The following is a 72,089-nucleotide window of genomic DNA, read 5'->3' as shown; positions in this document are numbered from 1 at the left end:
AACACCGCCCTCCTCCACTGTTTTGGAAAAACACAAGGTTCAAAGGCTGGAAACGTGTAGACAAATACGACAGAATCAAGTTTCCTTGACAATAACATGGAACCAACGATTAAATCAGCATCATTTCACCGGAACAAGACGATCATACGTCAACAATGCATCTGAATTTAATTACTGATCTAGATGGCTGCTCCTGAATCAATCACATCCTGGAAAAACTGACGCAACCGAATAAAAACAACACTTTGCATTCCCAGGAAACGTGTCACTTTAAATAGTTTGTCCAAGTTCATGTTCAGCCTGCATGCTTAAAGTCTTGTTTAATTCTGTACGTGTATGTAGCAGTGAGTATAAACACTGTTGTTGAAGTGATGCATATAAAATGCATTAATAATTAATTGTGTCTCATCCATAATGGCTTATCAATTTTTGAAGCTAACATAATGCATTTACTCCCTCATGATGAAAATGAAATATCTTAGTTACTTTACTTTCAAAATGTCATCATCTGGTTCAGAATCGGACAATGAGCAGGTTTTCTGATAAAAAAAACTGTGTAGGTGGCCTTCACTTCTCATTTTACTTTTACTGAATTTACAATAATGCAAATATATTCACATCAAATCAAAACATTCAGTCTTGCCAGAGGCTAGTTCAATTAGTTTCTTCCCTCTTGCACACAAACAGAGGACACTGATAAATGTTCTAATTTACTGCTTTACACGTCTAAACTCTCGTGATTTCCTGTGGAATTCAAAAAATGCACGAGCAGAAATATCAAACAAGGTGTGTCACACTATTGTGTTGCTCAGAAGAAATACAGTGATTAAAATAGCACATAAACCTGATACACCCACCTTTATAAGTTCAATTATTGGTGGTGTTTGAAATCATGGTTTAGAATGAAACTTAATGGAGCACATACCTACCATGGTCCAAAAGTAATTCTATGAAACCACATTCAAATTCACTAGATCTAGATTTGTATTTAGAGATGCACCAAATATATATCAACTCTACCTAACATGTCACCTTGTTTTTCATCAAGATCCAAGATTTATTTATTGAGAATTCAATGAAAATTCAAAAATGCAATGTCGCAATGTCAAAGAAAGTGACTCCTGATCTTGAAATGGCTTCTTCCCTGATCCTTACCACATCCTTCCTTCAAGTGTCGTGGAAAACAGTCATTTAGTTTTTGCAGAATCTTGGTTACAAGCATAAAAACAGGGGTGAAAACTTCCTTAGAAAAGGTAGAAAACCTAATTAAGTAACTCACATGTAGCCTACGCCGTGATAATGAAACTGTGCAAACTGCAAAAATGTCAAGTACAAAGTTTAAAATAAATCTTTTTAAAGAATCATGCAGACATGAGCATCCGGAAGCTGTTCCCTTTCTCCTCCCACAGGAAGTTGAGCTCATTGACATGAGAATCGTCCGACCGCTGACATCATGGAGAATCTGTCCGCCGCACTGATAATCCCCCTGTCACCTCTCAAAGACTTTCCTCTTCCTGTGCTCATGTGTTTAGAGGCAGAATACGCATATGTATTCATGTCTTGACTGGGCCTTGCACAAAACACTATTGAGACACGTCGGGGGCGTCCGCCTCAAGCTCCCCTTGACGTCACATCAGCAACAATAAGACAATCAATGACCGGGCCTTCGCCTACAGTGCTGTGAATGGACGTCTGCCACCACTTGACAGGTCTTATTGGTTCTTGGGAGTTTGATTCTCTTATTTAACTGGACACAATGTGGCCAAGCTGACATTTGCCCATGACCCTGACAGATTATATACAGCCAATCATAGAGAGGAACAATGAGGTATTCATGGTGCTTTTCCAATTGCCTGGAGGAAACACAGGAACTAATCTCTGCTGTTATTGGCTGTAAGGATGGGTGAGGGTTTGACCTCTGGCTGTTCAAAATCTTTTCCTGAACATGACTAATTTATTCATTCAATCATTCATTCATTGGTTGAGGGACTTATTCGTTTACAGCCTTATTTCTTCCTCTCTAAAATCCTGCTGAACAAGTGCTTCACATTTATGACAATATTTGTCCTCAGTGAAGGAAAAACCACTCGTCAGCTTTTTCCCTCTTTCCTTTATGTTCCCACTATGTCATCAGTCTTGTTGATGACTGGCTGCCAAGCTGATTAATAGGCTGACAGGCTGGCTGGCTGGCTGCTCTGCAAACTCACTGTGTTTGTGTGTGTGACTGACTGAGCGGCAGACTTACATCAATGAATGATTAACTCAGCGTACAATTAGTTGGATGTGTCGCTGCCTGCTCACCGAGCTGATCGACTGGCTGGTTTACTGGCTGCATTCGCTCGTTACAGTGCCAGCTGATTTTAGGGATGAAGCCGGAGTCATTTCTACAGATTAGATGTAGTCAAAAGTCTGATTTAAAAGAAGACAAACTATGTTTTAGTCTCTAAATATTTACCAACTTCTTTTGGAAAGTGGTCCTCAACCCTAAATCCAGTTGTTCAAAATCAGCCATTACTAACAATTCTCTAAAACGGCCGGGCACAATGTTACTCCAACAGAAAATAGTGTATTTACTAAGAGTTATTTTCAGCAGTGGAATAATACACATTTGGAGCTGCAGTGAATGTTTCTGTCAGTAAACCGCTCTATGTAGAGCCGCTTTGGGACGTGCACTGAACATTTTCGCGTGAGGTTGTGAAAATACAGCAGTGAAATGTTCACATTGAGTGAGTTGATTTCTCAGGATGAAAAATAGATGCCATGGTGGTTACGGAGGCTTGACTCCTCCTGCAGCGGCTGCAGGTTCGGTTCCCACTTCCTATTTCACAGCTGCACTGTCCACCAAATAAAAAGACAAAAAGGAAAAAAAAGAGGAGATGCTGATGCTGACGAAACAGAGACACAGAGATTCAAAAGTTTAACGTCATGTGCTGCCTCCTGTATGCTCTACCTAGGTGCAACCCTTCACCTCAACATTTTCCTTTTATCATGATCATTATCTGGACCTAATTTATCTGAGTTAATATCTGAAAACAATTTATAGGACTAAATACTGAGGAATAAGTCTGTAGCAGGCTTTGGCTACACAGGCAGAACTTGTGAGAAAAATATAAATACAGAATATTACCAGATCTATTCTTTTTTATGATGCAAAATTCATAACTCAAGGTTTTAGGTTATGTACTGTGTATTCAAATATTATCTATAACATTGCTTTTTATATTGCCCTCTGCAGAAAAAGGATTAATGAGGACTCATGAGTGCATCTCTGGGCTAAATCAACTAGATAACATTATGTGAGGATGGGATGTGGACTCCCATACAAGGTCTTGGTTTTGAACTCTCTTTTGCAGCCATTGTTCAGCAAAGCGTGGGAGTTCTAAGTTATTGTGAAAGATCTGTAAGACCGACGGAAGCAGAAGAGAAACGTCATACGGGGAAAAGGATTATCTCGTTCTCATAACGCTTTTGCTTCAGTCGTTCTTTGCATTTATGATCGAGTAATCATCTCATTAGCTTGCTTTAGTGATTTGTTTCTCGTCATTGCCAGTGTCAACAAAACAAGCTGTTCCACGAGACCTATCCGTCTGTTACCCCGGGCGGTCCCAGTCAGGGATCGCTCAGAGAAAACTCCATATTTGTCTCTTTTACTCCTCCGCTGGTGAAGAGATAGAGGGTGAGGAGATAGTTAAAGGCCGAGGGACATCTTGTTTCTCTCTTCCTCTCCTTCTATCTCTACAGCTCGATCGTTAGAAGATGTCTGTTTTGACTCTCGCTGTATCTAGGAAACAATAAATGTCAGCTAAAAGCATTTTTATAAGCAGAATAAGTTTAATACCAGTAACATGTCGGGCTATACCCTTCAGTGTTTCCTGAATGGTGGAACTCCAGACTGCACCTGCCTCTCACGCTCTTTGTTACCCTGAACTCCAAGAGGTCCTTGACCAGAGAGGCTCTGTGAAACTGGAAGATCTTGTTAGGAACAGAACAATTTGTTCTGCCAAAGGGGAGACAAAAAACATGCACACACACACACACACACACACACACACACACACACATCATGATAAAAGTTCCTTCAAAGAAACAACCAGGCAATTAAAGCTGATGAGGAACAGATGAGGAGACGAAGTGATGACCATTTACATGACACTTCATTAAAATCGCTCCAAACAGAACATGGGAAAAGGCCCCTCGGTTTGTCCATGTGACTCAAGTACATGTTGATGTTGTGATGAAATGGGACAAGAGACGGCGAACTGAAACTGTTCTCCAGGAATTAACATTGCATTGTATATTTTTTTTCTGTTTTTTATTGGTGAAGCAAGACAAAGACATGAAAACATCTGTGCATGACAGACAGACCAATTTACAGATAAACCACAGTGGAAGAATAACACATTTTTGTTGTTACATATTGATATTAACTTTCACTGTTTCAACGAACACACAAGCCAAAAAAAACAAATCTGTTCTGTAAGTTGTGTATCAGCATTTCACTGAGAGGGTGATAATGTTGAAGTTCAGTGTTGATTACGACTCAATGAGTTTCTTTTAGTTACTCAAGAAAGCACAAGCCTGAATTATTATTAAATATATTATGATTTGATCTTAGTAATTTAGAAAAGGCACTCATTCACTTTCTTTCACAGACATGGATGAGATTATTAACATCCTCATTAGTTATCATTACCCTCAGCTCAGCTCACATTTCAACTTACCTGACCTTGGACTTTTTTATTTTCATTCCCGTTTTCCTAACTCTGTGAAGTGGTCTTGGGTACCTTGAAAGGTGCTGTATAACTCAAAGCTATTATTACCATCATTATTCCTGCTTGTATATTCTGTACTCAAACGGAAATGTGGTGGAACACTTTATGTTGTGATGATCATGCAACTGCTCAGCACTTCCTAAAACCACAAACTGAATTTATTTCTATTTTGTTCTTCTTTTGTTTCTGTACGAATTGAAGAAAATACACTATGACAATTATATTGAATTAAAGATATATTTAGACAGCATGAAAAGTGATTTTGAACAATGTGATGGGGTGAAACAAATGTTTCCTTAATGCACATTATGAATAATCCTAATGAAAACATAAAAAAAGGTGGAAAAAAGCTATTCACACACTCAGGGTTAGTTGCATACGTTGTTTGTAGCTTAAGCCACTTACAGCTGTTATACACTTGAGACACTGCTGTTGGGGCTGAATTAACGTAAGCAATGCAAACAGGTCAGAGACTTATGGTGAAAATTTGCTTTGTGTTTTAACACACATTTCTAAATGTTTTTGGTAGGTCTAGCTGCCACTCAGCTCTGAATAACACTGTGTAATAAATGTCTGTATTAAAGGAGAAAAGTCTTATTCCTACTAAGTTTAACTATCTAATATGGAGTCTCCTGCCGGATGACAACAACCTTTAGCTAATTGGATGAGTAAGTGGAGGAAATCAACAGACGGACAATGTTTGTCTCAGACCTGTGTCATAATGAACCCAAATCTATTCTCAAAATGACCAACACATCATTGTTTTCCAGCCTGGCCCTAACACCCATGTCTGACAGGAACCCAGACGAGATGATCCTGAGCGGTGTCTGACCTTAACTTTTCTGTTTGAACGGTACATATGAGGTTTCAGTCACATTTATATAATGAAAAGGTTTCTCTTCACTTTGAGATGAGCTGTCATCCTTTTTGTGCTCATGCAAGTGCCTCACCTTCTCCACTGCATAACCTCAGTGGGTCGTTCCTCAGCTGCTCGGGGGCAAGAACAGACGTCCCCGTGTATCCCGATAGACAGAGAGAGAGAGAGAGAGAGAGAGAGAGAGAGGGAGAGAGAGAGAGAGAGAGAGAGAGAGAGAGAGAGAGAGAGAGAGAGAGAGAGAGGCCTGGCTGGCCAGAGGGTTGCCAAGGCAACAGGGAACAGTGCAGGCATGGTGGTGAGAGAAGAGGGGGGGGGGGGGGGGGGGGTCTGGGCTGATGGGGATAACTGGAGACGCCAGGGGACACCTTTGTGCATTAAGATACTCCACACTCCATTTTTGATGGAGGGAGAGAGAGACTATTTTCTAAAGCCAAATAAATTAAACTATTAAGAGTTCTGGTTTGGCTGCGTCTGAAAGTGAAGACCCCAATATCAGGGAATGCACCTCAAGGGCGGAACAGAGCCTTTTCCAGACTGGGGTGAATTGGAACTGATATTTCTCATGTCTGCTTTATTAGATAAATGCTCTGCAGCTCACTGGAAATGAAATCCCTTGTAATTATTTTCAGTTATACATCATTAAAATAAAATACATCCCATAAGAATTGAGGATATTCATGACCATACTAAAATACAAACCTTACCATGGATTCCTCGTGCTATCTCATCATTATATTCATTCAAAAACAAAAAAACAGTGTTTTCCTTTTTCTAGGACAGGAATAGAAAATGATTTACATAAAATGTGTGAAATAAGTTAAGTCATAATGGAAATATGTGGTCAATGAGTTCTTATACAAACTATAGATCTGACACCAATGATCATTATCTGAATGATTGAATTTGACCGTAAATCCTATTTTCAGAGGGCTAAATCTTTTCTGAAAGGTCTGTTACATTTCTCCAACAGCAGGCTCCATCTAGACTGTTTGTGTCAGACGTCCTTGAGGGCTAGAGTTTTAAAATGGGTTCACCTTTGGTTCAGTTACCTGCTGCCTATTGTGTGTCTTCCTCTTTACTTTCCATCCACAATTTTGTCATTCAAATAGGAAATAAAAGCAGCAAACGGCCATGACCGTGGGGTGAGAGTCTACATGCATGCTAGACGTGAGCATTGGAAGTGGCACTCATCTTTTCATGCACCAGAAACACAGCTTCAATCTCAATTTGTTTTGTCAAGCATCTGTGCCCAGCTATTTGTTATTGATCCGACCGTGTCTTATTGTCAACTGACATGTATTTCCTCAGGTCCAACCACAATACATTGTTCGCTGGTTTGGTAAATGATGAGTATAAATCTTGACTGAGGGATATTCACAACTATCTCTGCTGAAGAGGGTTAATGAAATGTCCATTAGCTTTTTGGAGTAGGAGGAGGGGGAGGAAGAGAAGGAGGAGGAGGCGGCGGATGAAGACAGTGTTCATGAAATATATTTTTAATCTACATTACTGTCCAAGACTTTAGCCCAGTCGGAAAAGCACTGGAGTAAATAATAATATTAATTTTGGCTGTAGTCTATTTAGCAGCTCCCTCCGTTCCAGGGTTCATTCTGACCCATCATGTCTTACTGGGACACTTAATTGAAACAGAGCCAACACTCGTGCTTTTCCTGATATGAAAAATCAACATGTCTGCTGTGAAAAAGACTTTAGCTATCAACACAGTGACTGTCTGAATTCTTTAAGGGAATTGAAATTCAAGTTTTGTATGGTAGCAAACAACAAATCTGAGATACATGAAACAGGCAGAGGGACACTCTGATGTGCACATGCTGCCGTATTAACAGAACATTCAGTGCAGCTCCACTTGTCCCTCTCATGTCAGCGGTCCTAATAAGTGCTCTGCTTCCAGAGCCTGGGAACGCTGCCACCATGTTGACTTTAGATGTGGCCCCTTCCCAACAGGGCCTGGTTTTGTTATTGTAAGACCAGGAAGATACAGCTTCACTGGAATTTACACATAACAAGTGGACCGTAATGGACATGGTCACTCTATTGAGTCATATAAACTCTTTCAGCGTGCGGTTTTATCCTTGGATTAAAGTGCTTAAAACCTGAATTGCTACTTATTTGTAAACCAAGACAGAATTTTGCAATGAGCCTATATTCTGTCATCATGATGCTCACTCTATATTGCATTGTCTCCCCTAATGTAATCTAGATTTCATTTATAAATGTTAACATGCATTAAAATCTCTCTCAGTGGTTCCCTACACCAAACAGGAACCAGTGCAGGAAGTGCATGTGTTTGAACCACATGGAGCCTAAATGATTCACATCCACTCACATGTGGGCACAGAGCCATTAGCCTTAGTCACGTTTCATGTGGTGAGTGAAGACGACCTTTAATGGCTCATGTCAAACAAAAGGTCAAACCCATTTAGATCAGACTGAAAGAGAGGAAGTGGAGAAAATATAAGTGACGCACATACTCTTCAACAGGTTGATGTAAGCTATGTAGAAAATAATTGTTGCACTTTTGCTTAACCTTTCCAAGGAAATAGCTTTAATCGAGCATAATTGAAGAAACTGCATCAGTAACAAGATGAGGAGCTTGTCATGACAGCTCCTCAGTTCAAACACAACATCTATCAAATACCGTAAAAAATAACCTCACCACTAAGTTTTGGCTGAAGCGCTCCTCCCTGGAAACAAACGACATGCCAATTAACGACAACTCAAGTGGTAGCACACACAATTTTTTTTTCAGTTTTTTACCATCAACAAAGACCACGGGCGTCTAGAACCGTTTGAACCTTCGACTAAACCGTGTCTGGGGAGAACAGTTTCCCTAAGCCACTCAAACTGCTGGCACAGTTCAACCAGTGTGTGCAAGAGACACGGCCGAGGGGCAGGAGAGGACGGGAGCTCTCTGAGTGGGAGACGACGTGGTGCTTTAAGGGTTTAGTTTTAACATATATTTGAAAATGAGCGCATGCGGCTTTCCAGACTCCAACTCCTGATCAGGTGCTGGTTGCTGCGGGTTGCCCACCTTTGATTTGATTTGGTTTTAACCTTTACAAATATATAAAGATGTCAAGACGTAGTGAGGCGACTCTATGTAATCATAGGCCCTGCAAACAGTTTGAAACACTGGGTGGTGTTTTGAGCCATATTCAACCAATAAATGCTTAAATGTATATATTTGCTGATAAAGGAGATGTTGAGACCAGGACTAATGTGTTTTACCAGAGCACAAAAGTATTTTTTAGTTTACAGCTAACAAAAAAACTATTTATGAGTGCTTTTATGTTGAAATGAGTTTAAATGATGTTTGACAGCCCACCTCACAGAAGGTGCTTCCCATGTTAAAGAGCAGAGGGCATCAATAAAGCCGCTCTTTAGCCTGTTACTGATAACAGCTTAAACAGGCCTCAACTTGAAGCAGCAAAGGGAATAATTAGGTGAGGTTATAAAATATCCAGTATCTCATAAAATTGTATTGGCAGGCGTTAGCTCGAGTGGCAGCACTTCTGACCGCCGGCGTGACGGCGAGCATGCCAGAAATATTGTAAACAGTATCATCAATCACTGCCTCGGTACTTTGAGGTATGATATCTGCCGGAGTGCTGCATTAATCCACGCTGCTGCTGAATCATTGCGGCTGTTATCTTTCAAATATAGCTCCGCTGCTGTTTCCTGTAGTCGCACACTCAATGAACCTGTCTTTTGTCAGAAAGCTCTACACGTTTGGACACTCCAGGCCAAGTCAGTTCAGTACAAGGGTCGTGATCAAAGGGTCGGCTGCTAGCGGGGTTCGGCTTCGCTACGTCCTGATCGAGAGCTCAACTAAAACAACAGGCTATAGGTCACAGAAGGCCTGCAGGGCTGAACACATAACTTATGAAAATCAATGAAGAGAGCTGGGATCTTATCACTGCGTTTCTGCCACCCGCGCTGCTCCTGTTGTGTTTCTGTGGCGTGTACAGAGAGAGGAGAGGTGTGAGGATGACCCTGAGCTGTCATTGTTTTGCCACTCTTCTTCCTTTCTCACTCCCTCCTTCTTATCTCTCTCTCTGTCCCCTTTCGGAGATGGCAGCCTCCAAAAAGTCAGGAGATGGCTGCAGCTGCTATAAGTGTGTGTGTGTGTGTGTGTGTGTGTGTGTGTGTGTGTGTGTGCGTGTGTGTGTGCGTGTGTGTGTGTGTGTGTGTGTGTGTCTGTGTGTGTGTGTTACCGTTCAATTTAGAGATGTGCTATGTCACAGCCAATAGAAAGTGTTTGGAATCACTCACCTGAAATGTCAGTGGTGTCCATCAGTGTCTTTTTTCAAACTGACAAGGGAGCCATTAGCCAGTAGCTCTGAGTGTTGAAAGAAAGGGGCAGATCGCAATTTTATTTTTAAATGCCCATCTGTGACAGACTGAAATAGGGAAAAACGGATGGAAAGTCAACATCTGGAATTCATCTTTACATGAAAGCTGTGACAACACTTAGTTATGGTTACCGAGAGGTTTGGGAACATGATCTATGAAATGTGGTGTGACGATTATACCTTCTTGATCATAGCTGTTGTTTAGGTTCTGCTCATATGAACACAACCACTGACACACATCACACACACACCACACACACACACACACACACACAGGTGCAGCCACCATGACGCCACTGCTCTGTATGCAGCATGGACACAATCTTTAATCATCCGGTGCTCTGCTGTAGAGGGAGAATGTACAGTACTGGTGCTGCAGACACAAACACACACTCGTACACACACACCGTTCCCCACCCGTAGCCCACCCCCTGCAAACGTACCATTCCCTTGTCCATGATGTAATGCTATCACACCCCTCCTCTGCCGTCTCTCCCTCCGTTCGCGTCTCACACACTCCTCTCTCTCTCCTTCCCCTCATTCTATTGGTGGCTGCCGCCTGCATCTGCTGGATCAGCTCTGACTCCCTGCACTCACACACACACACACACACATACACTCACACACACCCACACACACACTCACTCGCTCACACACACACATACTTGCATGCACACACTCACACAAACAGCCACGCTCCCTCTCACACACTCTTACACATACACTACCAGGGGGATTCCTCCGCCAATGCAGCTTCCGCTCACACCACCTTGGCTCCCGTCTTCAGCCGTGGGGGGAAGAGCACGGTGAGTCCCTCCCTTCTTCTCGTATGACAGCAGGCGATTGTGGTTCTCAATAAGACAAAAGGATGAAAGGGCATTACGCGTGGCGGACAGAACACCAAGGAGGCATCACTGCTGTGCTGCAGCCCGGGAGGAGAGGAGAGGCTGACAGCTGAGTTGTGCTGGTGGAGGGATGGGAAGTAGGGGTGAGGATGCTCAGGTACTACAGATACCGGTCATCTTGGGGATGGGTGCCATGGCAATAGATGCATGCGGTCAGGGTCTTGGCTCATTGTGTTTCTGCGTCCTCAGTGAGGTGCTCGGAGATGTGTTGAGGGTGGCACGTGTGTGTGTATGTGTTTCTGTGTCTCTTTAGCACCTTTTCCAGTATTAACACTGACCTTATCAAGTACCGGTACGCCTCATGGTGTGTGTGTGTGTGTGTGTGTGTGTGTGTGTGTGTGTGTGTGTGTGTGTGTGTGTGTGTGTGTGTGTGTGCATGTGTGTGTGTGTGTGTGTGTGTGTGTCTTTAGTGAGATGCAAAATTTACTTATATGCAGGAGCAGCCTAATTTAGGACATCTAAATATGCTCCAGGGTGTTGTGTCTTATCTGGTTTCCTCTTTGAAAGATGTCAGTCGACTTGCTTTGAGATAACAGTGGGAAGGAAAAAAGCTGAATCACATGAATGTAAGAAGCAAAGCTGCTGCGGCTGCCTCTGCATTAAGTTCCTGTGTCAGTTGAGTTAGTTCCGATTCCTGCCAGCTGGACAGGGAGGATAAATTGGCTACAATAAAGCCCTGACAGTCTCATTATGTACGTATGGATTGTCCCCGCTGTGTCACTAACAAAACTGGGTGTGTGCACGAGGTGTGAACTGTGACATTTGGACAATTGCGACGCTCTCTCTGGTCCTCTCCTTCTCCATTATGTGCACTGAGCTCTTTCACTCCAAGCCTCAATGACATTGAGTCGAAAAAGAAAAGTAATTCTATTATCGCCACGGCTTTTGACTGCTAAATAAAATATGCATGATAATAGAAGTGGGTGAAGTTAGGCTGTAGGTCCTTATAATGCTGCGTTTTCATTTGAAAATGCATCAACTCTGCTAAGGATCCGCCTCCTGTCCACACTGCTATAGTTTCAGAGTGACAATACTTTGAGTTTCAGTTTGAAAACGCCAGGGCTGCGTTTTAGTGTGGACGGGCTGAAACTGAGACGTTTGGAAACATGATTGGGTCCATTCGGTTATGACGCACCTTCGCTGATTCGTCAGGCTCGTATCACATGTCCCTCTCAGAAGAATACGACTGATGTAAGCCTCTGCACCATTGTAGAACGCAGCATGCATAATCAATTACAAGATCAAATCTGTTGTATCTACAATGATACAACTGCAAATGTGTAGGAGACAAGATTTTACTCGAGCAAGCTGCAACAATTAAAAACAGACACAGAGCCAATGCTTGTGTGGACGAGCTTGTTTTGATTTGAAGACACTGTTTACTTAGATGTTTGGCGAGGTTGACCACTTCTCCACTTTAGAGAAGAATTAAACTGCAAACTAACCTTTGTATTAATACAGTGTGTTCAAATGTTAATATTTCATATGGCTGGTCCACTTCACATTTGGACACTCTCATAACTAATTCATCCATATGTTTTTGCACCTCTATATCACACAGAGCCAGACATGATTAACTGCTCTTCTATTTCAGCATAAATGCCAGAAAACGGTTAATTTTCAAGTATTTCTACCCTGTTGACTTGATTAGCACGTTGGTGGGATCCATTATTTAAGCAAATAAGTCTGGAGGACAGTGTAATCCATCAGATGACACCAGCTCCCTGGCAAGAAACCAAACAATATATTCCCCACGCTAGATAATCTGCATGTCGCTCTCCAATTAACCAACAAACAAATTAGCTTTGCTGTGCCTTTCAACCCGCTCATTATTATCGATGATTGCAGCTTGAGCCACACACAGAAAGGCAGAGAAAGATATTTTGGAAGTCAGCTGGCCTTATTCAAATTCTCCAAGGCCTCTTGTGGAGCAATGTGTGCAAATATGTTGGTGGATGTTTAAATGGACGATTAGAGCATGAAACAGCTCCGGCTCGAGGCTGTTTGACATCCCCTCTGTCGACATAAATGGGAAGTAATTAGGATGATGGTCCCACTACAAACGAATAAACCAACAGGCTTGAGGAAGTGCTGCACATAGCCACTTCCCCGTTGGCTGTTAATGCATTATTTGGGTCCTTAAAAGGTTAGTATGTGGTCATACTGAGATAGTTTATTGATCTCTTACTGTTTGAAACCCATTATGGCCGACGACAGACACTGTGTCTCTCCACTGGCTCTAAGACCTTTAAGAGTCAAACCAGGAGCTAATGTGGTCGTCACAGCCGTCCTTCAGTTCTTTGATCGTTCCCCCGATCCTGAGAAATCTCTTTTCTTTTCATCTGTTTTGATACAAATTCTGACTTTGGAGCTTTGGAGAAAAGTAGTTGGAACAATCTCCCACCGGTCTGCCCTCAGTGGGGACACTGGCGTCAGCTGGGCGAGTACAAGGGCATGAAATCACTGGAGGTTGAACTGCGAAAGATTGGAAAAAACCCCAAGAAGGATCAATTCAATCCAAACTGCACTGACTCTGCCGACTGTATAAGGGATCTGCTTCCTGAAGAGCGCTCACGCCTCCTACCTCAGATTCCTCTGTAGACTCGTATGCAGGCCTCTACATGAACACCACCAGCTGCTGTTGTCTCTTTTTAATCAAAGGTTGTGAGTGTTTGATAGGGTTTTTTTTTTTTTTTTTGCTTTCAACAGAGAAACCACAAGTACTCCTGAGAATAAAACATGTGAAGATGTGAGGCCTGCTTACGGGGAAAAAAACAGACCCAGGACAGCGGCTCTGGTTCTTTCATCCTGTTCTATTATAACACAATGCACAGTTTCATCCTGCAGTTATCATGCCCTCTACCTTCTGACCCAAATATTTTCTAGCATTTAAATATTTCTTTATGTTAAAGTGTTAATTGCATTGAGAAAACCAGTACCTCTTACAAACTGCAGGCCTGTGTGTCTGCAAATAGACACAGATTAGAGCTTAGTTCCCAGAATCCTCAGTTACTGACCCCCAAAGTAACCGTATCATGACACATCCATTATCCATTATTTATTTGAGCTATTCATGAAAAATCACCCAAACCTGCACATGCTGTTATGTTTCCTGTTGGGCTGTAAACGGACCTGCTTCAATTGACAGTGTAGCTAATCTGTAGTATTCACCTCAGGAGTCAACATGGCCATTTTCAGACTTTCTCTGGACTTTGTCTTTCACTTATAAAGGTTCTGAAGAATCTCCTGCTGTATTCTCACATTAGCTACTCAGACAATATGCTGAGTTTTTACCAGGGGGCTGGCAGGGAATAGTCCAGAGAATGTCTGCAACTTGAATATTTGCGTTCTCACATACAGCTCCAGGGTAATTTCAGGAGATTAGCTGAATTCAGTTCATGTCTGAAAACAGCTATAGAGACTTTTATAGAGGTTTTATGGCTAAGTATGATTTTAAGGATTGTGTTTGATTTCTGGAAGTGGACAGTGAAGTAGGAGAGAAAACAATGAAGGTATGGAGAACTGTTCTCGCCCATGAGAAAATCTAGTTAGTTCGTACCGTCTCTATTAATCATTGTTATTATTATCATCCATAAAAGATCATAGTCTTTATGGAGTTCATATTTGATGAAAACCACACAGGTATCATTAATATCTTGCTTTGCTGCCTGAGCAGCTGATGGAAAACTCATTCTGTTTTCAACGAACTGTTTATCTTTACATTCCACAAACCTCCACAGAGCTCGGACTGAAAGCTGAGCCGCTCCAAGTTTTGATTTTCTGGTCTTTAATTTCAGGAAAGAATCACAAAAACCTTAATGGATAAACCTGCCATCAGACCTCATAAACACAGGGACAATTTCCTACAGTTAATGCTATTCCCCTTTAACCCTGTGCAGTATTTAATGTCCAGAGGAATACAGTTATTTTCACTGAAGATTTCTTAAAAAAACTCATTAATTCACTCTCAGTGCCTGGAGGCTGTCTTCCACAGCTCTCCTCCTCTTCATCCTCCTCCTCCTCCTCCTCCTCCTCTCACTGTGCAGCTGTGCTGGACCTTCACCTCTGCCCTCTCACTGCTGCATCCACAGCCTCCCAGCTTCAAAACCCTTAAGAAACGAGCCAGACAAAGAAAATCTATGTACCAAGCAAACACACACACCCACACACACCAGCGTCTGCCTTTACACTGAGCTGGTCGTCACTGATGTCATTTCCCTCAGCAGGAAGCTCTCCGGGGAAAACCAAACCACATTAAGGTGCATTCATTTCATAGCGTCCTGTAGTGACGTCCTATAGAATTCTTATTAACACCACATGCCCTTCCCCCCAGTGTGTGCACAGAGGCGGTCCAGACTGCAGATATTGGCTCTAATTCATTACAGAAGATACATAGACGTCCAAAGCAGTTCAGCTGACCCTGGCATGTGCACATGGCGTGGAGGGTTCGAGACCATTTCGTGTCAGAATCTCATCACCAGTCTCTTTATTCCTTTTTTTCTGCAGCCTCACATGCAGTTTACCATCCCGTGGCGCAGACAGACCGCTCACATCATTCTTTCCCTCAGCATCTTCACATTTGTTCACATTCTTTCATTTTGTGGAGGTTTTTTTCCAAGCAGGGAACTCCGAAGACAAATCAAAGACAGGAAAGCCTGGTGACAACACGACCTCACTCACTGCAGAATCATGAAGATGAAATCCGCTCGGCTCATTCGTAGTTTCGCTTGTCCAGTCCTCAGCTCCTACTGGTTTCTATAATAAGCTGTATTGAGAAAACCTCTGAGCTTAAATTACGAGCAGGAAGGAAAGAGGAAAAAAACTCACTGAGGTGATTGAATATGTCAGGAATTAAAGTTAGAGTCAATTAAAGTCTGTGACATGATTTGTGTCTGCTGTTTAATTATTTTCCCTGACACCATAAAAACACAGGCATACTTCTGACATCTGTGAGCTTTAGGGATAGAGAGAGAGGGGGGGGGGGCTGTGAAGCAGCAGGAAAGAATAGAAACCACCTTTTCTTTGATATGAACATGAGCTGCCATGTGCTGTTAAATAAAAAAAGAGAGAAATATATACTTCATTCTTCCACACAAGAAAAGTGGTATCTTATTACACAACACCTTTGTTAAATGTAGGAGCTATTAATTCGGTAGAACGAGATTATACATATTAAACAGTTCAGCATTTTCTATCTATGTTATTCTGCTCTGTATTCTATTCTTTCATTCTGTCTGTGAAGCTGTTTACTGACATGAACTCTGCTTAATGTTTGGACATTCTCTTGACTTTGCTCTTCACATATGGTGAACGTAGCAGGAGATGGTCCGGGTCAGACGTGTTCATAACAACAGGAAAATGTTGATGCGTTCAGAAGAGGGGGTGGAGTCTTTGTAGAGCAGGAGGCGGGACATATTGTTTAATTCTGCTGCACTAATTACATCTTTTTTGTTATCAATACATTGGAAAGGGCCTGTTCGCAACATTTCAGGAATATGTCCCCAGTTCAGTGCATGTATGACAACAGCATCACTGTAACACCAGGAGTGAGTGAGAAGATATTACTCTTTTTCAATTGGATGAGCTGACTGTAAACTGTATCAAGGTCCAAAGTATTTCTCTGGCGGAGCTCTGGCAGGTTTGATAAGACATGTTTGCAGGACAGATTAAATGTTTTACCTTGAAATTCCAGCAACCAAGCCGCAAATAATATATGATGATGGTTTCACATGAACATAAAAGATACTAATGCATTTATCCTGATTACGATCTGGTCTGAGAAGTTTAAGTCAGTTTGTGTGGGAGACATGGGGGGGGGGGGGGGGCTTACAGCTTGATTTAAAGGTATCAAAACAGCAAGTCACTCCCGTCTATGATATGTGACCAACTTGTCAAAACAAGCAAACTCGGGATATTTATGGGAGAAACTTTCCGATTGGAGCTCTGCATCAGTTGGTCATGAATCATCGACGTGAAGAGAGAATGTCTCCGGTGTTGGGGGGGGGGGGGGGCAGCTTTTGGAACTGGCGGAGCAGGGCAAGGTGAGGACACAGACATAAGTCATGGTGCTGTCAGCCGTGCATGAGGCGGCGGCAGCGGGCTGTTCTGACTTCATCGCAGCATGCTGGGGCGGAGTGTACTGGTCAGGGGAGAACCCCCCCCCCCCCACTCCGAGTCATGAGTTCGACCTTGTTGCATGTCAACATCTCTTACTTTCCAGCAGGGACTATTTGTGCAGCACTAAAGACAAAGGCCATTAGGTCTGCACATGGCCATAAACCATAGTACTGGGCAAGTGACTGAGGCTCTGGTGGAAAATTCAGCAGATTTGTTAAGTCAGCAGGATTCATCCTCTGGAGAACATGGACAAAGGAATAGTTGTTGAGATGTTTCAATCAGGACTAAAATCCTCGACCTATTCTCCTCACTATGGCTCCTGCACGTTCACCTGCTAACACTTAAGTCAGTCCCTGCTCTGTATGCAGTTTACATCAATCATATACCTCACTTCTCTATGTGCAGGCAGACTATTGGACTAGGGAGGTCATTGATTGCTCAGACTGGTCATTTGAACTTCACGACACCTTCCACCAGTTAACCCAGGACTAGGTCCTTAGATTCTCCTCTCCAACGATGCCTGGCTCAGAGCTCGACCAAGTCAGATAATGGTCGTCGACGTATGCTTTCAGTTCACGAGTAATAGGAAGGTGTCCCAGCACTGGGTTACTGTCTCCACAGTCCTGTGCCCCCCCCCCCCCCCCCCCCCCCCCCCGTGGAGTGTCACTCTTACCCTACCACCTCGCTATACCCCTAAGCTACACCTTAACCCAAAACTAAATAAATCAACAAACCTCCTAATGGATCATAACTTTATCCATAGAGCCACGCAGCTGGCATTATCTCTCTTCTTTCTTCTGAATGTACTTGATAGTACCACAGAGCAGTTCACCTTCCACACTTTGAGGGTTGAGAAAAGCAGTTGGTTAATATCATCGACATATTGCCTCTGCTTTGAGCCGCTGCTTGGCCGCTTTTGTTGGGTAACTCCACAAAACATTTAGGCGGGTCTCTTAATCTGGTGTTGTGTATCACTGAAAGGGCCCGTCATACACTTAACCCCAATAAAAGCCCCTTGGGTGGCTGTGACCTTAATATGAATGGCTGCCGTGTGCTCCCTGGTGCGTTTGCGTGCCACGACAGACGGACATTATTTAAGTGCAGCGGCAGATTAAGGTTGATTCTGTAGATGACTGAGCAATCGGGAAACGCAATCTTTTCAAACTGCCTCAGTGGAGGATTTTTTTTTTTTAAAGACAGGAATAATTTCAATAAATCATGTTCATTACCAGGGGTCTTTTAATTTATAGAGAAGTGCTTCACGCAGACCTGCAGAGTTACTTAGCATCTTGTTGTTGCATCTTCAGTTATATGCCTGAAGAATGTTAGGCACTTCCTTTATTAATTTTTTTGTGACGCACAGGCGAAATTACATTAATAATTGCTTCAATCTATTTGTTGTAGAGAACTCAGTCACACTTTAATTTGTAGGATTTCTTGCCGTATCAGGATGAAGAGAAGAGTATTTTTCCATCTTTAGAGGGATTGTTGCTGCTGAGTGGTCCGTCCACCCCCTGCTGTTCCAAGCCGGACTTTTTGGATAAATTGGATGATTTTAATCTTCTCAAAAGTAATCCTTGATCTAATTTGGGGGATTACTTGGGGTTTCGGCAGATAATGGGAGGCAACTAAGATTTGGCATCTGTCTGCAAGAGAATATGCCGTAATGCACACAGTCAGAATAAGAGTCACGAGTTTAACCCCTACATGACGCACCTATCTCTTAGGGGGTGGAGGGAGGGGGGGCGGCGTTGGCCTTTATCTGCTGTAGAGTCATAAAGAACCAGTCAGACGATGACAACATTTCCAGAATAAAGCGTTAGCATATACGTCTCAGGATTTAGCCTCAAGCCTTGTGCGCCTGGTTTGGTGACTTGTCATCACACTGCTCGGCGCTAACAGTCAAAATATCTGACTAATTATTAACGTTATCTGCTGCCCTGCAGGTGTGAAGTTTTGTGTGATGCGTGAGAGGCTGATTGTGTGTGTCCCACCTCGTCAAGAGGAGATCATGATGATTTTGTTTGTGCGTCCTGAGCGGAGCACACTGACAGACTGAAGGAATGAGATGACAAAAGCCCACAGTACTTTTTATTCTCTTCCAGGGCTAAAAAGAGATTACATGAATGGTTGAGTCTGGTTGTGTTCAGGTCGTTGCCCGTTCTACATAATCCCCTCTAATTCTCTTTGTGGTGGACGCTGTCAGTTGCCATTGTGACGGCTGGAGGGGAAGAGAGGAACCACTGTACCACACTGTATCCCTTCTCTTCTGTCATACTCGACTGCTTGGACTTGACTACACTCGATTTATTTTATACTCTTGCATGGTCTATTCTTAACCCTAATGGGGGCCTTGAAAGGCAAACCACAACATGAAATCACATAACACAACAGCAAATAAGAAAAAGAACAGCAAATAGGAAAGAGCAGCAGAAGAAAATACAATTGTAAAAGAAAAAAAACAATACGGCAAGTCAGAAAACAACAGCGGAAGAAGAAAAACAAAAAATACAATGGCAAATAAGGGAAGACAACAAATAAGTGGCCAATGTTTTCCATCAAGTCAGCAATGAGCGAATGTTGTTGTGTTTTCTTATTGGCAGCTCAGTAACAAGGCCAAGAGAGCTCAGCGCACTGCAAATAAAATATAAGAAACACTTGCAAATAGAAACAAAAAGTGAAATTAGGATAAAAACGTCATAATCTTGATGCTTTGTGAAGTTCCATCACCACTGATGAGCGGCAGATGTCACAGAGCGTTGAACTGCAGGTTCATCACTTTTTTTGGGTCCCCTGGAAAAATTTCCGGTGTTGTTTTTTGCTTTTCTGTATTTGCATGTGTTGTGACTTTTTGCAGCATGTATGTCGTCAAATTGATGAAGTTGTTTTCTTAATTTGCACCAGTTTTTTTCTATTTGCTTGTATTTTTTTAATTTGCAGGGTGTTGATCTCTTTCACCCACTGCACTAACCCTCAACATCGATACTAGTATAAAACGATGAATAACAAAAACACTCAAAAAACAGTTGAATTTTCTAAGAGCTCCTAATAGTCTGACCGACGACCAAAAAGAGTGTAAGGGCCTTTGCTTTAGTACAGAGGAGTTCCTGCAACATTTTATTACAAAGAAAATGTATCTTTGCATGATTCATGAACACCTGCAGGCTCGTTTAGAACCATTCTCTCTGACGAGAAGAGGGGACATTGAAAGCTTGGATCCCACTGTGACGGACAGGGGCCTCCTCGGTGTGTGGGTTCAGCAGCGTGTGCAGTGGGAGGAGCTAAAGTTTGGAGGTTTGAGGAGAAGGAGGAGGCGCGTCTGCTCTTCACACGTACGGACCAGGAGGAGGATGGTCTCCACGCTCACATTCGGGTCTACGAAGCAGCCGGGGCGCACTTTACGGATTTAACTCTTCTTTCGGACTTGTTTGTTCGCGACGGTCTCAGTTCCACGCGGCTCCACGGACGGCTGCTCAGCGGCTCGGGGCGGGTGGGTGTCGGCTCTGAGGCTCCAGCTCCGTGCGCGGCTCCGGTTTCCAGGTCTCACACCTTTTACACCGAGGACACACGAGAAGCGGAGTAACATTTGGAATCGGCGCATTTATCTCGTTGTTACGAGAGGACTAACTCTCTGCCTCCACACGCGTGTAAGTTGCACTGAGGGTTTATTCCTACGTGTATTTCTGATGGATTGATTTGATTGGTGGTGTTTTATCTTTTCATATATCGAAGCTTCGCGTTGATCTGACTCCTGCGTGTGGTCCGTGGGGCTGCTCGGGTCAAGTCCATGCGCCTGTTTGCAAATGAAGAATGATAATGTGATGCAGCTTTGTAGTGAAGGCTGATGGACTGACCCCTCGGTCTCCATGTGGACAAACAGCTGCTGCTTCCATCCAGCCCTAACAACACACAGTGGCTCTGGGCTTTATTTCCACCACACCTACAGAAACACTGGTCCATGTGTTTTTCTGGAACTTTTTAATGTTATTCTCCTCCAAACACTATTTAACTCTGATGACCTCCCGTGTCAATCTGCTTTTGTACACACGGTTTGATCCTGGATGAAGCACCTGTGTTTATTTCCAGGCTCACGAGGAGAGAGAAGACAATGTGTGGTTTATTCTGAGCTGATGGAGCAAATCTGGAGGATCCACAGACTGTGAGACCTACATAGTCCCTGAAGGGTCCCACTGCAAATTATTTTAGAGTAAAACGTTTGTGGTACCTTTTGTGTTTCCTTGTTATAGTTTTGTGTTATTTTGCAACAGCTTCCTATTCACATCATACAACATCATATTTCATCGTCGATGCACAAATGTGCATCCACTTGTCTTGAGAATCGTTACAGGTTCCAATTCGGATCACCGTACTGGCTACTTCTAAGAATCAGAATCAGAATTCTTTTAATTTTCAAGTATATTTACTCATACAGGAAATTGCCTTGGTGTGATTGGTGCATTGGGCATAACACAACAATCGGACATGAAACAATATATACAGTAAGAACTCTGGAGCTATGGTACATGTTCCACTTTAAGGTCACTAACTATATAAACATGTCTGTTGAGTTGTAGCACTATATCATCATACATGCCCAGTTCAAAGTTTTAGTCGAGCCTTGGTCCCAAAAGGCTGGGCCAGGTGCGGGTCAAAAAGTAAAAATGTTTAGTCTTTTTTTGTTTATTTGTTTGTTAGTGTTTTACACTGCACATGTCTGCAATCAGGAAAAATACGCAACAACCATGTGTGTCAGGGACAGGGGACAAAAACATTTTTCCTGTCATGTTGTGCTTGGAAGGGTTTAGACAGAAAATGCAGACTGAGCCAAAGTCTCTGCTTATGTCTTTGAAAGAACAGAAGAAGAAAAGTATTGGGATAATTGTAAATCTCTCAACCAGAGTCCATTCCCACAGTTTGCTGCAGTGTTGCGAGTTTTATTGATATTCCAGAATATGTTGAGCCCGCTGTTCCCTCAGTAAGACACAACATATTGCAAGGGAACGCAAAAGTAATCCTCAAACAAATTCTCGCCGTGACCCTCCGGGGGCTCCGTAGAGAGCCGAGCGTCGTTCAGTGTTTACATGGTGCTGGTATGCCTTACAGGAGTCAGACTGTAAATGACCAGTGGAGCAGTCCTTCCCCTCCAGGCCTCTGCTGTTCTTCTCCTCCCCTCTCCAGTGTGTGATGGTGTATCAATAACACTAATGACACTGATAGTCGGGCTTTGTTTCTGTAAACGAATGTGCAGAGGCACTTACAAAGCATGTTGACACCCTCTCCCCACCATCCTCCCTGTCTTTTTTCTCTGAAACACACACACACACACACACACACACACACACACACACACACACACACACACAGACCCAATGTCCACACATGGAGACCCCCACCCACACTATCACACACACACACACACACACATTCAAACACTCAAAACAAACACGCAGACTCCACCCAGCACTCCACCCACTGTAACAACTTCAGAGGAATGGTCAGCATGTGCAGAGCTTGTGGTAAAAGAGCTGGAGGGGAAGTGGAAACCCGGGAGGGGAAACACTGGTGCTTTTAAACTCCCTAAAAGTTAGTGATATCCCACATAGTGTCCACAGGGACCAGAGGAGATCAGTGCAAACTGATGGGACTCGCACATCCAGGGTCCCTGTGCGGCTTTGCGTATTGTGCTGAGACGTGGGAAACGGTTGTTTGGTTGGGCTGAAGCCAGACTGTACCCAGGGACGGTGCAGGCATGGGGCCAGCTCAGTTGAGTTTGTGCACATGAGCTCAAAAGTTTTTTTTTTATTTGGGATGAACCTCAAATGTGTTAAAGATCCAATGCAAATGTTCCTGGAGCTGCTGGGATATTTGGCAGCTTCAGTTTAAGGAACCTGTGAAAGTTCTAGTAGCCTCAACTGTGAAAAGTCACACGTCGCCTTTTACACATGGGCGATAAGGTTTAATGGTTCACATTTGCATTCACTAAAGCCTGGCTCCGGCCCTGTTTCCTGACTGTCTCTGCTGTGTCTGTGCACAGCTTTGTGTACCAGTTACCAGGCCATTCATATTGATAATGACCTGCAGGTCCTGTAGAAACTCTGGCCAGGCCCTGCAGGGGAGGAGGTGTCGGGCCAAAGGAGATCTCTGCAGGCAGGTTCCTTTCAGGCCATGCTAATTAGCCTGTAAATTCATTTTCCTAATTTGACCTTTCTACAACTTTATATCCTGCTGATCCCCACGCTAGCATTCGCCTCACAAACAAATATGTTGTAGCAAGGAAAACATATGGGACTTCTTTTCATATCAGAGTTCCTGGTAATGGTTTCATTCTGGACCTTAATATGTAACTAAATTACCCCAGTGCTGATAGAGACACTGTATCTTTGCTCTTTTAGGGAAATGCTGCATTGATATTTACACAGTCTTTATGACTTTAATGTGTTTTTTGCAGTATTCATGCTGGAGACTGAACCTCTTAGATCATTTCTACTCTATACATTTTGTTTTCAGTCGGATCATTTTCATGTATGTGTGAGATTCAGGAGAGAAGTAATGGTTGAGGTCACCAGCATAGCTACTATAAACTCAGATTAGTGCTACACTAGATATATAGTAAACTTATAATTGATGTGTTCACAGCCCATAATAAAGCTGGGCAGTGACAGACCCAGGTTTTCCTTTGACTGGTGTGGATACTTTACTCACTTCTCTGCGTCTGTGCAACAAGTGTCAGTCACAAGTCAGTTTTTCAAGTGACCTGTGTGTGGACTTGATCTGAGGTGGCTGACCTGGTATGAGAAAGTATTATGTAACGTGTTCCTCCGCAGAGAGAAACAAAACGTCTTCTCCCTTTTCCTTCCCGTGTTTTGAAAGAAATGAAGAGGAAAAAGATAAACTGTGACTTTGTAATGGAAAGCAGACTTTTCAGACACGTCAGATGTGTTTTTCCTGGTGAATTACACCGATAACCACAGGCTCCTATTTCAGAGCTCTGGGCTGGTGTGGATACAGTTATTGTGTTTTTATTTGCCTTTAAGATTGTCTTGAGAGTCCATATTTTATAATTTAACTTTTAAAACAAAGAGTGTGCTTTCTTTCATGTGGCAGAAAGGGGAACGTTATCGGAAATTTGCAGAAGAAAAGCTGTGCTTCATTGTTTAGAACAGAATAAAGATGCTGCTGTTAATATTACATTTTAATTCACTTTGTGTGTCAATACAAGCCATATGTATAAATCAATTTAAGTATGCTTTAGTGCAGAGAACCCCAGTGACATTAGAGACTGTATGGAAATCATCGAGGGTGGACAGGAGTATTGTATTTTTGTCTAAAGACTGAAGGGAGTAGTCTGTTCTGGAGAACATGACTTCTTTCCGTAACCCTTAGTTTTTAGTGAGAAAGAAAACGTTTCCTCCCGGGCCGAATAATTTGCGAGCAGCCCCTTGCTTATTAAAAAATGGGTTAATTTTCTCTTCTGTTGCAGTTAAAGTGGAAATCAATTAATCGTAATGTTGGCCATCTTAATAATCATTTCCAATTACTTCCCCACTTAACTGTTATAGTGGAACAAATTCATTATGACCCCATTCCTCGTCTGCACCGTGTATCAGCTCTTATCAGTGGGAGAGTTGCCAGGGGAGACTTATTACTTCCTTTATTGGCGGCAACTGCTAGTGAAGACAAAGACAGATCTCCTACCTGACGGTAAACAAAGCAGAAGTGCTACAGCTGTTCTCTTTGAAGTCGACATGTTTGCTGGGAGTAAACTGCCACCTGCCTTCAAGTGACAAGCCAGACAAACGACTCACACAAACTGTGTCATGTTCCCACTCGGGATATGTGACGTGAACGGTCCTGTGGTCAATGCTCGTGGTCGTGGTCGTCGACACTCGTACTTGTGGGTCTGAAAAGGTGAAGCCAGAATATCGTCATCAGATTCGCTTTTAAATCCTGTTGCCCCGCTTGTCAAAACCTGTAAGGAAATGAGTCCTCACATCGGTTTAACTGCGGGGATTAATCGTGCTCCCCTCCAACTCCATGTTTAAATCATGAGATGAATAACCTGCTACGGATAGCCAAGTCTGTGGATTTGATGGCGTAATTAGAGGATGAACTGTGATGCTAACACGGCGTGGTCCAGACCTCACAAAGGCCTCTATTGTGTGTTTACAAGACTGTAAATCGTCAACTCTCCTTTGTCACGCCACAGAGTTTGTCCACGGTCTCCCCTGACTTCATCATCAGCACGGCCGATGAATGAGACGCTGTGTGTTGCGGCCATTTGCAGCTTTGATAGCAACAGTGGTCCTCTATCAGTCACAACGACACCAGGGAGGCAGGGAAATAAATGATATGCGTTTTTTTTTTTGGGTTCACCACTGATGGCTTGAACAATCATTAAATTGCATTCTGTCATGCTGTAGAGGCGCAAGCAACTGGACATTTAAAACTTCTTTTTGTCTCTTTTTGTTGTGGTGTTCCAGCCCGAGGAAAAATGTTCGCCTCTAATCAAGATCCCTTCCTGATTGGTCAGCACACTTCATCATTAGTCTAAGTGGATAAAAGTACGTATTTGAAGCCAGAAGCACCTTTTAAACAAAAGGAGATTAGTGTAATCTGTTTTCCAGTGAGTTTATAGTCTAATAGCAATTACTTTAAATCCAACGAAGGGATTTCCTCAGGAGTGGCTCGCACATCACCTAAGGTTCCAAAGTACAGTTTACATACATGCATTGGACGTCAGACTTTCTCCTGAAATTATCAGGGGCTGTATGTGAGGATGCAAATGTCCAACTTAGTTACTTCAGATATTCTTTTGAATGTTTCCTACCAGCACCCTGGTAAACGTCCGACTGAGCCCATGTGAGAATACAGCTGGATTATGTCCACAGGATTCACTGTGAGCAAGTGGGCGTGTTGATGTTTCTAACATGTGAAAGATGAAAAAACAAGAAGAAGAAAACAAATATATCAAGATGAAGAAAGAATTGCCATATGAACAAGACAATGATGAAAATACAGAGCAAATTCGAGAGCTTTTGGCAATAAGGGCTAACGCCTGTGTTGATGTGCTCTGAACAAATAGATGGGATTTATACGTCATATCCTGCCTCCTGCATGCTCTACCCAGGCGCTTACCCTCACCTGAATGCTCTGGACATTTCCCTGTTGACTCAGACAATCTTGTGCTGCATTGTTCAAATGTGAAATGTAAAATCTGTAGAAGGTTTGGACCCAATTGTACCAGAGTCCATGTCTGAAAACGGCCTTAGTTTCTGTAACCGGACTATGATCTCGTAGAAGTCTGGGATATTATGCCTCCTATCACACGGCACCCTGATTGACATGCACAATTCATAATTGATGCTTTGCAAATCTTTCAAGAAGCGCTCTTCCACTGTTCCCCCGTCAGGGTAGAATAATTTGAGTCTAGGGCAAGTCTGTATCAGAGGGAATAGGGTGACCCCATCCCTCCTTTAAGCACTTATCTCCTCTGCCAGTTGTGCTTCACTCGCTCGTTTGAAATGATAATTGCTCTTTCCTGCGCGGCAGAGCTGAGCAGTATGTACACCAATGTAAGAAGGAAGTTTGAACAATTCTTCAGATCCCATGTGAGCTCATAAGATGGAGCTGATAATGTCACATCTCAGTCTTTGCCCTTTATTTCAACGCAGTGTAGATTTAGCACATTGGGATAGATGCCACGGAAAATCCAGCCCTCTTTGCTAACCTAAGAGGCACCGCAGAGGAAAGTCTGAGGTCATGGCTGCATTTTAATGAACACCTTTAGACTGCGAGCCACGGACATGTCGGGATCACGGAAACAGTGCACGTACTGTAGTCAAACAATTAACACAGATCTGTCTGGATGCTCAGGGTCATGCAAATCCAATTGGGGCATATTCAGGGCCATATACCTGATTAACATGTGAAGACGGCTTGATGCAAAGAGGGGGATTAGTCAGGGACTGTTTTTATATGCACTTTTATAACTTCATTAAAATGGTGTGATTATGGTCATGGGTCAACATCCCAGATTGTTTTCTCATATATTGGTCTGTCATGCTAAAATATCCTTATTTATTCAGTGACAACGAGTCAGGCTACATCAATACTGTTATGTTTTTAAAAGCGCATCTACTCTGGTATGGATAGGCCTGGTGTCCACGCACAGCTTTTAGTCTGGCCGGATGCGATGACATAGCCTTCGCTGAGAAGAAAACAAGCAGCGTTAGCCTCGGCTACCAGCATAGACCTCAACATGGATAATCAAATACAAGCATTGCTGACCCCCATGTCTCTGCTAACAGCTCTTTGCAGTTAAAGTCTGCATTTTACAATGATACGCTTCCATGTGTAGGAGATGAACGATATTATTATAGAGATTCCTGTTTACCTGACACAAACATAGTAGCATGGATGTAGCCTGAGTATTATTGATGTGGCTTTGATTTGACCTGAGCATCATGGGATTTAGTTTGGTGCACTGTTTCTTCTTTTTTTGGGGGGGGCAAAACGACCATTTGTTTTATTTTACAATAATCTTTGAAATCATCATCAATGCTTCAGTGAAATGCCACAGCAGGATGCTGTCCTAAATAGGAACATTATTCTGTGAATAATTAATAATATATGTCGGGAAAAGTCTCTTTTCACTCTGGGATCATGTGAATAATTAATTCAGAGATAAGACTAAAAGTTTTCAGAAGTGCATTCGGGGGTTGATCGCTTAAAATGTTCAGAGACACGTTTTAATTTTATTTGCATCAAAGTACACAGTCAAAAAGTCTCTGGGTAGCTTTTGAGATCTGCTGATTAATTAATAAAATCTTCACAGTCTCTGTGACCCAGGGGGAAGCAGTAAATCGATCTACTGTCTGGCAACTTATGTCGTCTTGCTCTCATTAAGAGAAATCATTTGCATAGAGGAAGTGGAGAGAGAGATATGTTGAATCAATGGTGACTGATTAGCAGTCGGATCGTTTTTTCTTTCCTCCTTGTGCCATTTGTACAAATTTGCTTCTTTCAGAGGAAGTTTGCCTTCAGGCATAAAGATCCCGACTCTTCAGTGAACATCTGTTCCATATTATAGACCTAAAAAGTTGGAGCTTGCATAAAAGTTTTATTTTATCCCTAGTTCAAATCTCTTCTGTTGTGCAGTGACACTGAGGCCTCAGTTTTAGAGCCAATGAAAATCCTGTTACCTGCAGGGTAGAAATTATTTTGAAGAGATGATATGAAATCATTTTCCTGTGTGTGTAAACAAAAATCAAGCCACTTTTGCTCTCAGTCTTGATAATTGTTTATTATTTTTCTTCTGTTGCCATTTAAAACTAACAAATATGTTTACATTTAGTCAGCATTCAACTTCCTGCTCTGCGGGTATTTCCTTTTAAAAGCAAAAACAAAACAGTATCTTGATGAAAATATGTTTTTCCAGGACATGCATTGTGTGCAGCTTATGAGTTATGGCGATGTGGTGCATCCATATTAAAAACTAGTAGAAAGCTGCTGTGAGAGGATATCCTGGAGATTTGTCTTTGATAGGTGTATTACCCAGAAGCTCCTATACATTCCTTAGAAAGCAATTCGTTTTTTACGCTCCACTAAATGTTAGTATGAGATTTCTCATGTATTCTCTACGAAAGTCATGTGAGAAATCACACCTCTTCTGATTTGTGTGGCTCCTCTAGTTTACTGTTGGTGACGTCATCACTGCTCATCTTTTACCAAACATCTTCTTTATCACTGAGCTCCCTCACCCAGACATGCTGACTCATACATAGACGTTGTGTAAATTCTTGAGTCACTGTGATGATGAATTTACTATGTGCTCTGCCAACTCAGGAAACAATTGCTGCTGCCTCCACTGCTATCGGGAGGGCTTTTCACAGTTTATTTTTAACCTGGTCGTGATTTATTTAGGAGACTTATTTCATGGTGCTGGGAACAGCGGCTCAGCCGAAACCTGCATCTCCACTTCCCCTTACGTCTACGGGCTGGACGAGAGTACATGTGGTAACCCATGTTCACACAATGTATTATGCACAGTGCTGTACCTAATAGGTGGCCGCCAACCTGGACCCAGACTCCATTTTAGGATAAAAAAAGTTCCAAAATAGTTTACTTACCGTGGAGTGCCTGTACTGGCCCTACATCATTGATTTAACTTTTTTTTTTTTTTTTTTTATCAAATGGACTAAATTGTGTTCAGGCGGTTGGTGGGCTGAACGCGAAAAGGCGAGGCAGATGCTCCGGATCATCTGCATAGTTTCTCCGCCTGGCTAGTAGAAGTCAGGAGAGTCAGCAATGTGAACACAGCAGGGGATCCGTGCTGGATTCACCGCGAGCGAGTGGGGGGTTGATGCGATTCTAACATGTGACACACACAAAAAAAAAAGAAGATTAATCTCAAAATGAAGACGTCAAGAGAGTTTGAGGTGATAAGAGTCGATACTGGTGTCTGTGTTGTCAAGAAAACCAGGTGGTTTCCGGGGCACAGTTGATACGTCACTTCCTGCCTCTGCCTGCGATGGCTTCACTTTCTCGCCTGAGGATTTTTTACTGCTGTGAACGTGTGTGTGAGCTCCCGCTGTGTTGTGCATGTGTGGACGGCAAACTGCGGGTAAACTCCGTAGCCAGATTTCCGGATTTTACTTGCAGGTCTTGTCTGAAAAGAGCTATAGTCATTTGATGGTCAACCATTGATTTTTCTGTTATGAGGTGGGGGGGTTTTAACCCTCCTCCCATCTCCCTGCTTTGAAAGCAATCATGCACTGCCCCACTCAGCTAGGCAATAAGTGTGATTTATAATGACAGTCACAGCAAGGAGTCTCTGCCTTGTCAGTCACCTCCTGAGGTCTTTTTTTTGCCCAACATAATGGCTTCATAAATCCTGAATAGTCATTTAGACCAAAGGGGCCATGTTGTTTTTAAGGTCACATGTGGAATTTTTTTACTTTTAAATCATGCCTTAACTAAAACAATTACCTTTTTGGATGTGTTCTCACAAAGTCACCTTTAAACCTGGCAAAAAGTAAGATGCATCCATAGTTCCCCATCACTTTGGTGTTTAACAATATTGTTACTGGATCTGACTGCAACATAATGTAGCCTCATGTCAAGATCTGTGATGGTACTCTCATCACAGGGTCGTGCCTGGCTGCTAGTGATCATCTCCATAAGTGCCTCGGTCTGTGCCAAAGACTAAATGAGAGACAAGTCACTTCTCAGAGATGAGTTATTGGGAGACCGGGGTGGAACGCAAAGCCAAGTGGTTTACTCCACGCTAGCCAAGTGGTTAGCATTATTTCTGCTCCCCCTCTAGTGAACTTGCTATGACCTGCCACAGAGTACGTCGTCCAATGTATCTGTCACATCCTTTTTCTCTGTGAACAGATGCAGGTATTAATAGGGATCCTCTGGGTTGTGGGCGGTTAGAAAGGTTAATGAATCGGTAGCCTGAGGCAATATGGCACCAGATCCCCTCTGCATGGACACAAGCAGCAGCTGACCCTCCCCTAGGCAAGCAGATGGGTCCTGTTGCACTGACCATACTGGGTTGTCTGTAGCAGCAGAAAAGAGCTCTAGTCCCATAAATCCCTCAACTGTTGTTTCTAATAAGATCACTTTCTTTGCTCAAGTACTTTCTGTCAATCATGATTTAATACCTATTAATATTTAATACTTTTTCTCTTCCGATCCGGGCTTCATTGGTCCTCACGATGGATTAGGACTCTACATGATTAATTTGAATAAAATGCATGTTCTTGGGACACGGTTGTCAAGCCAAAAATATGTAAAAGAAAACAGAACAAGTGCAGTATTACATGAGTTTACATGCCCTTTGTGCCCTTGCTAAGCCTCCACGGCTCTGCCTCTGGGGTCTGGAACATCCGTCTTGTCCTCCTCAGGTGCTGGCCTCAGTTAGATGAACATTTTAGGCCTCACACCCATGAGTCATCCTGTGCTTTGGATTCCCCAGATACCTTAAATTTCACACTCTGCTGCAAGGGCCTCTTTATATTGACATCACTTATTTACGACTCGGCACGCTAACTTTTTGTTTTGTATTTAAATGTCTCTGTGATGAGGTGGCGGAAAGTGTTCAGATAGAAAAAGACCAGAAGGCGTAAACGCAACCACAGAAATTGGAAGTTTTATCAAACTTTTAGTTTAAATGTTTTTCAGGTATCCTTGACATCTGTAGGTATGCTTTTTGTTTTGGTACATTGATGGAGAAGAATTAAAAAAGTAGTTTGGGAGGTAATTAATATGGCCATCTGGAAATAATCAATGTGAAAAATATATGTGGATGGCATTTATTCAGGCCGTTAAACTGTTAAGTTGAGCACTAATACCTGGACATCAGAACTGTGAGTCATGGCCCAAAGTGATTCTGTTGGAATAACAACTTTTGTGGACACTGAAAGGTCAATACAGGGGTGTTGAGGTCCTTTACGCATTACAGCCATAGAGAATTACCCCAAAAGAATTCATCATTCCCAACTCCTCAGAGAGACTGACAACCCTCTCCAGCAGCACCCGTCTCTTTTCATTAAAATTTTGAAGGCCTCTGGAGTTACATAAGGATATGCCCTGGGCTGCAATGCTTGTTGTTGCAGTCTCACCAGGCATGAGTGGGACCAGCAGAGGAGGAGGAGGGAGATGTTACAGGAACATGGCTGGGGTTTTAAGCCTCCCGTGACTCAGCTAGCTTCACTGGAGCGGTTGCTAGTGAAGCGAGGAGTGACACATGGGTTCATTGCTCAAGAACCTGGGAGTTGTGAGAGACAAGGGTGTGACAGCGAGACACGGATGCAGAGTTGAGAGGAAAAGTTAGTTTTATTCAGTAAAACTTTTGCGATCGGTGTTGCCACGGAAAAGGTGAGACAGACAACCTTCCACCTACCCTTCAAAAATATCTGTTCTTCAGTGATCTTTCGAGGAGCAATGCCTGTCAGTCAACTACAATCTGCCTGCTACCAGCCACAAAGTAAACAGGTCATTCAGTCAGTGAGCTGCCAGCCCCAGCCAGCTTCCCTGTTAGTAATGTGGTTTTAAATCTGTTTATCCTGCGCATAGTTGTTGTTTAACCAGGTTTACCAGAACTTTGAAAAGGTCCTCCTCAGCAGGGCTCCATCTCACCAGACGAGCAGGGGCCACTCGCTGACCCCCGCTTGTCTTGCGCTGTTGTTGGATTTATTAGCGACCGTAAATATTTGAGAGAGGTCTTTAGGGAGTTGTTGCAGTGATGCAAGCTCTCAAGCAGAGACGCCATGTGCTCTCCAGTGTTGACTTTGTAAACGTCACCATGTATGTGGGAGCTCGGGGGAGACATCCAGCGCTGTCAGCCAAATAAGGAGTAGTGAGTTGTTTTGCATCCCAGGAGCAGAGTTGTGTGCTCACTGAACTAAGATGTCTGTGCTTCTCCTGGTTTACTGTTTACTTTGTACCATGTGAGTGTCTGTGTTACTTGCGGTGGTGGCTATCATAGAAAACATGGGTCACTACTTTGCTCTCAGGCATTGTGCTGAAGTCCGTATATCTTCCTGAAATTTAGTTGACAAGCTGTATCTGAGAACGCAACCCTAGAAAACAGTCTGGAAAATGGAGTAACGTTTTAGGGAAATTCCCAGCGGATTTACAAGTGAGCACGTGAATGACGTGTCGATCATGTTGTGGATGCAAAACTGGAATTATTTAAATATCACTTAGAAGAATGAATATTAACACAAATTCATCAGGTGATCATAAACAATCTCCACACTCCAAATGCATGCTAACGTGGCAAGGATGTGCAGCTGTTTGCTAAGAACTTCAGGTCAGTGTTGTGTTTACATGTTGATGAGACTGTCTCTGAGTACCAAAAACTAACTCATAGCAGGTCTAAGAACTACCAAGAGATCATTTCACGATTTATCACCTCCCGCAAGGAGTTTTCATTTTGCAAATGGTTTGTATATAAGTTAGCATCATTAAACAAAAATTCACTGGACAAATTACCACAAAACGTACTGGGAGGATGGGACATATGGGCCAAAAAAGAACCCCTTAAATTTTGGGAGGATTCAATTTAAGGGGATGTATCCAGGAATCTGTTTCCTTTTCGAGATAGTGTGTTGTTTTCCCAGGGATTTATAGATATTGATGATAAATAATCAGGCTTTTGAATTAAAATGTGTTTTCAAAAGGAGACTGTCGGGCCTTGGCGAAGCTATGCACCACTCTAGTTTTAATAATGAAGTTTCAAAAGAGGTACACAGATTTATCTTCTGTATTTTTGTTTTAACAAAAAAGAAAGAAACAGATGGGAGGTTTCTTCCTAGAAAGCTGACCTCCTACTAAATACAATCTCAGCATATATAGCTACACAACGTGCACCTTATCTGCACACTCACACTGAAACCAATAAAAGTCGGAGTCATGTTCACTGCGCCTCTTTGAAACAAATTACAGAGTGGTCTTGGGAGTCGCTGTTCTTTAATTTATTTCTCCACATACCACAAAATTTGAGCCAAGCTCCCACAGGACCTTCTCCATTATCTCTTACCAATTGTTTATGATAGCTTAATTAAATATAGAGATTAAAACAAAATCAAACGGACGCTTTGTCTCCCAGAGAAACTGTGTGGGCTGCAGTGCAAACGGCAAATCAAGACTTAAATTATAAAGTTTCCTTAACCCTCCCAGCTACAACGTGATGCGTGTGTTTACGTTGCTGGCTGGTGCTCTACATGACCCCTTCAGCTGAGTTTTACTTCTCTGGCATTGCGATGACAGTAAATGCTGAATGCACAAATAGTTGTTTTAGTCTTCACGGAATAAGCTGGAGTCACCAGTGTGCAACTCTTAAATATTAGAGTGTCGGCTCCGAGAGATGAGGTCATCTTTGAGTGATGCCAACATTTCCTGTCAGAACAGATAAATCAACTGTTGTGTTACGGTTCCTCACCATCCTCCAGATTAACCCATCGCCACATCTATCCACTCTTTTTGCTTTTGTAGTTGTTTGTTGTTGCGTTAGAAGTTTGGAAAAAGATCTGTTATTCACGCTCGTGTTTCATCTTTTTCTTTTAAACTTGTTTTTGGATCAAACCTAAAGAAGCCGCTTCTCTCTCTTCTCTCCTCAGATCCAAAATGACTTTTACTAAGTGGCCACTGGTCGGAGCTTAGCGCTGATCCATCGCACAGCTACTACGAGTGGATGAAAACAAGCAGCTTTTAATCCAGAAAGGATTCGTCTTCTCTGTGATAAGAGTCTACTAACCGTGTGTAAGGACCACTGGGAGTACAAGAATCAAGTCAAGGACACGTTCCCTCACCCCTCCCTTCCTCAGCCTGCGGGAAGATGAGAGTGGAACTATAAAGCTCTGCAGTCCCGGAGCTTAATGAAAACCAAGGAATCTTAGCAAGCAGCGTGCATTTGTTTATGTCTGTGTAAGAGGATCCAGTAACCATGTGGACGCTAGCTGTGACTGTCCACTCTCTCCTCGCTGCTATGCTGTTATTGGCCGCCTACTTCCAATCAGGGATGGCCACGGAGGATGATGTCACACCGCGCATCAGTTTCCCATACAGTAAGTGTAAATGAATACCTGACAGACTTGTTATAGATAGAACTTGGTGTTTTGTTCAATTGCTGCATTGTATAGCTGTGCTTGTGCTATCGTCCATAAAGTTTTTACTGTCCATGCAAACAGTCGAACCTCCTAGTTTATGCTGCAGACGAGAGTGTACCCCCAAGTCTGTGTACCTGTCAGTCGAAAATCTCTTTTGCGAGTGAGAGAGATGTCCCCACCCCCCCCCCCCCCCCCCCCCGCGACCACCATAGATTGCATGAATTCTGTGGGTTAGGTTGTTGCAACCATTGCTAAAACCATGACATTTTTGTGTGATTACAGGTTAAGTAACTGGTTGGCTCAGACATGTACCTTAAAACTCTGTCTTACAAACAGTATCATATGTAGTAATCAATAGCAAAATGAAGGTCAATTCCATTGTGAAAAATAAAGTCACTCGGGGCAATTCTAGTATCCAAAATTTATGGTAACGCCGTCTTCAGCTGAGAAGTTGGCTCCAACAGTTATACTTTAAGCTGCCAAAGTAAACAGTGACAGTCAAGAAGGCAATAGCCTATTTTTGTTCTTTATGCCTGTCTGAAATCAAGGATCTGTAGTTTAAAAGATTCCTAATAACACAGTTTGGGTCAGTGGTGAAGAAACACAGCAAACACAGCCGTGCATTAGTGATGTATAGTAAAGCAGCCATTGCTACAGTGTATTCATAGAGTACAAGTGCCTGTTGGCCCCTGATGTGTCACACACGCAAGCGCACGCACAAGCACACACACACAGGCCAGTTTGAAGTTGCTTGCACTACAAAAACCCACCTCTCTAAAGTGCAGGCAATTATTTCAAGATTAGATGTCACTTTGTTCCAAAATTGGCTGTTTTTGTTCGACGGGGAGAAGTGTGCTCGGAAAATAACATGCAACTCCTCAGACTGACGCACACACAAAGTGCAATAGATTAGGGCCTACAAACTGTTGCACAACACATATTGTTTTACATCGTGCATTACTCGGCTCTTCCTCCCTTTTTGAGTCTAATTCCACTTTTTGATAATGTTCAGCTGAGTGCAACAGTCGACCTCACAAACAGAAACCTTGCGTGTCTCCTGGTGAATCCACTGAGTGAGTAGAGGACCCTTTTTTCACCTGACTTCACCGCTGCATGCAACTAGTCCCACACACACTGCAGCACTCCTCATTATAATAGCTGTGGATTAAGCTTTCATGATTCTAAAAAACATGTCGCTTAGCTGACAGCTTTTTGGGTAATTGATTGATGCATTATGGGAGCTTATAACAAATGCAGGAGGGCGTCGGGGAATCAGGTTGTTGTTTGGCAGAGTGGGGAAATTGCTTTTCAGGGAAGTGTCACTTAACACTTATTTTTTAACATCCTGTGTTGTAGCTGTAAAAAAGGACTGCTCATCATCATGTTTCTTTAAATTGGCTCTCTGGGTCCTGTATTTTTATGTCTGTGGTGTCAGAAGCACTCACGCAGGCAAATATGCCGATCCATCAACAACCAAAGTACAGGTCTATGTGGATGCAGGGGTGTTTGGGCTCTGATAAACACTGCCTTTCTGTGTTTGAAGTTCCCTACCTATGAAAACAGCACTCTGATGTTTTCTTCACTCCTTGGCCGACTCAGCGAGGCGTCGTGCCGTAATCCACACGCACCGTCTCCCACTTTGGCATCGCTCATACCCCCAGAACAACCTTTCACATACTTGAGCCATTTAACTTGTTTCTCAAAGAACTAAATGGATTAAATTGGCCCAAAGCTGGTTCCCAGCAGCTAAGTGTTAAGCAAACCGCTGATGTTTCCCCCCCCCCCCTCACTTTGCTTAACTCCATTGAGCGTTGCTAATCTAAAATTCATGATTGAGATCATTGCGGCTGGAGAGCATAAGTAGTAGTGTGAGACGACACGCTTCTCAGCTGATGATTTGGTGTAAGAACATCCTTTTAAAACATCACTGACACTGAGAGTAACCTGTTTTCATTAAGGACACAGCTTTACATAAACAGGGTCTGCAGCATTGCTCACATTATAAATGTCCACATACACAACTATAGGGCTGTGCAAAAATACAGTACAGCTAACTATGGCAATATCCCTTTTCCTCGATAGAGCATGATTAGTCCTGCCTCTTATCAATAGTTTTATTTAAACATAAATGTGAGGACAGCGGTGCAGAGCGGCCTCCCACTGGGAACCATCGTTGGTGCCGCTGTGGAAAATGTGCACTGATATAAACAGATGTGGATTTGTTGTGTTGCAGTTCGGAGAAACGGATGTGTAAGCATGGAATAAGCTCAGAAGCCACAGTGCTTTGTGACCGACAACGTTGCACTGAGATAATAGCAGAGTTATCTATAATATGTAATGTACATCAGGGTGGTATATACAGTCTATGGGTGGTACACGGTAAGTTGTATTTTAGGCTCTCATTTTATACATGGCAATACGTATTGAATTGTATCATAACGTGATTTACTGTGATATATACAGACCATGTATGTCCTTGCCAATAAACAACCCTGTAGCTACAGTTCAGGGAACACGTCTGATACTAAACATGAGAAGCTGCTCACCACTTAAAATGTCTCTGGTCTGTAGGAAAAGGCGACCTGAGCTGTTTTGTGAGGACTCTTGTTCCATCTTCTCTTCTCTCGCTCCTTCCTTCTCTGCTAATGAGCGGTCTAATCTCTCGTGTGCAATGAGTGGAGGTTTTTGTGGTCGCTGCAGTGGGAGAGTTTGTCTGTTTCTCATTATGGCTCTTGTGCAGAGAGGCAGCACAAAGGATCATGGGACTGGAAGCGGCGAGCATTGGTCAGGCGTGCTGCATGTAGCACTGTTGGTTATCAGAAACTCCGCTCGGTGCTGAGGAGGTGATTTGTTTTACTCTGGTTTTCTCGCAGGTGGAACAAGTGAGGAAGTAATTCAGCTGCAGCACTTAATAAAAACAGTTTACCTTAATGAGCTGGTGAGGGCGTTTGGCAAGCTCACTGTTTCTCCTGTTTAAAGCTCAGGTGCATCAACTGCATTATGCTGTCACTGGGAATAAGGCTGCATTATATTTGCTCTCCTGCAGAGAGTTTAACGAGAGAAGGGACGTCTGTGCAGTAGAAAGCAAAATGCCCATTTAAGCCGAGCTGTTGAGCACGCTGCTTACGCTCAGTGTACACAGTGTCCTTCCCCGTTTACGTTTGGTTTATGTTCGCCGAATATTGTGCACTTTCCCTCATGCATGCTAATCCGGTGACCTTGGCAGTGTGTGGATCGCAGTGCAGGAACGGAGGAGGGGCAGTGAGGGAGGGAGAGAGGGGGGGGTTGTAACGTCAGGCCAAATACTCGTGAGGTTTTAGACATGCTCCGGTGCTCACCTAAAGCCCGGGACACGCCCACTGATCCCAAAAGAGATCAGTGGGCGTGTTCGGTTCGGTTCGCGGCTTCCAGCAGAGGTGGCACTCACAAGTGCCTGCATGTAACGCCACAACAGCTGCAACAATGGGGCGTAATCACAGCACATCAACTGCGTGTGCTGCAGACGTCCTAATGGCTTCGTCGCCTGCACGCTCCAGGGAACGTACAGAAAAGTTCAGTCCTCGCCGATCTCCATCAGGAGCGTTTGATTTGAAGTAAATGGCGAGTGGCGAGGAGTAACGGTGTAGTTGGTAATTGAGCTGGACGGAGAGGAATGTGAGGTTAAACAGTGTCACTGTGCGTTTTTTTTAAGGATCCCTGTGATGAGCGGTGGATCGGTCAAAAACAAAAAATTTGCTAAGTTGCTGCGACACAGAAAAGATCATCTGAATTAGTCTTTTTGCAGCAGAGAGTTTTTTTTGTGTTTCTGCTTTTTCCACAAAACATTGAAGATTTAAAATGCTGTTGAATAAATGTATCAATGTGCACTTTATTTTCCTCTAGGAGCGGAATCAATATCCGACTTACTTGGTATTCTGCTCACGTTTTACACGCCTAAACATTTTTTTTGATCATGTTTAGCTGGTTTAACATGAATTACTCACTCGCTGTCACTGTCGCACTGCAGCCTCCACCACTCCCACTGTGTGTCTGAGGGTAGAACTGGAAACACACACTCACAGGGTTGTTGTGTGGAAACTCATTTTGTTAGATGGTAAAGAATATGACAAGCTGGTACTTTGGGCTCCTATTGTTATCATGGAAGATTTGTTCATGTGCATTTTTCTCCACTAATGCATCGACGCTAAAAAACCAGTACATATAATAAATGACAGTATGAAATGTGTATTCCTTTTAAAAATATCACTGTCACCATCGTAATTATCTCATAATAAAACCACACTTTGAAGATAAGTGTGTCCCAATATATTTTCCAGTTCCAGGTTCCACCCTTGGCAGAAGTGAAAGGGTTACAATCGGCCTTCTCATGTATCTTTAAAATTCAGAACTTTCCTGATTCAGTTCCAGTAAGTTAATACACTCCACATGCCTTGTGTTCCTGCTGGTGGATGTGTGTGAAAAGAGAGTGAGGTGTGTGTGTGTCCCTGTGAGGCCTGGTTGGTTGTCTGTGTACACTGAGCTGAGGGATTCACTTAAAGTTTCAGATTTTATAGGAGTCCTGTCTGATTCATGTTTTTCACATAACAGTAGGTGACGGTCTGCTGTGCCTGTGATGCCCACAGACGCAGGAGAGCTATGTTTGTTCTCATTTATATGAGTGAGACCTGTCCAAAATAAACCTTATCTGGCAGAATGACCCTTATGATCATAAACATATGAAGGCTAATGCAGAAGATGAAGAGATAACTCTTCAGGCTCCTGGTAGTGGGATGTTCTGCTTAATAAAGTTTAATAAGTAAAATAGTAGAATATATTGTTTGGACCTATTTCCCCACAATCCTGGCAACTGTAATGAGTCTGTGCCTCTGCAGCCCAGGGATATTGGTGCCATCTGGGCAGGAGTATTGCAGGTGCTGCAGAGGGCTGGTCCAACTATGACAGATGGGTCAATGTGTCTGTGAGACAGACTGAGCACAGCACAGCACAGTAACGTTTGGGATGCTTCATGTTGTGACAGGACAAATGAGACCACAGCAGTTAGCAGGGAACAATGTGCTGTGTTTCGCTCTGTTCGCACTAGCTACAGGTTTATGAATGTGTGAATCCTCGTGTTTTATTGTTTACTTTGCTGTTTGCCCATGTACACTATGCTATCAATAATGTTGTGAAATCCTAGTGTGTGTGTGGGTGCGTGCACGTGCACACAGCACAAACTTCCTGAGGAGAAAGAGCAGTCTACCTGTTCTGACTTACATTATTTTCTCCACGATAAGAGGAATCTCACAAATTCCTTACTGTTATACAAAAACAATCTCTCTCTCAAACACAAACACACACACAGTGTAGAGGGTTGTGTGTATGCTTTAGTAGAACTGTTAGATTTTTAAAAAGCCCCAGTCCAGAGTGAAAGATCTCAGTAAACTACAGCCTGCTCCACTGGTGTCTTCAGAATCAACAAGTGGGCAGACTGAGGAACAGCAGCAGAGTTGTGTGGCCGTGTGCTTTGATGGGATTCTGGCTGCAGCAGGAACCATCTGCAGCCATGTGCACGCCAGCTGGATCTGGATATTTGCAGTGCCGACATAAAAGATGTTATTTTTTCTCCTCAAGTCCACTTGGCTGAACCAAAGATACCAGGTTATTTATCAAGCCGATCTTTCTCTGTGTGCAAGTAGGACAGAAGTAACTACAGTAATATAGAAAACGTTTGAGGTAGTGGACAGGGGATTAGGATATGGATCGTCAGGAGCTGCCCAATATTAGATTATTAGAGTGTTTGTTCTGCAGATTTCTGTTGTGGTTGAATTCTACACCTGTAGTTTCTGTAGTGAGCAACAAGTTGAATACAGCAGCAGATCCTGGAGCAGCAGCTCTGTCAACCAGACAACTGAACAGCATGTGGTGTTCTCTCAGAGAGAAATCAATGTTTACCTCAGTGGAAAAAGACATTCCATTAACAGCAAGCTCACATTAGCAGTAACTATGACACGTGCATTGTTTATGGGTGGAATGCAACTTTCAGTAAAAATGTATTGAAGTGAAAAATTACATTCTCAAAATATCCTTTTATAGCAGACTGTTACAAATACATTTTGATTGATTGGTTGATACATTGATTAACTGAATGAACATTTTTGCTTTTTAAAATCTCAAATTCATAGTCATACAGTTAACTTCACCAAATACATGAGTAAATTCCATTTGAAACTAAATGTCGCTCTCTGTCAGCTCCTGTTTTGTCGCCAAAACTGTGAAAGTACAAAGCGAACAGTGAGAGGGGTGTGTGTGTGTGTGCGTGCGTGCGTGTGTGTGTGAGATACCAGTGACATGTACTGTCTCTCGCTCTAGAGCGAGTGTAGGAGTATGATAGAGAGAGCGGCTGAAGAGTCATCCCACACATGACAAGCACGGGCACGTCTGTTTTGAATACTGAGTGAGGAAATTATACCAACTCTCTGTCTCTCCCTCTGCCGTCTGTGTTTGAATCCCCCTCTCATCTGCCACATCTCAGCGAGCCCAGCGTTCGAAAGCTTTCAGCTTTGATAGGCCGCTGCCCTCCATCCACTGCTTCTCTGAGTGGTGGGTGGGTGGGTGTGCCAATCCACTGTGCATCAAGACGACACCTGAGAGCCAATAATTACAGAGCAGAGCACCTCTACCATGTCAGGCTCTTTTGTTATCTGCTTTTAAAGAGATGCTGTGTTTCAGGCACTGACCTCATCCCTGGCATGTGTGCCTGTTGTTGTTTCTTCAGAGAACCAGCATTCTTCAGTTCATCTTCACACGACTGTCCCACATCTCCAACAAATACTCTGTCATTTTGATGCTGGTCTGTTGTCACCATGTTGTGTCCCTGCCTATGATCATGTGGTACCATTAACACATGTAACAGTGTACTCCACACACACACACAGTGGACACAGGATTTACACACTGGTAGGCTCTGGTTATTATCTGCAAGGTGCAGCTGTCTCTCAGTATGATTTTAACACAATGCACAACATAACACACAAAATAGCAGCAAACTCACACTGTTGGTTCCAGTGATAACAGACATGAGATGGCTCGGTGTTATAGATACTGTAGATATACTGTAGATGCGACTCAAGGTCCAGTGCTAAGTCTTCTTTTCTCTGCTCCATCTTCCCTCAGGTTTTGTCTTTATCACATTTCAGTGAATTTCCAATAATTGCATGTATTATATTATATATTAAGATTATATATCCATTTGTAAATGTTCCCTTTTTTAAGTCTTTTTGGCTGATTCCAGAAATCCCTGTCTTTGGCCCGCATATCCTGAGAACCATTCATTTGATCAAGCTTACACTTGGCATGCATGTTGTCCAAGTAAGTGCGGTGTAGAATTTGGTTTTGATTTGGTTGCAATATGTTTCATGTTAATAATATTTGAATAAGCAGACAACCAGCGCTCTGTAGCGGCTGATGCTGAGCATGAGAACAGCTCGTTCAGGACAAACCCAACTGATGGTCCAGTTTGAAGTTCAGTGACTGATTCCAGCTTCACAGAACTTTGACTATTCAGGTAAACAGCTCTTTGTGCAGCAGCTCCAGGGTTGTATGGACTGAGTCAAGCAGCAGAGCTTTACTTGGTGTGGCTAAACTTCTCCAGGTGAACTGCAGTCTCAGAAAGAATACTGCAACCAGCATCACCACAGGCCAAACTACCAGTCCATTCCAAACAGGCAGTGAACTAGCACGACTAAATTCACCTCAGTTAAATTCAAATTGAGTTTAAAATGACACGAAAACGAGTGGAAACAGTTTGACCCATCTCTTCTGTCCGGTCTGCCCTCTCGTCTCTGTCTCTGTGGCCTCATGTCTGGCACGCTCCAGCACAGCAGCAGAGAGACAAGGCTGCGTTCGGCTGCCAGTCGTCTGCGTCGATGAAATAACCATCACTTTGCCCAGATATCAGCAGGAGCAGTGCTGCAGTGACCTTCATGTGACTTCTGTCAGCAGCTCCAGCGCCGCTATCAAGCCCATTGTCAAATCACGACGGTGAGCCTTGAAGCTGTGCGCTGTAGTGTAGCTTCGGCTGACAGAGCAGAGACAGATAGTTTTTTTTCATATACATTTGTGTCGTGCATATGAGATAAGCAGAGCTCGCAGTGAGATAAATATCAGCTGCGCTACACACTCCTGTCCTCTGGATCCTCTCCACCCGGCATGTGAACCCCTTTGTCCCCGTTGCCCCCGCTGCCTTGTGACTTGGCTCAGGCTGCTCCAGTAAATCTGGGGCATGTTTACAGTCAGGGCTTTTAGGAGTGTCTTGGGCGGCGGGTGTCTTCCAAGCAGCCAATCAATCGCCCCCGCCCATTGGAGTGCTATTAAACCTTTAGAAAAAAGAAATCACTTGACCTTGCTCTATTTTCTCCGAAACATGATGCACGCCAAAGTGCCGGCATGTATTTGATTTCTCAGAGACATTATGTTGGCGAGCCGGCACCCTGTGGTGATGTCTCAGTTTATAGCTCAGCGGTGAAGGAGCTGAACACACTCCGCTGTGACTCAGAGGAGCAATTTGATGGTCTGGTCTTTCTGCCATGTTAGTTACACATTTTATTCTAACATTCAAACAAGATGTGAGGATTTATAAGAGATCATTTTTACATGAACACCGTCTACTACATTACAGACACTCTTACGTTTAGCTCAAGGTCTTTCTGTTAAAAGAACGTTGTGTTAAATTTTGCATCAACAGAGCAGCAGTGTCAGTCCTCCTTCACTGTCTAAACAGGATCCTGCAACCAACACTTGCTGGTAGCTCCTCATACCTCTCTTACACCAAAATGAGCTGGTAAACGTTTGGGTGAACTTGCTGGCTCCTCTCCCATTGCCAGTAAACGAGTTTTCCTGGTGCAACATGTTCGACATCACAAACGCTCCCAAAACAGAGGATCTCTCCCTGCCTGCTCTTTTGTCAAATTTGGGCGTTCACCTGTTTGTCATGCTTTCATCACTGTGATCGAGCCAAACACGATAAATAATCAGTGTTTAACCCTGTGGTGAATGCTGATTGTATTCATTCCTACTGTAGATAAATGCTGGATGTTTTCTAATCAATGGAAAAGGGGTTTCAGTCAAGGGGGGTAAGTAAGGCAGACCAGACTTTTGCCATCAGGGCCTGAGACTGTGGAACTGCTTGCCTGGGTAGATTAGACCAGCACTCGCCCCCTTCATACTTCATATTGTTTTTATAAAAAAATCCTTTTAGTGCCTGATTTGAACAGATGTTTTTTGTTTTAATATTTTCTTTTGTCTTGCTTTGTTCTGCAGCGTTTTCGTCCCATGAATTTTGTAAAGCACTTTGTAACCTTGTTCTGATAAGAGCATAAGAAGCAGTCTTATGTATTATTTATGCTTCTATGCAGACATAATATTTAAAACTTGCAGAATCTGACAGAAGGAAGCCATCCATTTGAGGTGATGCAGATAATAGCTCGACGAGCTGAGTGAGTGGTCACCTCACACGGATCCAGTAGGAGCCACGGGTTCGGTTTAAGGCCCGAACCTCACTGCACGTCTTCCCCATGTTCTGTCCCTGTTTCCCACTTTGCTGTCCAATCAAAAATGACAGGTGGCACTAGAACATGTGGAGGTATGTTTTACATGTGGAAGGTGATTCTGACAATAACAGAAGAATTCCACCATTTTCTGGCACAGATGAAACACTTCACCTTGTGTGTATCGGTTTTGATTCAAGACGTTTGTAGCTGCATGTTGTGTGTGTGAGTCAAATTCTCTCTGTGTAAAGTAAAAAAAAAAGTTTGTGTGATCACAGAGCAGCTGCTCTCAAACCCTGATGTAATTCTTTTCTGCCGTCATTACCTCCACTGATTAAAAAAGAGAGAGGGAGAGAATCATTGAATACAATGAACACACTGCCAACATTTAATTCCACCTAATTAATTACTGAGAGGTTTTTATCTGCCGGTGGAAAAAAAGATATTCAGTTGAATGGTGCCGGTCTGGTATCTCTCTGTTCCTGCAGCTGGAAACTGTCTCTAAATGGGGCTTTATTTAACTATTCCAGATTTGCACCAATCTCTTTTTCAGCCTCTCCTGCAGTGTGCAGTCTTCTATAACCACAGGGCAAATGTACTCCGTTGACTCGTGCTAATTCAGAATGTTAGCAGCAACAATAAAAAAGCCATACTGACGGTTAAGGTGTGATGTGATGAGCATTAGCAGGGGTTGAGGGTCTCAGCTTGGTGACAGCCAGCTGATTAAACAGCGGGGGTGATGAATGGACCTTGGACCTGGCTGTTAAAGGGGAGGGCGGTTCCCTGGCGCTCTCTGTGGCTGCCTGGCATTCTGCTTCCAGGATGTCAAAACGCACAAGTGACCTGCTGCATCGGAGACGTCCATCAGACCTGGTATTACCATCCGTGCTCAGTGATCCGATTACAAGTGGTCAGATCTAAGTTCAGGTGTGAGCACCGCCAAAAGCTTCCTGAGATCCGATCACTCACCCACATTGAGAGGAGGACTGGAACGCCTGTGGCCACATTCTTTTAGCTGTGTGAACGCAAATGTGTTCTGGGCCACATAAGAAGGACTCAGCTGACGTCCTCTGACCTGCTACAGTTTCAACAAGAATAAAACATATTTTTAAGATCCCTTGTGGCTCCAGTGAATTGTTTGTATCCACTGCCACAATATCATCACTTTCCAACTCAAAACGATAGTGTGCACATTCAGTCCCTTCCGACTCGCTACTCATTCTCTTTCTCATTGGCTCGCACCAACACCCAGACGCCATCACACTCAAACCGTGCCATCGGACACATTGTAAGATCAAAATAGGAAAAAACAACATTATTTGCTCTTTTCGAATACAACTTTTGGTCCTAGAAAGTGAGATCCAATCACAGGAGACACATTCTGGACAGATGTTAATACCAGGCCTGAACAGGGTCAGAGAGAGAACCTGGACAAAAAACCTCAAAATATGGAGCAGGTATAGAGATCTTGTCTGAAAGTACAGAAAATTGAAGACTTCTGAAGATCCATTACATGGATGGAAAATGAGGAGAGAGCTTTGAGTGTCTGTTTGAAATCGCTGCATCTTGACACAGCGCTGACATTTGTTCCCGCTCGACCCTCCGCTCTTATCACAACAACATCGCAGAGTAGTTTGAAAATAAATGTTCTTCTCCCGATCGCTCCATGTTTCTACATAGGTCAACATCTCAAGCCTGTCTTCCTGATTACAACAACCCGACCTGAAGTCCCCTCTCTCCGGTCAGCACTCCCACCCCTTCAGCTAACCAGCCTGTTCCCGAACTTAAAGTTTCATGGCTCGGCTCGCCCCCGCTCGTTATTTCATTGTCTGTCTAACAGGATGTCACTGTGATTTATGTCAGAGAGTTTTAATATGCAGAGGGAAAGCTGTTTTTGGTTCCAGTGAATAGCCAAAACCCAGAGGAGCCATGACAGCTATGATATGTCCCCCTGTTGAGAAACGAGATGGCTCTCCTTTGTCTGCCAACTGCTGGGTCCACCGGGACCGAGAGCATCTCTCTTTATGAGCAGTTACGACATTTTTAACAGACTTAAATTACCTTTTGAAATAAAACCATTTTTCCTCCACATTGGGAAAACGTGTATTTCTCCCTCCTGTACTGAACGAGCCGTGGATGACAATAGGAAGTCTCTTTCTGTTTCGTGCTCCCCTCCCCTTGATTTTAATGACAGGCCCCTCTCTTCATTGACTCCAGATGTCACCGCGTTTTGAGCTGAATGAGGGCTGTTGATCCGGAGAGAGGCTAAGATTTGATTTTTGGACAAGATGGAGCTTGCGCAGCTGGCTCTCGCTCCCACGAGGCGAGGACGAGCATCCTGCCAAAGTGCCTCGAGCGTTAGATGGGCCATTTGTTTGCAAGCATATTGAAAAGTTTAAGTTGTGGGTTGTAAACATTTATTGCTATTCCATTTGCATTACGGCCCAACGCACCACCTGGAGTGCCGGAGATTAATGCACTGCTGGTCTCTCTCCTGCTCAGAAGTGTCTAAAATTCAGGTTTTCTGGTTATACACAGAGGGGAGGGGGGCGGAGACAGGCTGTAAATGGTTTTAACTGCAGCAAATATTAGTGTTTACAACCCCAGATACAAGCCACTTATTTGGACAAGCAAATGGAGACCGTGACCCCCAGCATTTTGGCTCGGGGGGGAACATGGAGTTTGTTTAACATGCTTGGAATGGGACACCACAGATAAACATTTACAAATATGGTCAGAAAAACAGCAAAGTTTGAAGCAGATAAAGAAAAAAAAAGGATTCACAAGTATGTGATTGCATGAACTGTATCCTGTGTCGTTAGTCTGCAGTACCAAGTGATGACGTCCCCCTCGGCCTGGGCTCGGTCACAAAGTTTGATGGTCCCATAGTATATAAACCGTTTCCCAGGATTTCTTAGAGCTGGTGTTGGCCTTTTTAAATGAACTGTTTTTAAGCAGTTTATCCAGTGAGTCCACCTAAAGAGTGAACAGCTGTCAGACCTCATGCTGCTTACCAAAACAGGCTCCAAACATCAACTCCCACCTCTCACAAACTTCACTTTCACAGTGGCAAGCTGGAGTCGATTGCAAAGCTGAAGGAAATGTTATAAAAAGAGGAATGTATACAGTGAGTCTGTGCTCCGTAGAGGCTGCAGGGGAAGGAGCGATGACGGGGGGAAAGTGACTCACTGGACTTAAAGCCCGGCGCTAAAAAGATCCATGTGAAGATGGTGGACGAGCAGCCGAGGACATGTCAATAAAGCTCATACGCTGCTGCAGGTGCTGAGCAGAGCAAAGACAAAGCAGGCCAGTGCAGGAAAGTGTGGACGTGGTCACGTGACATGTTCTCATGGTGCTACTGTAGCTGCTGGACAGAAGTGAGGAATACAGACATGACTACATGCTCAACGAGAGCTTTGTATCATAAACGGGTTTGACAGAAGCGCAGCACTGTGTGTTGTGATGTGCAGGGGTGGGACGTAGAGTCATGTCTGTCCACTTGGTCTGTGTCCTGCTGGATGAGGCTCCCTCTGAAGCTTTGACAGAGACTTTCAGAGGCCTAAAGGACAGAGGTCAACTTATGGAGATTTGTGTCATGCGTACGATACCTTTTATTTTAGTTCAATCATGTTTTGCCATGGCTTTTTGTGAAGATGGTGCTATTCAAATAAATGTATTATTATTAGTCGTTGGTGGTTTGAGGTTGAATCAAACACTGCCAATACATATGAAGTGAAGCCAAAGCGTTAGAACAAAACACTTTTCTCCATCTCCATAAACTTTGGGAGGGATTAGATCACGTTACACAAGAAATTAAACTTGTTCTTCGCGGTTCCACTATTAGCATGATTACTAACTTTCTGAATGTAGGAGAAACGAGTGTGAACTAGAATGACTCTCAGTAGAGCACACACCTCCACCAAGGCCCAAATTCAGTCGAGCCACACCAAATTACACAGACACAAAAGATCTCAGTCCTTTAAATAAGACTTTAATCTCTGCATTATCTCTTGAGGCGTTCACATAAGAGTCACAGAAAGCGCTGCACCTTGCAATGTGAAACATCCCCTTTATCAAATCCACTCCCTAATGAAAAGGGCTCTTCCTTTGACCATTTTACGCAATCCTGCTGACTATAAACTATTAAATGAAAAGAAATGATAAATTATATTTAAAGAGCTTTTTGTCTGGATTTCCCATTTCAGCAAGCCTGAGAATGAGGCATAATATTCTTGATTAGAATAGATCAGTTATTTTGCATTACTCTGAATACATTTTTATTTTTATATATACTGTATACAAAATGTGCGTAACTTTTCTCTCAAAATCATTGGTTGATAGAGAAAACAAAGATAATGCAACATGCTGGGCTGCTGTAGATTCTTTGGTAGAAGTTTTAGAATTAGTTTTTGGTGCAGGTTATGTCCCAAATTAAATTGCAGCACAATCGTTGTCAACTTCCAGTAAACAACACTATGTATTACTTCATTAAATCAGCTTTTATCGTGTAGCTTTAGCACTTTTAGCGTGAGTGGTTGTTTTCTCATTGGAAGTGAAGAACCCATCTCAAAGTTTGTTTTGCAGACTGCACGTGTTAAATTTTTTCGTCACTGTGAAATCCTTCCTACTGTGGAAGAGGAAATCATTTATGGTTTGAGGAAATGCAAAATCTATCTGCTTGTGAGCATGTTCATGTGTTCACATACTTTATGCAGCATGAAACGTTGTACACCAGTCTGTTCCTGTCTGTGTCCGTCCTGCTACAAGGTGATAATCTTCCCTGCGTGTTTATTTTTCTGCTCCTTCCCAGACGCCAAGGAGAGGTCGGCCAAGAGATTCTCTGCGGACGGCGTCTTCAATTACACGTCTCTGCTGCTCAGCCAGGAGGACGACATGCTGTACGTCGGAGCCAGGGAGGCGCTGTTCGCCCTCAGCCTCTCGGACATCAGCAAGACCAAGCTGCAGAAGAACGTGAGCATGTCAACAGTCAGGAGTGGGCTTTTGTTTAGGAACATGAGGGTTTACTCTCACTGGGATCATGGTTGTAACAGACGCTATGAGACTCATTTAAGCAGCAGTCAGAGTTTAAGGTTGGGCTGGTTATTTCGAAAACACTTTTTATATTATTTGTTGAAAGCCTCTTTGTCCCGATTTGTGTCAATAAATAAAGTTGTCTGAAAAAAAGCCCTTGCAAGACTATATAAACACGATCTTTGGACCAATGAAATGATTGGTTGGTGGGCCTGTCTGTCACTAGCCGACCTGCCTGCCTGATCTCTCACTGCACATGAACAGAGTCTTCACAAGCTGGAGAGGCTTTCCCAGGATTACCAACCCTAGCTTTAATGATGTGGTTTGTACATAGAAATATTCTGTGTTAAATCTCAACAAATCTTTGTTGTTTGGCCATTAAAATAATTAAGAGTTTTGAGGTTTTGATCTGCTCCATACATGACTTCATTGAAGAACAGCCGAGTCAGCATGGTTCCCTGATTTTCACATGACTTATTCAGCGATTCTGTTTCATCTTCAGCTGACGTGGGGCACTCCTGCAGGAAAGAGAGAGGAGTGCAGCTTCAAAGGGAAGAGCCTGGAGGTGAGTGGCTTCTTCTCCAAAATAACATTTTTGAAAGTAACTTTCAAAAACAGTTCTCAAAGAATCGCCTGGATTTCCATGTTGTTTGCTCTCTCCTTGTGTTCTCCTGTAACTGACTGTGGGAGGATAAAAGGGGCATCGAGTTTAATGTTAACAAACCTTTTACACCGGTTACAAATGGATTTGTAGAGCGTGTACAGCCTCGCCAGGGAATTGCTCTTTTTTTTTTGTTGTAAGACTTCTTTCTCTCTGCGTGTCTGTTGCCTTGTTGTCATGCCAGCTGTTGTTTCCCTGGGCGACAAGCCCCGGTAATCTGTGTTCTGCAGAGTACCGCTCTGATCTGTGCATTACTGGGAGCTCACCAGGCAACCGCTGTGTGATACTGGGAGGTTTACCCAGCAGGGTTTGAGAAAAGGGAATATCTGTCGTAACAGTTTCTGAAGTATTTGTGCTCTGTGAGGTTTGCTCAGTATTTCAGGAGGAGATTTTAAGGAGCTCTTCAAAAAAAAAGTAAACTCATTCAGTTGTAAAGAATTTTGTGGAATCAAAGAACTCACTCTCTCTTTCTCCATTTGTTCCACATCCAGACTGATTGCTTCAATTACATCAAAATTCTTCTCCGGCTGAACAGCACTCATCTCTATGTGTGTGGCACCTTCGCTTTCAGTCCGCTCTGCACCTATATAGTAAGTAAAGTCCTCCCAGTCTCCTCCAAGTGTTCATTTTTCTCCTGCTATTAAAGAAACTTATCTCTACTCCATGAGAGAATTCTTTTTTTTTTTTTATTTATGTATGAACCAAACTCTTTTATCCACCAAGTCAGTGTTGGATCTGTTGTTATCCGAGCGTAACCGAACCCTGCTGAGACACTTTAGCCGGACAAGTCAACAGGGGGTACATGAGATGTGTGGTTTCCAGCAAAGCGGGAAGCAGTAGATCTGTTTATCTAGCGGAGGAGTACATGTGGAGCGAGTGCAAACCGGCAGCAGGATGACATTGATTTCAGTAATAGAGGGGGGGGGGGCAGTGGAGCCTGGTGACGGCTCAGCTCTTCAAGCAGGACTGTAAACTCTCCTGTTTGACGTCAGAGGGAAAGAAAAACCGGGACGTCTCACACTGAAGATGACTTGGCTGGAACTTTAGGCCCTGAACCCAGATTCCAAGCAAGTCAGAGCCCAGTCGGATCAACACTCATCATGGTGACAGAGCCCAGGACACTCTCTCTCTCTCTCTCTCTCTCTCTCTCTCTCTCTCTCTCTCTCTCTCTGTCTCTGTCTCTGTGTGTGTGTGTGTGTCACCCGCCACGATCTCCCTGCCAGACACTCTCAGAGATGCTTAATATTAACATTAATAAATGTTTTATTTTTATAGCCTTTCTCGATACAGTGTTGGGGTTTAACAGCGGGCTGAAGCAGGACACTGCAGCGGAGAGGATCTGCTAAACAATCAGAGCGACAGACATGAGTTAAAACAAGCTCTGAGTAAAACAATGACGAAGCATGGGAAGGTTCTCCAGTCACCGGAGGCACTTTTACTTACTAATTTCATTATTAGGAAAATAAATTGCTATAACTGCAAATTGCCCACATATATTTTGTCATGCTCATCTTAATTCAGTGCTCATATTTCCATATGGTAGATGGAAAGGCTTCATCACCTCCATCAAGGAGGTAATGTTTTCAATCAGAATCTAGTCGAGGTTTATTTGTGCTGCCTTTACTAACAAACAGAGACGCATCCGACTTAACCATCACTACCCACGTTGACACTGGCGTTGTTGATAAGCAATACATCCACCAGGGGGCAGTGCAAAGTTGAGAGTTTTTGAAAACGACAAACATGCCGATGGTGGAAAAGGTTCTGGCATTTTTTCCCTGAAGAAAGAGGCAAAAGGGGACCGTTCTGTAAACAGTGGTTGTCCAACTTACCAACTCACAAAGTCTCAACATAAAGTTCTTCCTGTCTTATGGTCGTCATGCTTTAATTATTGGCTGCATCGCCCCCACATGATTTTTGGTGGTACTGCTGCAGAGGACGTGAACAAATACAGCAGAGAGAATGTTCCGTCCATTTCCTTATATTTATTTAACATTGAGCATCAGATTTGGTGCAAATGCGTATTTAGGCACAAATTTCGTTTTACTTTTTTCAATTATTTAAACGACTAATATTGAATAATGATGTTATGTTTCTCCAATAAGAACTACAAAATCATGTGCAGGATTGTTTGGCCTTGGCAGAGTTATGTGCTCGAATGACAGCCATTGGTCGCTGTGGTTGTTCATCTGTTCATACTGACAGAAGAAGATCTATTCTACAGTGTTAGAAGTCAGAAGCACTTTTAACAAAGGCCTAAGGGGACAAAGCTATTGTCTTCTTTCTATGTTAAAATATCTTCTAACATTCAGCTGCAGCTGATTTGAGGCTTTTGCAGGATTTAACAGTTGTGGTGAAAAGCAGTCATATTATCTTCTGTTGGATTTTTGGTGGTAATGTAGTGTTTTGCTCTTTGATTTTCATTCCAATGACTTCCACTAAACTGCAGGAGACAGATTTGAAGATAAAGTTTATAATGAATGTGTCAATTTTCGTGATATGTGATCCTAAACTACTGGTTTTTATTTGAGTTAGTTTAGCAAAATTGCCAAACACCTGCTTATTTCAGTTTCTCAAATCTGTGGTTACGTTGTTTTTCTCTGTTTTTATATTTTAGCCAGTTGAATGTATTTGGGTTTTGGGCAGTTGGTCAAACAAAGACGTCATCCAGACTTTCCTTCCCCTCCCTGCCCGTTCGATACAAACATCCGACAAACTCTCTCCATTGTTTGTGACGCAGGATTTCTGTTAAAAAGCCCAACCCTGAAATTACACAACCAATGTCACTATGAGGTGTTTTTTCTCTCAGATTTGAAAAAGTCCATCGGAGCTACACAGACATAATAAACTGTCGACTGACACACCTACTGTGGTCCTGCCTAGTGTAGAAACACCGGAAAACAATATACCAGATACATATGGATGATCCATACGTACTAAAATACCTTACAAGTGTTTTATGATCTCTTAATAGACTGAAGCCATATCAGAGTTTTTATTATCAATGAAATACTATGAATGACTCTTTCAGAAAACCTTACAATCCTCCAGAAGTGAGACCTAGTGAAGAGAAACTGAATTTAATAGGTTAGTCTGGTCAGAGTCTGGTCCAATCTGTGAACGTGACCTTATTCTATAATTTTTCTACATGCCAACGAATGCCATGACAAGAATAAAACCAACAATAGTGAATATTCAAGGACTATATTGAGGACGAGATTAATGCACATTACTGAAAATTCGTGACAACAGAACAACAGAATAAACCACCTTAGCTGTGTCAATAGTAGAAGCTCTATTTCAGATTGGTTGATTGTTCTCCTTTTGTGGGATTTGTTATTTAAAGAAATAACTGAATTGTCTATACTGCATAGCAATGTTTATTTATCCCACAGACACACAGTGTGACTGAACTCAGAAAGTCTCAGTGTTCTCTGTGCAATCTGTAAATGACAGATTGAGCTCGACGCCGCTGAGCTCACCTTAGCTCACTCTTTACCGTAAGCAGAATTTTATTGGTCTGTGCCTGAGGGACGTTTGCTATTTGTGTCTGTCTCCAGAACACGTCAACGTTCACGCTGGAGAGAGACCAAGTGGGCGAGGTCGTGATGGAAGATGGGCGCAGTCGCTGCCCCTTTAATCCAGAGTACAAATCCACTGCCATCATCGTTGGTATGTTGTCATATATGAACTTTCTTCTTCCTTTATGTCACTTGTGAAAAATAAAACATGATGTTGTTGTGACTGGTTTCCGTCCGGGAGGAGACTCTGAGAACTGGCTCAGCTGGTGGTGAAGCTGCTCTGACGCTTCCTGCGTCTTTGATTCAGTAATGAGTCGTGAGCTGCCTGCTAATGCTGACGTCTGATAAGTAGCCAAGCACCAACAGACTCTTGTTTGTTTTCAACTTCCTTAACAAGCAATTAGTAAATAGTGGAGCTGGATATGAGCTAAGGAGATGATTTGCAGATCCCTCTCCCTCGGAGCTATCAATGACTTAGTTAAACAGTCTCACAGCTCATGATTTCTTCATAATTTATCGTGTTTAATTAATGGCAAATCAAGTTCATAATTAAAACTCTTCGTCTTCCCCTTTTGTTTTCTGACAGATGGTGAATTGTACACTGGTACAGTCAGCAACTTCCAAGGGAATGAGCCAGTCATTTACAAGAGCCTGGGTCAGGGAACGGCACTGAAGACTGAAAACTCTTTAAAATGGCTGCAAGGTAAACGCCATTTATCCCATGAGATCTTTTTTTTCTTCTACACATCCTCCATCATGTACGCTACAGAGCAGATAAGCTCCAACAGTAGGGGTTATTAGCACGGCACAGTCGCTAACACATGCTGCCCGAGAGACGAGCGCTCCGAGGTTGCGTGAGCTCGGTCCTATCACTCGACCCACATGCACATCAAAAGCGCCTCAGCCGGCTTCCACCGGTTTTGCCAGACTAAGATGCACGTTGCACACAATTAGGACCTCTCTTGTCTTTTTGATCTCTGTAATTCAAGCAGAGTGCTGCTGATGAGACATCTGAGTACAATTATACAGAGGACGCTGCCTCCTCTTGTCTGCCAGGGCTGCATGACCCAGCCCTCCTGCAGAAACCCAGACAGTTTCTTTTCGGAATTCTGTTCAGAGATGCACTGAGGAAAAGCGATGGAGCTGATGCAGAAATTGTTTCCTGGCAATTTCCATTTTTGGCGACCATACAAATGTATTTTTCTCTGGGGAAAATTTAAAGGAACGTCTGTACGCTGTTGAGAATTAGCTGAAAAGTCTTAAAGGGGACATATTATGCCCATTTTACCACAGTTGATATGGTTCCTTGGGGTCTTAATGAAATGTCTTTAATATATTTTGGTCAAAATACCACAAGGATCATTTAAAACAGCCCTCCTCAGATTGACCTGTTTTGAGTGCCCTGCCCCCCCTCACCCCCCCTCCCTCCTTCACGAGATACAGACACCCAGATTTTTAGCTATCCATTACCTCTGTAGAAATATGGCTGCTGGAGACGAAGATACAATCTTGCAACCATTTCGTTTTGAACCAGAGTCAGGTGGGCCGAAGCCTGGCTGCGAGAGCCCCAGCTCCCCAGCGCAGCCCCGCAGTGGGAGCAGTGGGAACTTGAGCTGGTGCAGCAGCAGCATCCTTCCACACTGTTGAGTCAACGTTTAGAGGTGTCCCGGGGGTCCCTTGTTTATGCGGCCACTTAAATGTCTGACGGGTAGCCGCAGCGAGCTAACGCTAGCCGGGCTCCACCGGCCCGAATAGCTCGCAAGCTAACGCTAGCCGGGGGGAGATCCTAGGGAGCTAGGGGAGCCGGGCTTGCGAGCTAGCGTTAGCTCGCTCGTCCAAGGCCATGTAGCGAGACTCCCTACATGTGCATGGTGTGACTATGACGTTTATTTCGGTCGTATTCCCATTCGACGCACTCTAGCGTATCGTTTCTTACATAGAGGAACCACAACAAATCGCGGGAGTTGTTTTTTTCAAGAGTTTTTGAGACGGTAGACGTGCCAGATATCCAAATTAACGTGTAGAAGCACTACAAAAGTGGAATTTTCATAATATTTCCCCTTTAAAACTTGGTTTGATGTGAGGAAACTGTCCCTTAACATCAAAAAATGTGTTTAATGTTTATTGGAAATCAAAGATTTATTGATTTGGATGTTAAATGAAAAATCTCTGATTCTTTACAACCATACACTGAACTCTAGAGAACCTCCGGACATTCTCCGGAGGGGCTCTCTGTGAGAAGGTAATGAGTAAGAGCCTGTGGACTTTCTGCTGAGTTTCTCCGACCTGCTACCTAGTATGAGTCGGCAGAATGTCTGGAGGAGCCCGTTTTAGAGCACAGCAGGAGATCCTCCGCAGGATTCACCAGGAGGCCATGTGTGTGTTCTGCCTTTTCAGTCCTGCATACATCATTAAGACTGTTGTACAATGTGTGATGATGAATGAATACAAACATCCATCAATGGTAAAAGTCCAACATGTTTCTTTTTGTGTTTTTCTATTCATGACAGATCCCATCTTTGTGGGGTCAGCTTACATCGAGGAGAGCCAGCCAGCGGGCAACCCTGTGGGCGACGACGACAAAATCTACTTCTTCTTCAGCGAGGCGGGCAAAGAATTTGACTTCTTTGACAACACCATTGTGTCGAGGATCGCTCGCGTGTGTAAGGTTAGTCACCCGGGACTGGGGCGGGTGTGTTACGCAAGGCGGTCACGCAAAAGAAGGAGGCCGAGCAGGGCTCAAGTCCTCTCTCTCACTAATCCTGATAGAGTTACCTCAAAAGAAGGCTGGGTGCTGCCGTGTCGGAGCACGTCTGGTAACGTCTCACTGTACATCATCTCTGGGGAGACGCAGTGGGAATCTGTCACTGGTTCATGAAAGCCTTTTTTTCCCTGTTTGACTGTACAAACATGTTTTCAACAGATTTGGTTTCCCCTCGCCTGACTCCCCCTCCCTCCTCCCCTCCCGCTCTCCCTCTTCTCCGCAGTGTCATCTCCCCCTCTCCCACCATCTCCCTCACAATGTCAGCTGCACTCGTCCGTCCCTCCAGCTCTGCGCCTTTTCTCGAGCAGCGCGTTGAGCTTTATTAGTATTCAAGGGGGCTTGGCAGCAATAAGAAATGCGTCTCCCGCTCTTCTACTTTTTGCTTCAGGTAAAGTGCGCAGGCTGCGGAAGGTACTCGAATAATTAAACTGTTGACGTCATTCTTTCTCCTCGTCCTCCTCCAAGAATTTAGTTTGGTCAATAACCCAGAATAGTGAAGTGCAGACTCTATCTTTTCTCACCTGTCATCAGATCAATTAAACGGCTATGAAGCAGCCTGAAATACATGCACTCAGCCTCCCTCCCCGACTTATGCCTCTTGTTCATAGAGGCAGTAATGCGAGTAATCGCGGGGACAGCATGTAATCTTAAGTGACATCTTAATGACTTGGTCCTGCTCGGCTCTGGCACTCAGTGCTGTGACACCTCTCGCAGCCGGCGTTCTATATATGGAAATCAGTGACAGAAAGGCCCCCGGTCTGTGGCAACCTGCTGCAGATGAGCTGTGCAACAGACACAGGAGAATGGTTTGCTCAGCTTTAGAAAAGCGCCTTTATTTCCCTGGAATGCAGCTGTACTGTTTCTTGTCTGTTCACATGCTGCTCTGTGTCAGTACAGTTGTGCTGCAGGTGGTTCATTCTCCAGTTCACTGGGTAAACACTCAAGAACATGAACAAACCTTTTTGTGAAGATGACGCAGAGGAATTCCACCATTCCAAAAACCTCTACTTTTGCAAACCACTTGTTGCAAACTAACGTCCTTTAACTAACATCGTACAAAACTCTCACTGCTGAACCCTCGTTGCTTTGTTACAGATGAACAAATGATGCTCTACAGATCTGAGGCTGGTTTTATGAGGATTAATGTTTAGTACTAAGATAAAACAATTTAAATCACGAGTCATCGATTGTGACCGTGGAAATATGGATCTTTGTTCACAGTTAGTCTGGGGGAAGGATGGATGTATGAACTTCACAGGCCTAAAATGAGATAGTCTTTATCTTTTCATGTCTCCCACTCTGAAAAGAAACATGATTTTGAAGCAAATTCCAGCAATCAGAGTGTTTTAAGCTGCATCTCACAGTCACTGCTGCTTCTACCTTGTTCTGAACACGTGCATGCACCTGTCCCCGTCACCTCACGGCGTCTGTGCCTCACCTCACTGTTCTGGCACCACCTCTGCATTAGACTATAATCCATTAGCATCATTATAACTGGCCCCATCAGACGAGTCTCAAATATCCCTGTTAAACCAGCGTCTGATTTACTGCAGACTTTCTATCACCATTCTTACTCTTTATCCTCGGACTCCACTCCCTGTGAACTCCAGTTCGGTAACACCGAGGCATGGAGGCCGCTCCCCGTCCGATTTTAATATTGGAAACATTTTTGGTTGATCTTCGTTTTTCGTAAGATAAGATAAGATGAAAGTCTCGTCCGGGTTTTCCTGGTGTTCTAACTACTGTTTTACTTGTGTTTGCCAAGTAACTCTGCTTCCGAGTTGTTGTTTTTCTCCCCTCTTTCCTATCTGCTCGCCCTCCCTCGATCCACTCCCTCTTTCTTTTGTTTATTCAGGTGTGTGCACTCTGAGCGACTGTGGAAAGCAGGCGGATTATGAGCATTGAGCAGCGCAACCTTCTTAACTTCTTCTTCTTCAAGTTGTCAGGTTGACAAATGTGAGGAATCTGAAAAGATAAAGATCTTAGAGAGCAATGTGCGACAGCAAAAAAAAAAAAGGATCGGGCATATTTTTTGAGGGGGCAACTACAAATGGGGGAGTGGCCCGATACGATTGAAAGTACAAGCTGAGCAGTGGAGCACAACAACGATGGCGGTGGACAGCTGAGAGAGCAGGAATGTGGTCTCCTCATTATGAGGACAGGCGACTACCACAGCCTAGTAATTGGCTCCCGGGCCCCACATCAGTCCCTCGGGGTTTCACCTCGACGGAGAGCGAGCTGATTGTTTGTGTGGTACGACAGAGGAGGAAACGGAGGTAGTTACAGTTTTGCATGTTATTATCTCCTCAAGGCTGATTCCCTCCTCTGTGCTGCAGTGTAGGAGTCACTCCGAAGGCCGACGGGATAGTTTGGATATGAGGCAGGAGAACCGTCCCGAGATTGGGCGAGGCCACTTGTTTTGGCCCTGCTCTTCATCCTCTTCCTCCTCCTCGTCCTCCTCCTCCTCGTCCAGCTGCTGCAGCTTTTGGGAGGAGTTTCTTCTGCTGTGTGCTCACAAGCGTTTTGATAATTGCCAGTCATAGCAGAATCCTCTGATAACTGTTTATGTGAGCATCTTGTGATGGCTTAAAGTGCCTGCTCTGTTTGTTTTCCATTTCACCAGCTCCCTCGCCTTCAAAGACAACTGACATTTTGTTCTAAGGCTTTTTTTTATGTGGGGAGCCTTTTTGGCCTTAACATATTATTGTTGAAATATCCTTTGTCATTCAGCATAAATGTACCACACATATGCTACAGGATAACAGGAGAGTAGTTCAGCACAAAGTCCAGTTGGCTTTGAATTTTCAAAAAAGAGAGAAAGAAAGAGGTCCCGACAGTCGCAGTGACCTCTTTTAGATTCCCTGGTTTGACCTCCCTCTGGATAAAAGGGAGGGATCCCAGCTGTGATACAACACAACCACTCAGAGTACCGCAGGTCTTTCTAACGGTTACTAGATTGCAACACTTCAACTCAAAGTGTGTTTTGCTTATTGTTACTTTATTGGATGTTTGACCTTCACTGTCCCAAACGATGCAGTGTGATGTGGAAACTAGAAGCCTTCAGTGCACATGACCCCTCCCACCGGTCCCCTGGTCAAATGACTCGCTCACTAACTACTGGCTATCGTCTCTGCTTCAGTGATATATGTCTCTCTGGTTTTACCCTCACCCAGCAATCTTAGAGCAGACGTTTCAATTAAAAATCTGAACTTTAGCTGAGTAAGTCCAGCTCTCAGAAGCCCATACACAACCACATGAAACACACATTGCAGCCAAGTGGAATACAAATTGAATTTCTCCTGTTGCTCTTCCTTCTCCCCGTGGCAGCTCCTGCCTGGGAGTCTGACACCTCCTCTGCACCTCCTTCCACGTCCATCAGTGGATCGTTATCGTTCATCAGCCTGAATGCCCTCAGCTGAACAGAACCGCTGGGAGTACTTGTCATACCTGTAACCTTTCTAACATGTTGTTTACAGGGTGATGTGGGTGGCGAGCGGGTGCTGCAGAAGAAATGGACCACGTTCCTGAAGGCCCAGCTCCTGTGTTCCCTCCCCGACGACGGCTTCCCCTTCAACATCATCCAGGACATGTTCGTCCTGAAGCCGGTTGGGGACAGCTGGGAGAGCACCGTCTTCTACGGCGTCTTCACCTCACAGTGGTACGAGACAAACGGAGGGACTGGGACGTGCAGCCAGTTGAATCCGCCTGATTTTTGGCCCTTGTAGAGTTTATGGTTACGCACCAGTGCAGTTTTTATTTAATATCTGGTCTCAAAGTTGGCCCGCTGCCGATTGGGTCTCTGCTCGTCTGATTCAGAGCAGCTGTAATGAGCTTAAGCACCAACACGAGCTTGTGCAACCCCAACGTCTAATTAATGTATCAACAAGATAAGGCTTTTATGTGGAAATCATTCGAGTACACACCGCAGATGTTTCCCAGTGAGAATAACAACAATTGCGGAGAGGATGGACTGAGAACTGTACGCTACTGTGAGGAAGTGTTTCTAAATGTGAGACTAAAAATCTCAGTCACAACACGCAGTTTTGTCGTCTACAGTGTTGTGTCAGGTTTTATTTTCAAAGAAGAAATCTGCACTATTCACACAATCTTAAACAAAAGAAATGATATAAAAGTTTCCTTTGCTCACAGGTATAAAGGAGCCTCGGGCAGCTCGGCGGTGTGCGCCTTCACCATGGCCCAAGTGGAGCGAGCGTTCAGCGGGCGCTACCGAGAGGTCAACAGGGAGACACAGCAGTGGTACACCTACAACCACCCTGTGCCAGAGCCACGGCCCGGGGCGGTGAGTACTGAAGGCAATATCCTGTCACATTACTACTTGCTCTGGGTTTAAAATCTGCACAGCTGCTCATACGAGTAGATAGACGTTTATGTAACAGATAAGGTAACAACAAGTTGTTAAAGATTACTATCCCTGATATCCACTTTATTATCATAAAAGTAAGTTACAGGCTGCAACAAAACATCCAGGTGAAGCTGTAGACTGGAGCTTCATGGGAAGCAGATGCTCCTCTTTAAGTTCCTTTGCCAGTTTAAACAGAACTTTAACAGCAGAAGCTCTTTGAAAGTACCTGGAGCAAAACAGATAAACTGGTAGATATTTATTTAAACCACCATTTAAACCTTTAAATATCAGCCAAACAGGAGTGTGACGTTCTTACACCAAACATGTTCAGTAACACATGAGCACAAGGTCATAGGTCGTCACCTTATATCACCTCATAAATATTTGTTTTCCCCATACAGTGTGTGACGAACCACGCCAGGCAAATGGACATCCAGTCGTCTTTGCACATGCCCGATAAAGTGCTCAACTTTGTCAAGGACCACTTCCTGATGGACAGCGTGATCCGCAGCGCCCCCCTGCTGCTGAAACGCAGCGTGCGCTACACGCAGATCGCCGTGCACAAGATCCAGGGCATGGAGAGGGCTTACGACGTGCTCTTCATTGGAACAGGTACAGATCATTACACAACATGTTTATCATAATGGAAAGTTTCCGTTGTCTTTAGGGTAAATATTTAAAAGGAAAGATACAGTATTATCCTGCCATGACACTTTTGTGGGTTTGAGTTGTGATGTAAAAACAGCACACGTTGCTTCTTTCCTTTATAAACTGTCCCCTGGCTTCAATTTAAGTCACTTACTCTTATTTTCTCTGCCTCCCAGACGATGGAAAACTCCATAAGGCCATCAACGCCAACGATAAGATGCACATCATCGAGGAGCTGATTCTGTTTCCTGAGCCGCAGCCGGTGCAACACATCGAACTCGATCCTCAGAGGGTGAATTACCATTTTATCACCACTTCATGAATACGATCTTGGTCAAATACAACTTTAACACGCATCTATAATGTATGTCGTTGTACCAGTTTGTGTTCGTGATCAAATTCAAGTTAAAAAACCAGAGCACAAAGTGGCCCCAGACCTTTTCTGTTCCTCTGGGGCCGCTCCACAGAGTTTTCCCTGTGAGTTACAGCACCGCCTGGAGCTGGGTTTATTAAATTTCATTACCTTTTCACTCTTTATTACATAATAGCCACTCCCCGGGCCAAACTGCAATCTTATCTAAGATTATGTAATTCTAATAAAGTCCAAGATACTTTCTGTGAGTATATTCCTCGCTCCAAATAGGGATGCGAAGGCCTGAGACAGAATCCACATCATGTCCATCTAATACTGGGAAAATAAGACGGGCTAAAAATAGACTGCGCTTGTGGGAAGTTGTGGGTGCACAGCGTGTCGGTTAAAATAACGTTACAGTCATGCTGGAAGTGTATGGATGTGACGCAGGAAGATCTAAAAAGTGTTAAAAACAACAAAAAATAAATTCAATATATTGAGGACTGAGCTTTGCAGCCACTATCATGGTTGCCATGTGTTCTGACCACAATCCCACAGTCCAATTACTCAGCTGGTCAGAGTTAGTCCTTTGTTTGGGTTATATTGCTCCGTTCATCTTCAGTAATTGTTTTAGCATGGTCCCTCTTCTTGGAAACAAAAACCCCAAACTGAAACCAGAGCATCTCTTCCGTGCTGCTTTCACCTTTCTGAAGATAAGTTTGACTCGCTCATCGTCTCACACGTGGTGTTGTCTCATCCGCAGGGTCTGTTGTTTGTTTCCTCCTATTCTGGGCTGGTGGAGGTTCCTGTGGCCAACTGCTCCAACTACGTGAGCTGTGGAGAGTGTGTGCTGTCCAGAGACCCGTACTGCGCCTGGACTGGGCGGCTGTGTCGGGACGTCAGGATGGCTCCACCTGACAGGTACAAGCTCAGTTTCAAATAACCGGATAAACGTTTGACATTTTTTTAAATGCCCACTTTCCATTTTTTTGTCTGAAACAGCTCTGTTCTTAAATCTGTATCTATTCATTTACGGCACTTTTTTACAGTGCCTTGTTTGGTCTGGACTATCAGAGAGTCTGAAGCAAAATAACAGGTTTGAAAGGTGCTTCAGACCTAGAGACCAAACTGTAGTCACACATAAAGAGGATGAAACAAACTATCAGTGCGATCATTTCGAGTTTTTTTAATATTTGGACCGTTGGACAAATTGTAGGAAGTTAGATTTTTTATTGTGCACTTTATCTTAAATCTAACAAAGGCCATGGTCAAGACTTTACATTTTTAGTAAATCTTTAAAGATTCGTTTTCCATCAGAAAATACTGCATTTTAAAACCACTTGGCAAGTCAATAAAATAAATCTGACCATACTTAACTCCAAATTCTGAGTAGTACAAATATCTTTAAATATATAAAGAAAGACATTATAAAAAATGCACAAAAACATGGGTCCTAAAGTTTACAGTCAACCTCTGGCACTAGATGGAAATTCAGGAGATTTAAAACATTATAAATCTAAAAGGGCAGCAAATCTTAAGGAAATCCATCCAATAGATATTGAGATATTTCATTCTGGAGGAAAGCGGCTAACCAACCAACCGACAATAAAAGAGCAAATCTGCTAACATGGCTGAAAACAGAACAAACCGAAAACACGACAATTAGAGGGAAATATATAAGAACAAACATATGTCGAGAGTGTTTCATGAAATGTGTTTTTCTGTGAACGAGCCCACAAACAAACACAAACAGTAAACATGCAGCTCTCATAGTCATGTGCTTCAACAAGTAGACTGTTGTCTTTGTCATAGTGATGAAGTTGGACTCATAGTCACACACTGAGAGAGAGAGTCCAACGAGAGCATCCACACACCGCTCCTCTCATTACAGCTGCTAACCCTCTCCCTGTTGTTTTCTTCTCCTGTCGCCTCAGCCACTGGCAGCAGGATGTGGAGGAGGCCGACACCTCAGCCATTTGTAACAAGACGCTCCCCAGCCCCAGATCTGCCAGACCACCGGCCACTCGTGAGTGTGTGTGTGTTCTTTGTGCAGCCGTCACTTAATCACATGTTGTTTGTCACCTCATCAACGCCAGAGCTGATTTGTCTGATGGCACCAGGTTGTCTGGAAAATAACGTTGAGCTACTCAGCGCTGTAACCCATCCATGTAAATTAGACATTCATCCATCACAAGCTACTTATTGAACAAAACTTTTAAAGGAATATTTCAGCATTTTGGGAAATTTTACAGAAGATTTAAAGAGTTCCAGTGGATGAGAAGGTTGACACCCCTCATCATACTCATCACTGTGTAAAGCTGTTTTCAGACCTGCACTGCATTGAATGGACGATCTCTGGAGTTTCTCCTGCCAGCACCTCAGTTAAAAACTCCAGTTAATGACAGAGGGAGAACGCAGCAGGAGATTATACTACTGATTTACTTTATTGATGACGTCCTTAATGAGCAACAGATGTTAAACTGAAAACAAAAAAAAGAAAAAACATTTCTCAGAATGAAATGAAACGAGACTCGAGAGCTTTTGGTGATAAGGGCGGACCCTGGAGTCTCATCAGCAGAATATAGACGTCCCATCATGCCTGCCGCGCCCCCCCCCCCCCAGCTGGACGCTCTGGAGAGATTTCTGCTGTCGTGTACGTGTCTTAGCAGAAAATCTCCTGCTGTATTGTGAATATTGGGAGGCAAACTCCGGGGAAAGACCAGACCCCACTGTGCGGACATTGTCTTGAGTTCATGTCTTAAAACGGCTTTACTTTACTAAGTTACAGCCAGGATCAGTCTTCTCATAAATTTGAACTATTCCTTTAAGTTAGGCTCATTGTATAATATTCATTCAATTTGCATAATTTTTATTGATATTTGTTTATAGGTGGCTCCCATTGCCAGCTCATTACGATCCCAGCGAACACGTTCAGAGTCCTCCCCTGTAAGCTGCGCTCCAACCTGGCCCAGAGGAGGTGGAGTTACAGTGACAGCGCCAGCCAGTTCGTCTATGCCACTCCTGAGGGAAACCTGGTGGTGGTGGCTCAGGGCGACAGGATGGAGACCTACGAGTGCTGGTCAGAGGAGGAGGGATTCCGTCAGCTGCTGGCCAACTACTGTGTGAGGGCCGAGCCCCGTCTGGAGAGCACCACTCTGATTGGTCACTCTCGCACGCCGCACATTAGGCCGGAGGAGCCCATGATCCTGCCTGGAGAGTCTCGCTCTCAGCAGGTCCACATGAAGACGTACTGGAACGAGCTGATTGTGGTGTGCGCCCTGCTGGCGTTCTCCCTCGTGGTGTTTTCCTTGTTCATCATCTACCGGAACCGCGATCACATGAAGTCCATGCTGAAGCAGGGCGAGTGTCCCAACATGCAGCAGAAGAAGCCGAGGATAGTGGGAAAGCCTGCGGAGAGCTTACCGCTCAACGGTAACCCCATCCCTGTTTCCACCTCGGATCACAAGGGCTACCAGACGTTAAACGACAACTACATCTGCAGCACGCCCACACACGAGTCCTCACCAGACAACAGCAAGAGCTTCTCTGAATCCTCCGACCGGCGGCCGCTCAACCTGAAGGAGAGCCACGTGGAATACTCCCCGACCTGCCCCCGGCCCAGAGTGAGGCTCGGCTCCGAGATTAAAGACTCTATCGTATGAGAGCACAGAACCAGCTGAAAGAGGCCGCCCTGTATCTCCGTGAAGGATGCGGGCCACTGAGCGAGGGAGAGGAGATGCTGAAATCCTCCCACATCACAGCACATCTTTTTATTTTAGCCATCTTTGTTCTGTGATAATGCGCGGAGGTCATTTCTTTTCATCCTTTTCCACTCTAGAAGCCAGAGATCAGTCTGGTTTGCTGCACAAGCCGGCGAAAGAAGCAGCGCAACAATCTGGTTTCAACCAGGATCAAGAAACATGGCACAGCTGCTAAGAATAGTTCAAATAACAGGCTTTATTTTTAGTCCACTTCATGGCCACTAAGCGCGTGTGTGCGAGTGTAGGGCTGGGCAATATTAGGGAAGACACAATGAAACAAACTTTCCTCCACATCAATATTTATCCTAGTATCTCTTTAGATATGCAACATCCAACAATACATTTTCTAGTTAATGTCCATCACTATGCTGTAATAAAAACAACAGACAATAAATTATAACTATAGATATGTTGTCCAGCTCTTTACAAGTATGTATAACTGCACACAGCTGCCTAACACACACACAATCGTTCTTATACACAATCGAGCCACGCTACAGCTACACAGAGTCCTAGAGGTCAGGTTCAGGAGAGGAGAGCATGTTCATTATGATCCAAACCTTATGGAAGCAAGTCAGACGCACATTTGTTCCCCTTGAATAAATGTCTCGACTGAACAAGGCGATGAAAGATGAGGCGGACGAGGACAAAACTACAGCACCTTGAAAAGAAGAAAAAAAATAGCGGACTTTTCAGAAAGATCATCAAACAAATGTGAGCACATGTGATGCTCTGAGGCCTAAATAGGGACGTGTGCCTCCTGGATGTACGCTGCCCGTCTCACTTACACAAAACCGCCCCATGGCCCATCTCTGCTCATGTGAGACCGCCCTGTTCTTCAGTATTGACCTGCAGGTACCAACGATGAGTAAATAAGAAACACAGATATCCTGTTCTTGAGGTGAATATGGAAAAGAGACTTGACATTTCAAACTCAAAGCACCAAGTGAAAACAACTTTCAAAAAAGGAGCAGGGAGGGGGCATCCAGACCTCTACCATGTTCAGGGCAGCACCAAAATCATCATGTGCACTGTGCCAAAAAAAAATAAAAAAAATAACTTGATTGTCTTATCTCGACGCAATAGTGCCATTCTGTTATGACCACTCCCATCTCATGTGTTAGCGTTGATCACTGTCCAAGAGACGATGGAACCGGAGCTGGGTTTCATGAAGGTTAAGTGGCACCAAGACTGTGTGAAATGTGGAGTGCAAGTTGAAATTTAAGACTGTTAGCTAATTTTTTAACTGTGTTGGGGAACAATAATTGGCCTTCATGTAATATCAGGACTGGGGCATAAGGACTATGGCGTGGAGATTACCTGCCGTGTGATGGCCACTTCTCCTTCAGCTAGTACGAGGATTCATCTGCCTTCTTAGTGTTCACACTGAAACAAACAGGTGAAACTAGTTTCAGACTAGACTGAGCTTGATGAGCACTAACAATGAAATCCATGTAGTTAAACCCACTCAGAGTTGCTGTAGTGCAGAGACGACATCAAGAGGTTGCTTATCCAAACTGTAGCTGCACTGTGTAGTGATGTAGATGCACAGAGTTGACTCAGTATGACCTCCACAGCAGCAGCTTACATTTCATACACGCGCCATCCACGACAGTCCAGTGTCAATACGTTATAAATGTGAAAGCACAAGTAATCAGGGTGTTGAATTCTTACAGGTTTGCACAGTTCAGTAAAAATTCAGACCACGTTCTAAGAAATGCAACTACTGAGACACCGAGAGACACAGCAGCTGCTAAGGAAAAGGGTTTTTCATAGAAATCAGTTATCGCAGGGACCAGTGCAGCCATTGCAAACACTCTTACTCCCACATTGCTTAGACTTCTGAGACTTATCAAGCAGAATTTCCCAAAGATCTAGAAGGCGGTTAGTGTTGTGTAAATCTGAATGAAAAACATTAGCGTGGCCATAGGGACAATATGGCCCCACATGTCTTAGAACACATCACCAGTTCGTGGTCAATAATCCTACAGTATATTCTCCAGTACCACGCAGAGTCGGCTTTTTTACTATTTCCACACTGAGCAGACGACGAGACACTATGTAATGCTACAAGTGCTACAAATTGACAAAGTAATCGCACAGTAAACTGTGCAACAGTGGTCAGTGTTTCTTTTTCTTTCGTTTCTGTTGTGTATATAAAGTGTATGTGCGTAATATTGTGTGTTTTTAAGGGACTTGTGCAAGATGTGTTGTAGAGATAGTCTTGAAAACAAAGAGTGAACACTGCTGATATTTTTTTTTTTCTCATAATGATGCTTTACTGCCTACTCCAGCGAACATTTCAACTCTTGCACAGAACGCAGCACACTTCTGACCACGCTGTCTGTTCAGCACCTGGACGGATTTTCATCCAGTACATCAAAGCAGATTAAAAAATTTAAAAAGTCATATAAAAATAAAGTTGTGAAAATTTGGGGTTTTAAAAACTAAGTACAACATTTGTATTATTTATTATTGTTAGCATTGGACAGAGCCAGGTTAGCTATTTCCTCCATTTCAAGTATTTGTGCTTGGCTCATCAGTTGGTGGCCTACTAACGTAATATCTGTCTAGATTTGTATGTCATACTGAATTAAAGTAGTGTGTTTCTGTTGGAAATAGGTTTAATCACCATATTGTTGGGATTTAGATGAGAAGATAGATACCACTCATGTATGCATAATATGAAGCTTGTGCTAGAGGCTAATTTGGTTAGCTTAGTTTAGCTTAGCACAAAGACAGGAAGCGGAGGGAAACAACTGGTCTGAATGTAACAGTTGAACAGAATTTTCCCTGTGCCTCCCTGGAGTTGTGTCACTTTCAAGTTGAAAATCAAAAACATCAAAGTCAGTGTCCTCAGCCAAAAAATGGTTTGGCACAGGGCTGTGTATAAAACAGCAGTAGGTTTTTGTACATTGTAAAAAAAGGTCATAACCAAGGGATCGCAGCTGTTTCCGCCGGATTTCCATCTTCATGCTAAGCTAACCCGCTGCTGGCTTCAGCTACATTATTTATTTTAACATTAAGGCCTGGTCACACGCACCCAAATGTGGCACGAATATCACGGGTGAAAGTTCACCAAAGTTGAACTCCACGTGAAGTCACGCCCTGATTTGCCGCCCCACAGGAAGCAAATGTTTAAATCAGCGTGAACGGTGGTCGAAGTTTCACCACTGAAACAGTGTTTCAATTGCTAATATATGAGTGTCATGCGCCAATGGATGTATAACGAATAATCAGATTCTAAAAGCACTGTTCGTCAAAACTGACTGAGAAATTGTAAACATCTCTGGAAAATGTTGAGCTGTCCAGTAATACCCTGCCTCTCGCCCAAGGTCAGCTGGAATTGGCTCTAGCCCACCCGACGACCCTTAAAGGATGAGTGGAATGGATAATAGATGTATGGAAAGTCTCTGAGAACCTGCTTTGATCTGCTTGATGGATAACCTCACAAAGATTTGAATAAAATGCCTTTAGACGTCACGTAGTTCTGCCTTTAGCCATGTGCTACACTGTGTACTACCCAGCAGTGACCTCGCCAACAGAAATGTGGTGAATGGCGTGATTGTAATCCTCCGTGGGCGCTCTTAACTCCACAACACGGGTCTACTATACATTTACAGTTTCACCCAAGCCATCATTAACTTTACCTGGGAGCTGCTCAAAATCTTGTACCACCCTGTCTTTGCTTGTGTCAAAAGTCATGTGAATGCACATAATAATAAAATGTATCTGAACAGTTCAGTATTTAACAATAATCAAACTTTTTGATCTTGTGTTGTAATCGTAATGAAATAATTTTACCGTCATAGTCAATAACGCCAAAAGTGTAAATACTGTGTGGTAAAGGTTGTGCATATTTATTAATTTCAAAAAGCAGATGATCCCCCGGTGACTGATGCTTCATTTTGAGTGGCTCCTCTGTAATGCAACATACTGTACTGGACATGAATGTAGCCAAGTATATTTTATTTTCAGCAATCTATTTTCCTAAACTGGCGTAAGTAGGCCATCCATTGTGACATCTGTTTAGGGTTTAGTAGAAACGGCCGTACAACAGAAACACAGCACAAGAGAAGTAGTAACTGTTTGTGCTGCTCCATGTTGTCCTGCAGTTCGATACGAGCACAGCTCCAAACTCTCCATATGGGCTCAGCTTGGCCTCAGCATACTGAACAACATAAGCCTAGTTGACTGAATAACTATTAGACAAATGTGGTCTTGCCTGCATGATTTTTCTTTTTTATCTGTTGTGTACAAATAACATTGTCAACTGTATTTTTTGTATCATTGAGATTTGTGACTGTTGTTTTTATTATATTGTACATAAAAAGCACTTTATTTTAATTTTTTAAGATAAATGAATAAAATACATGTTTTGTCACATGCACGTCTTAGTCCACTTTATGTTGTGAATTGCTGTGTTCAGTCTCGGGCTATTGCACAAAACAGTTTTTTGAGAGAAAGACTGTAATAACAAATTTGCATTTGCATGTAGGTGTTAAAACAAACTCGGGTCATAAGAAACAAACATATTAAATCTGGGGGTCAAAGTTCAATAGATTTGAAAGAAAACTTGCTTTTTTGATTATTATGATGATAATCACAAAACTTCTTCCTGCTTTTTACATCTTTCACAATGGAATATATAAGAAGAGTGTACGAATAGATAGAAGTCATTGTACTTAATTTTTCTGTATTTTCTTGTGTTGTAACTTTGCAGCACATGTCGTCAAATTAATGCAGACGTTCATCTCAGACTTTGTACTAAACACTTGACAATCAATGTAACTTGTTGATTAGTGTGTCTGGAGTGTCACCTCACTTTTAAATACAGGTTAATTTGATCAATTATCTTTATTGATAATTTAAATTTACTTCATGATTCTCAAAAAAGGAATTCCACCTGTCCAAGGAGTACCCTGCTCCTCTTCTAATGTCAGCTGTGATGGACTCCAGCTCCTCCTGCAATCCTCGAAGTCAATTCATGCGTTCCTAAATCAGGAAATGTGGCAAATCGCTGTCTCACCAGTCCATCAAAGCATTTAGGATTTTTCTCACTTTACTAGTGTATTTTTCTGCTGTCGTACAACTGACCAGTCAATCGTTATCTCCTTAGAAATATCCACATTCTATTTTAGCACCACACTGAAAATTGAGGCTCCGATTGTCCACTCGGAGGAAGATGCCTGAGCGTCCCCCCCCCCCCCCCCCCCCCCCCCCCCCCAGCTCCAGTCATGGAGTCACAGACACAGAGGGCGGCCCTGTCATAAACATCAGCTTAGTGAATCAATACATAGTTATTTTTGTGCTGCGTGTGTGTAGCCGACGCCCTAGACTGACGGATGATGACCCACTGCTCTTCTGTCTGATCGGGTTACAGCTCAGGTAAAGACTGGGTTCTGTTTTCTCTCCAGCTTGTCAGTCAGATGTGGACTTTGCCCTCAGCACAGGCTCCTCAAAAGCAGGAGATCTCTCTCTGTTATTATTCCTCTGCAGTTTTACTGTTGCACTCTGACGCCCCTGCAGATGGTCGTCTTTCAGTGATTCACTCGGCTTTGGCAGTCATCAACAAATATGAGAATCTTCACCTGGATTTTCTGGGGGGTTTTATGTATTCAGTTTTTCGCATCTATTCCCGACCACAGCTGTTGCAAACATTAGGCAACACCCCACCTCCTCTGACAACTGTGCAAAGCATATCTCTGACCATCTTTTGCATAGCACATCTGAAAACATCCAGCCTGTTGGGATGGCTCACAATTTATTATATTAAGACCAGGTTACAGATGAGAGAGAGAGAGAAAAATGCATCGTATGTCATTGCTGTGTTATGACAGATGTTATCTGACCATTCGATCATCTGCAGCCGATGGTTAAGTGCTTAAAAGAAATCCGAGTGCGTGCAGTCTGTGAATGTAGATTTTGACCATCTGGCCTCATAAACAACAAGCAGACTCAGTGGAACATGATTTATTTTAATTTATGAGAATATCCAAACCAGCTTCATTACTACGTAACACATATTTACACGTCTGTCAAATGCAACTCATTAGACTCTCTTGCAATATGAGTATTACAGAGCTTGACCTTATGCCAGTGATGGCAGAAGGGCTCAAACATTTGATCAAAATAGAAATACTGAAGTAAAAGTAAAAGCACAACATTACCATTTCTAATTTAGTTAAGTTATGTAAGTCCTTGCTTTAAAATATACAAGAAAAATATACTATATATAAATATAAAATGTACCAAGTGCTTGCACATTGTAGCCTATTCCCCAATGCATCGGTTTTCTTTCATTGTGCCTAGTGTATATATTGTCTAATACAAGAATAATGCAGACTGCTATTTCAAACACTTGCACTGTCATATGAATTAATATCTAATCAGTGGATTAATTCCCGACTCAATATTGATTGCTTTTATCCAAAAAATGCATAAAAGCAATGTGAACTTGTAACACGGTACATTGTAAAAATGTAGTACAGATATTTGTTGATTATAGTACAGTAAAAGTGACAAGTTGCTGAAAATGAATCTACTGAAGTAAAGTACCAGTACACACAAACTATATTTAACTATATTAATGGAGTATATGTAAATTGTTAATTCCCACTACCGACTCAAACTACATGTGAACGGGTTTGAATTTGTGTGAATATCAAACAGAACAATGGAAAACACATGAATATTAGCTATGTGAGAGAGAAGAAGCACTACAGTGTGTAATAACAAATGGTTAGGCTTCTAGTCGGTCGTTTCATGTTGTGCACCACAAAGATCAATTTTAGGACCCTTG

The 72,089-nt window shown here is 43.3% G+C and overlaps 1 protein-coding gene across 3 annotated transcripts; it reads left to right on the top strand.

Moving 5' to 3' along the window:
* The first annotated feature begins 20,393 nt into the window (after positions 1–20,393).
* On the top strand, positions 20,394–69,671 carry LOC128425396 (semaphorin-4B). Of its 3 annotated transcripts, none has more exons than XM_053412007.1 (15): positions 20,394–20,691; positions 34,174–34,620; positions 48,997–49,157; positions 49,720–49,782; positions 50,370–50,468; positions 53,439–53,550; positions 53,986–54,102; positions 55,910–56,067; positions 59,640–59,821; positions 60,313–60,463; positions 60,928–61,138; positions 61,351–61,466; positions 62,290–62,447; positions 63,461–63,552; positions 64,416–69,671. In XM_053412007.1, exons 2-15 carry the CDS (start codon positions 34,500–34,502, stop codon positions 65,186–65,188), a joined length of 2,514 nt encoding a protein of 837 aa, XP_053267982.1. In that variant the 5' UTR covers positions 20,394–20,691; positions 34,174–34,499; the 3' UTR covers positions 65,189–69,671. The 3 variants fall into 3 exon arrangements, with proteins under 3 accessions (XP_053267982.1, XP_053268061.1, XP_053268140.1); XM_053412086.1 differs by lacking the exon at positions 20,394–20,691 and adding an exon at positions 31,686–31,927; XM_053412165.1 differs by lacking the exons at positions 20,394–20,691; positions 34,174–34,620; positions 48,997–49,157 and adding an exon at positions 49,439–49,539.
* The last annotated feature ends 2,418 nt before the right edge of the window (positions 69,672–72,089 follow it).

This window comes from Pleuronectes platessa, chromosome 1 (assembly GCF_947347685.1).
Source record: "Pleuronectes platessa chromosome 1, fPlePla1.1, whole genome shotgun sequence".
NCBI classification, from domain to species: Eukaryota; Metazoa; Chordata; class Actinopteri; order Pleuronectiformes; family Pleuronectidae; genus Pleuronectes; species Pleuronectes platessa.
The sequence above is the reverse complement of the archived record's forward strand: the minus strand, read 5'-3'. Positions and strand labels throughout refer to the sequence as shown.

Excerpts from the sequence above, each read along its gene's own strand:
- LOC128425396 (XM_053412007.1), top strand. The coding sequence starts at position 34,500 with ATGTGGACGCTAGCTGTGACTGTCCACTCTCTCCTCGCTGCTATGCTG. Across the intron at positions 54,103-55,909 it reads CTCTTTAAAATGGCTGCAAG|ATCCCATCTTTGTGGGGTCA; the intron begins GTAAACGCCATT and ends TATTCATGACAG. Across the intron at positions 61,467-62,289 it reads TCGAACTCGATCCTCAGAGG|GGTCTGTTGTTTGTTTCCTC; the intron begins GTGAATTACCAT and ends TCTCATCCGCAG.